This window comes from Muscardinus avellanarius, assembly GCF_963383645.1.
Source record: "Muscardinus avellanarius genome assembly, chromosome: 4".
NCBI lineage: Eukaryota > Metazoa > Chordata > Mammalia > Rodentia > Gliridae > Muscardinus > Muscardinus avellanarius.
In genome coordinates this window covers 74,212,721-74,284,809 of record NC_137789.1, presented here as the reverse complement: position 1 = coordinate 74,284,809, position 72,089 = coordinate 74,212,721, and the positions used below count along the sequence as shown (strand labels likewise).

General features: G+C 40.1%; 2 protein-coding genes across 2 annotated transcripts in view; both read right to left on the bottom strand.

Annotated features, from left to right (window-relative positions):
* GGH (gamma-glutamyl hydrolase) overlaps window positions 1-3,059 on the bottom strand; it is a gene marked incomplete at its 5' end in the record, with an annotated part of 21,557 nt that extends 18,498 nt beyond the window's left edge. The window contains one exon of the mRNA XM_080694771.1: window positions 2,951-3,059. Coding sequence (XP_080550897.1) covers window positions 2,951-3,059 — 109 coding nt within the window. The remainder of the gene's footprint in view (window positions 1-2,950) is intronic.
* A 14,643-nt stretch (window positions 3,060-17,702) lies between these two features.
* On the bottom strand, window positions 17,703-41,584 carry TTPA (alpha tocopherol transfer protein; the record flags this gene model as incomplete). Its single annotated transcript, XM_080695336.1, has 5 exons — window positions 17,703-17,876; window positions 22,087-22,197; window positions 23,863-24,056; window positions 29,660-29,813; window positions 41,381-41,584. The coding sequence occupies 5 exons, from the start codon at window positions 41,582-41,584 to the stop codon at window positions 17,703-17,705; spliced, it is 837 nt and encodes a 278-aa protein (XP_080551462.1).
* Between the last annotated feature and the right edge of the window lie 30,505 nt (window positions 41,585-72,089).

The window sequence follows — 72,089 nt, the reverse complement described above, 5'->3', positions numbered from 1 at the left end:
GCCAGGCAAATTCCTCCATTTCTTGCTCAGAAACAGTATTACAGCACAGAATAAACATCACTGTTTTATTTTCTCAGTTCACATAATTAAATAGGAAGCATCTCCTGCAAGTCTATCCGTAGACTTTCGGAGAGAACTGGTGGGGGCTGATCTGAGTTCCAGGTAGTCTCCACCCTCCCACCACATCAGGGAGACCAAATAAAACACCAAAGTAGATTTACAACAGTGCCCCCGCATCTCATGCAACCTTAGACCTAGAGTCTGCCTCAGAGCACACATCCCAAAATCTACAAGGTAACTAGCTGTTCCCTCCCCATATACGCTGAAAGACACAAATGCTTCCGTACCAACAAAGCAGCAGAGTAGAAATATCCACATCTTTCAACATCACCTCAGTTTGAGCAACCAATATCTCCTCTTCCCCAACTCAGACCATTGGAAAGTTTCCATCCATGCTTAAGGAGCCTTCCAACTCCAACTACTTTCCACCTAAAAGCAAAGCTGATCATAATCATCCTTTCTTCCTTCATTCAATCTTGTTGAATTATACTCATGCCAGAGACTGAGTTAGGTGCTAGGGACACATGAATGAAGAATACAAAAAGCCCTGCCTTGTGGGCTTTAATTTTCATACGTGGGAGAAAGGGAGATAAATAACAAGACAAGAATGTACAATAGGTAGTGTGAGGGATCATGGTTAAGTGTCAAGTACAGCAAAAAAGGGTGTCCCATTTATAGAGTCTCTTAACAAAGGTGGCCTGGCACAACTTAAGAAGGTACATGACACTCAAGTCAAGACTTTAGAGAAGTGACTGAGTTACGCCACATGCAAATATACCTGGAAGAGGAACATCTCAGGGCCAGGGACCAGCAAATACAAAGTCAGGAGTCAGCCCTGTCACAGTGCAAAGAGCTCATTTACCTAGAGCCAAGTAAGAGAAGGGAGAAAGCAACCAGAAAGGAGATGGAGATGTACAAATCAGCTAAGGTCACCACCTTGCTTAAGAACCTCCATGGGTTCCTAAGATTTAATAATTCTGTAAGACTCTGCATTGTCTGTCCCACCAACCTCTCTGTCCTCCTCTAAGCACTGAAACCCAAGCCAAGCACAGTGGTGGCATCCAGCACACATCAAAACATGCTAAGCAGCCAGGCACAGTGGCGCATGCCTGTAATCTCAGTATTTGGGATGCTGAGACAAGAGGATCACAGGTTTGAGGAGAGCCTCAGCAAATAGCGAGACTCTCATCAACCCAGTGAGATCCTGTTTCAAAATAAAAATAGGGCTGGGGGTATAGCTCAGAGGTAGAATATCCCTATGTTCAATCTCTAGTACCACCAAAAACAAAAAAACAAAACAAAAAAAAACAATACTAGCACTAAGCATGCACAAGACTAGTGAGTACCTGTGCCTATATCCTTCAGTATTTCATCTGGAACACTCTCAATCTCTCCATAGGCCACCTGACAGGAAGAGTCTGCTGTCTGTATTACTCATTAACATTTTTAAATGTCAAAATATGTTCAGTAAGACTGTTTCCCTCTTCGCTGGAGATGAGATGATCCTCATTACAGAAAATGAAATTTCACTGGGAAAAGAATAATTAAGGAATGACATAGGAAATTGAGTAGGCAGATGGGGGAAATACCAAAAAGTGGGGCATGGAGCATCATGGGGAAATAAGGTAAAGAAAGTAGAAAAGATCATTAAATTAAATTCCACCAACATCCCCTCCCTTGCCCCCATATACTCACTTTCCCCATTTTTTGAAAAAGAGCTCAAGCTGTATGTCATCCCTGGCCCTCAACATATGATCCCACACATATCTTAAGACATCTCACAGCTTTCATGGCTTCCTTGTCTTTGACTCTTTTGCACTTTCTAAATTAATGCCTGGCACATACTAGGTGCCCAGTAAATGATTTTGATTGATGAAGGTAACAAAAAACATTCTCCCTTTATATTTGACCTAGGACTACAACCAATTCTAGGAAAAGGCAATGAGTTCCCTCTCTCCTTTTCTCCTTCTCCCTAGACTCACAATTTGCAGCCCACTACATACATGGTTTTTTCCTTCAAGAATGTAACCATCAATGCAAATAAATATGCAACAAGGCTTTCCAAGTTCCAAATATTAGTCAGTAACCTGTCTGCAAACTAGACACAATTTGTATCATCTACAAATCAATGCTCATCTACTTTGTTTAGTTACAGAACAGAAAACAATGCCATGAATGGAATAAATCTACAGAGTGAAATAAAACCAATGTTAATCTTAAATACATAAATTTCTTTCAGCAAGTTTTAGTCCCAGGCTAATTTCTCCTAGTTAGCTCTCCCTAGCCCTGAGTCAAATGTCCTTCTTTTCATGCAAACTGGTTTTACTCCCTTTAAAATGTAAACGTGCAAGAAACAAAGAAATTACATGTTTTACTTTCACACTAATAGAACTGACATTAGGATCATACCAGCCACTGCTGCCTTCTGATGCTGAAGATGATAAAGTCAATTTCTTGCTTATCTAATCAATCTATTCCATTTTAAAAATATATAATGCATTGTATCTTGAAATACACCCTCAACTAGAGAAATTTTAATATAATGCATGTACACATTTTATCAATGCAAACTGGTAGAAACCCTAGCTATGTGAAAAAATAAATTTTATCTTCTAGCAGAAATGCCTCAAAATGCTTCGCTAAGAACAAAAACAGGAAGACCCGCAGGATTCTTCAGTTTACCCTTCTCCCTCCCAACTTCCAGAGGCATCGGAGTCCACGGAAATCAAGGAGGCACCTGCTACATTTCAGTTCGACTCAAACAGTGTCTAGCCCAGCTCGTACTTGTACTAAGCTTCAGAGGCACTTGCAACCCAGCCCCGGGGCCCTCGCAGGCGGGACCAGAGCGCTGGAGCCCAGCAGCTGGAGGCGCCCCGCAGGGACTTCTTACCGATGATGGGCTTATCCACGCTGCGGTCGTAGGGTCTGCTCAGCCCGATGCTCACCATCGCGCAGAGGAGCGTGCCGGCCACGCACAGCAGGCAGCCCAGCCTCGCCATCGCGCCTGCCGCCTCCCGCCGCTGTTCAAAGGCACTGCGGGCGCGCGGAGCGGCGCGGCATAGCTCCTGTCACCGCCGCCCCGGCCGCCCGCTCCGGGGGCGTGGCCGCGCCGCGCGGGCCTCTGGGAAATGCAGTACGGGCGCGCGTGAGCCGCGGGGCGGGGCCGGGAGCAGGGGCGGGGCGGGCGGCTCCGGGCGCGCGCGGCGCGCTCACCCCACGGCCGGGCACGCGCCCCGGGCACACGCGCCGGGCCCCCGCCGGCTCTGCCCGCTCGCCCGCCGGCCCCTGCGGCCCGGAGCCGCCGGGCGTCCGGTCAGCTGGCCCCAGTCGCCCGAGGTGGCCGAGGCGGCAGCTCGGTCCCCGCGGCCGAGTTCTGGGCCCGCCGGGCCAGTGTGGTAACCAGGCAGCCGGACCTGGCGGAGGTTCTGGAAGGCCGCCCGCCTGCGAGCTCGGCTCCGCGCCAGCGGCCGATCGGGACCCGGGGCGGCTCGGGCGCCGCCACGAGGGCCGGGGCCGGGGTCTCCACCGGCCCAGGGAGCAGCAGCCCCGGCCGCGCCCGCAGGTAACGCCGTGTCCTGTGAGCAGGGGCAGGGAGGCTGGCTCGGCTTCCTATTCATTCAAAGTATTCTGAAGGTTCCCAGTGTGCAGATACATAACTGGTAATAGGTTGAAGTTCCCACCTATGCAGGTCTGAGAGTGTAGCCCGGAGATAGAAGGGTTTCCAGGAACCCCAGTACCACCAAAAAAAAAAAAAAAAAAAAATCAGATTAAAACTGAGTATTTGAAAACCTACTTGACCAAAGCTAAGTATGGAGAATGAAAAGATAAGTTGGACGATGTCTTTATCACAAGAGGTTCATAATTTAGTAATGAAGAGATAGAGAGATGACTTGTGGAGAGAACCAGGGCAAGTTTCATAATATTTTAAGAAGAACAAATGCAATAAGTAGCCTGGCTTAACAAGAAAATGATGTTTTCATAGAAGGGTGTGGTGTGAGATAAGCCACAAAGGATGTGGTAAAAAGATATTGTGAAAACACCAAGCTGGTTTTCAGCACAATTGAATAAACAGTGATCCATTGTAAATATGAATTTTGGGGGCTGAAGTAATAGACTATGCACAAAGTAAAACAATTATTAATTTGCATAAAACAAAAAATCTAGGTTGAATAAAAATGTAAATGTGAAAGGCAAAGTGTTATACTTTCATAAAAAAAAGGAATGTGTGTTTCTAAACTTGGTGTGGGAAGGTCTCAAATTATTGATTTTAAAAAGTTACTGAAATAGTCGGTAGATGTAACAATGTTAACTTTAAAAACTGCATGATTTTAAATAACTTTAAGGCAAAGATACGGAAAAGATATTTATGAAATTTACAGTTTTTAATATATTTCTAGAGTATACAAAGAAAAATATACTAAAAAATCAAATCTACAATACAATAGAAAAATGGGGAACTGGTAGAGTAGTGCATACCTGTAATCCCAGTACTAGGGAGGCAGAGACAGAAGGATGACAGGTTCAAGTTCAGTGCATGGTAACTTAGACCCTGTTTCAAAATAAAGAGCTGAGGCTAGCTCAGTGGTAGAATCCCCCTGACTTTGATACCAGGTACCACAAAAGAAAAGAAAAATAAGGCTGGGTGTGGTGGTGCACGATTGTATTCCCCACTCTTGGTGAGTGATGACCTCACACTTTTCAAGAACTAAACAAAAATTAAGGCCACAAGGGAGCATAATTAAAAAAAAAAAAAAGACTCTATACTAGTAAAACAAATAGCCAAATCAAGAAATGGGCAACTGAACTGAATAGACACTTCACAAAAGAAGAGATACAATGGCCAATAGAAACATGAAAAAAATGTTCAACATCATTAGCCATCAGGGAGATGCAAATCAAAACTACACTGAGATTCCATCTAACCCCAATCAGAGTGGCAAGCATAAAGAAGCCAAATAACAACAAATGCTGGTGAGAATGTGGGGAAAGAGGAACTCTTTTACACTGTTGGTGGGAGTATAAACTAGTTCAGCCACTATGGAGATCAGTGTGGAGATTCCTTAGAAAACTGGGAATGGATCCAATATATGATCTGGCTGTACCACTCCTGAGTATCTTTTCAAATCAGATAACTACAGTAACATATGCATACCCATATTCATAGCAGCACAATTCGTAATAGCCAAAATATGGAACCAACCCAGGTATCCACCAACAGATAAATGGATTGCAAAATTATGGGAAACACACACACAACGGAATTCTACTCAGCAATAAAGAAGAACAAAATTATGTCATTCGCAAAAAAAAAAATGGAAAGATCTGGAGAACATTATGTTACGTGAGATCAGCCAAGCACAGAAAGAGAAGGGACATATGTTTTCTCAAATATACGCAAACTAGGGAGTATTAGGGATACCAGAAGGACTCCAGATAATGGAAGGGAAACCTCAGCAAAGCTAGAAAGAAAGGGTAGGGAGGAAGAAGGCTGAGGTTGATTAATGAAGGAGCTACATTTGAATATGTGTATAAGTGTGAATGTAGCATGGTCAACCTGGACATTCATTGTTGGGAGGAACGGAAAGGGGAAGCTGGCAGGGGAGGGCACCAAGCACTGTGAATGTATGCCATTTTCAATATGATCCACATATAAATAAAATAAAAGAAATATAGCCCCCAAAATGATATCATTGATTGTATATAAATAACAAGTACAAGTTGAAAGGTGTGACTTAAAACTAACCAACCACATATAAAAAGTTAAGAGGGATAAAGGAGAAAAGTCATAAATATCTTCATCCATACAGATACATGATTATTTTATAGAGATATATTAAATTCAGAGAGAATGCTGAGAGACCACTGGGGGGAAGAGAAGCCAGTGAATCCTTTGTGGTTATGTAGAATTGGCCAAAGGAATTAGAAAATCTAAAACACCTGGTTAGATTTAATCATAGGTCATGTGCTGAGTTCTGGGATGGTACTGGAGACTCGATAGGATGAGCAGGAGAGGTAGAGAGAAACCTTCAAGAATCATGCAGAGCTGTAGAGACAAAGTTCTAGTAGAAGAAGGAGCCCACAGGAAGAACATAAGGGGTCTCCTATTCAAGACATTTGTCAACTTTTGAACCTGCAAAAGATAGGAAATAAATTTAAGAGCTGAAAATATCAGAACCTTCAAGGCTTAGGATAAAGAGAACATCTAGGATATCAGTCAAAGGCCCAAGATGAACAATCCTGAGGATTGAAGATGAAATAGGAGTAGACTGAGTCTTACTAGGTCTGTCAACGCAAGCCAGCTCCAGGCTCAATTGGAATTGACAAGCCCCTCATCATATCTAGCAAAGGGAAGAAATAACTATCACTGAATAAAAATATTTCTGAAGCAACTACAGTTAAATCTATTGCTCAACATACAATAAATGATTACCAAATTATATTAAAAAGCAGAAATATGTAATAATATAAAAAGAAAATTAAAATGGGCCAAGGCCCATAAATGATTCTAATACTGGAGTTAGAAAATAAGGTTTTTATTTTTATCAAAGTATGATTAATTTTTAAGAAAAGTTTAAGAGAAAAAAGATGGGCAAAATGGATGAGGAATTTTCACAAAGAATTGAAATCTGACAAATAATAAAGTGAAAAAATAAAAGCAGAACCAAAACAAAAAAATTAAATCTTTAAGGAAGAATTTTAAACTTTCTTTAATGTACCAAGAATAATATCTTCTTGTTTTGTATAACAGTTTTAACTGTAAAACATTATACCATAAGATGATCTCATTTTACTAGTACTCTCATTCCCAAGACTGAAAGCACTGATAATTAACAAAAACAACTAAATAAAAGCCTTAGTAAGATTTATGAAGTGACATGCAAAACAAAAATCAAAAGTGGGCATCTGGCTGGGCTGGTGGCACACACTTGTAATCCCTGCACTTGGGAGGCCGAGACAGGAGGATCATGCAGGTTCAAAGCCAGCCTCAACGAGCTTAAGAGACCCTGTTTAGAAATAAAATATAAAATAGGTCTGGAATTGTAGCCTGGAGGTAGAAGGCCCATGGGTTCCATCCCCAGTACCACCAAAAAAAAAAAAAAAAAGTAGGCATCTAGAGTAAAACACATTGAATGTAGAAAACAAAACAATGACAAATTAAAATTTCAAAGAATAAAACAAAGGCCACCAGAGCTTACAAACAAAACTAAAGCTGACCCATTTTGCTTGCCAGGAAACCACCCACTAGTGAAAAAATTAACTGATTAGTTCACTGGGAGGGAATTATAAGGGTTTTAGGTGTCAAGAAAAGGTTGTTACTGATGGATATGCTATTTTTTTTTCATGGTACTGGGGTTCCTGGAAGCCCTTCTACTTCTGGACTACACTCCCAGACACATTTTATACTTTTTTATTTTTGGAAACAGGGTCTCTTAAGCCAGCGCAGCTGGCTTTGAACCTGCGCAATCCTCCTGTCTCTGCCTCCCAAGTGCAGGGATTATAAGCATGTGCCACCACGCCTGGCGATGGATATACTATTTAAGGATTGAAAGTTAGCACTTAAGAGATGACAGTTGATTAAAACAAGCCCATTTCTCATTGGTGGGATAGAGACTTCAGTCTTGTCTGGTATTAAACCCACTTCATATTACTATACCAGAAACTCTACATGGGTTACTAGAATACTACTACATTTTAACTATCTCTAATCTCTACTATATACTATCTCACTAAACTCATATACTCATACTATTCGACCCTATCTGAGACCTTATCCTATTCCATTTGCTCCTTCACTTCCCTTCATATTCAACCTTCACTGTTGAATACAATACAACTTGCCCTTGAATATACCAGCTGACACCTAGAGAATGAGAGAAATCCACCAAAAGCAACAGGTGCAAACTTCTGAAATCATGAGAAGAAGGAACAACAATGGAGCAATGAGCTCTCACAACCCCACAATAACAGAACCTGATAACAGAAATGCAGAGATCTCCAAGAGATCAAATCAGAAATGTAACTGTAGAAATAATACAGGATTTTGGAAAAGAATTTAGAGAGAGTCTGAAAGAAATGATGCAATCTTTGAAGTAAAGGCATCAATTCAAACTATAAACAATAGATTAGACCACATGGAGAATAGAATCTCACTTCTAGAAGATGATCACTCCAAAAATGAACGCATAATTTATAACTTAGAAAAACAATTCAACAGCAGGAATTGGACATTGAAGAAATATGGACCCATCTTAAAGAGCTAACCTAAGAATAATTGGCATAGAGGAGGGAAAAGGTGAAACCAAAGGGATCAACAATCTCTTCAAGGAAGTAATAGCAGAAAAAATTCCAAACATAGAGCAAGAGGTCGATATACAGGTTCTGGATACTTACAAAACTCCCATTAGACAAGATCAGAGAAAAGGTTCACCACACCACATAATAGTCAAAATGACCAATGTAGAAGCCAAGGAAAGAATTTTTTTTTTTTTTTTTTTTTTTTTGGTGGTACTGGGGTTCCTGGAAGCCCTTCTACATCCGGACTACACTCCCAGACCTATTTTTTACATTTTCGTTTTGGAAACAGGGTCTCCTAAACCAGCGCGTGTGGCTGGCTTCGAACCTGCGCGATCCTCCTGTCTCTGCCTCCCAAGCGCAGGGATTACAAGCGTGCCCCGCCACGCCCGGCAAGGAAAGAATCTTAAAGGCAACAAAAACAAAAGGCCACATGACATTTAGAGGCAAACCAGTTAGAATCACCCCAGACTTCCCAAACCAAGTCATGAAAGCCAGAAGGGCCTGCAGTAGCATATTCCAAACTATGAAAGAAAACAACTTGCAGCCAAAAATTTCCTACCCAGAAAAAATATCTTTCAAATTAGATGTGGAAATAAGAAACTTCCATGACAAACAGAAGCTGAAGGAATTTATGTCCTCAAAACCAGCACTAAAGAAAATACTCAAAGAGATTAATTGCAAAGAAGAAATAAGAAATACACCCCAGAGCCAGAGAAACAAGAATTTCCATCCAACAGACAACTAAGCAAATAAAAACAAACAGTATTTCAAACAAATAAAATCTTAACATGTTAGGAATAAAAATCATCTCTCAATAATCACACTGAATGTAAATGGCCTCAACTCCCCAGTAAAAAGATAGAAAGTGGCAAAATGGATTAAAAACTAGAATCCATCTGTCTGCTGCTTGCAAGAAACACACCTTAAAGTAAAGATAGTAACAAACTAAGGTAAAGGGCTGGAGCAGGGTAATCCATGTCAACAGAACATGAAGGCAAGCATGAGTAGCAAGTATAATATCAGAGAAGTAAGACTTCAAGCCCAAGCTTATTACAAGAGACAAAGAAGGTCACTTTGTACTGGCAAAAGGAACAATCCAGAAAGAGAAAAATACCAATAATCAACATTTATGCCCCAAACATAGGTGCAGCTACTTTCATATTAAGTCACACATAAATCCCAATACAATAGTACTGGGAGTCTTCAACACCCCTCTCACACCATTAGACTGTTCTTTTAGACAAAAGGTCAGTAAAGATTCCTCAGAACTAAAGAACACCATAAATCAAGTGGACCTGTTGGACACATATAGAATATTTCACCCAACTACAGTGGAGTTCACATTTTTCTCAGCTGCTCATGAAACCTTCTCCAAAATAGATCACATCATGGGCCACAAAGTGAGCACTAGAAAATTTAAAAAAATATGACATACTTCCCTGTGTCTTTTCAGACCATAATGGAATGAAATTAAAAATCAACTATAAGAACACCCAGAGAAACCAAATAAACATGTGGAGACTGAACACCATACTTCTGAATGAAGAATGGGTCACAGAAGAATTAGGTAAAATCAAGAAATTTCTAGAAACAAAGGAAAATAAAGATACAACATATCAAAACCTCTGGGTCACTTTGAAGACCATATTAAGAGGACAATTTATAGCACTGAGTGCTCACATAAGAAAGACAGAAAATCTTCAAATAAATAACCTAAAGACACACCTCAAAGGCCTTGAAAAACAGAAACAACCTAACCCCAAAACCAGTAGAAGACAGGAAATTATTAAAATCAGAGCCGAAATTAACGAAGTAGAGAATAAAAAAAAAACAGAAAATCAACAAAACCAAAAGCTGTTTTCTTGAAAAAATTAACAAGATAGATAAACCACTAGCCACCCTAACTAAAAGAAAGAATCAACCTAAATTATGAAGATAAGAGATGAAAAAGATATTATGACTGATATTGTAGAAATCCAGAGGATTATCAGAAAATACTTTGAAAAACTATACTCCAACAAGATGGGAAATCTGGAGGAAATTTGCAAATATCTAGAGAAATACCTTTCTAAACTGAGCCAAGAAGATATAGAAAACTTAAACTAACGAATAACAGTCACAGACAGAAACAGCAGTAAAGAGCTTACTATCAAATAGAAGCCCAGGACCAGATGGTTTCCCAAATTAATTCTATAAAACCTTTATAGAAGAGCTAATACCATACCATACTCCTCAATCTATTTTGTAAAATAGAAAAAAAAAAAAAAACAGGACTCTTCCAAATACATTCTATGAAGCCAACATCACATTAATACCAAAACCAAATAAAGACAGTCCAAGGAAGGAGAACCACAGGCCTATATCTTTGATGAATTTGGATGAAAAACTGCTAAACAAATACTAGCAACATGCATTCAAAACCACATCAAGAAAATCATATATCATGACCAGGTAGGGTTCATCCCAGGGATGCAAGGCTGGTTCAATATATGAAAATCAATCCATGTAATTTGTCATACCTTACTTTAAACTATACTGCCAAGCCATTGTAATCAAAACAGCATGGTATTGGCACAAAAACAGATACATAGACCAATGGAGCAGAATAGAAGACCCAGAAACAAGTCCACATGCTTACAGCCAATTGATTTTTGACAAAGGGGCCAAAAACATACAGTGGAAAAAAGATAGCCTGTCCAACAAATGATATTGGCAAAACTGGTTAACCATATGCAGAAAAATGGAAATTAATCCCACTTTCTCACCCTGCACAAGAGTCAATTCAAGATGTACTTCAAAATTAGACCAGAGACCTTGAGGCTCCCTGAAGAGGGCATAGGTATAACACTGCAACACATCTGCACAGATACACTTTCTCAACAAGACCCCAAAGGCACAACAAACTAAATGGTGAATCAATACACTGAATTGCTTCTGTTCAGCAAAGGAAACTGTCAAGAACCTCAATCGAGAGCCAACAGAATGGGAGAAGATTTTTGCCACCTACTCCGATAGAGGAATAATATCTAGAATATACAGAGAACTCAAGAAACTCAACACTAAAAAAACAAATAATCAAAAAATGGGCAAGTGAACTAAATAGATGATACTTCATGAAAGAAGAAATTCAAATGGCAATAAATGCATGGGAAAATGCTCAACATCATTGGCAATCAGAGAGCTGCAAATCATAACTACCCTGAGAGTTCACCTTACCCCAACTAGAATGGCAACCATTCAGAACAAAAACAACAATATGCAGGCAAGGATGTAGAGAAGTGGGAACTCTAAAATATTGTTGGTGGAACTGCAAATTAGGGCAACCACTTTGGAAAACAGTATGGAGAATATTCAGAAGAATGGGAACAAATTTACCATTCGATCCAGCAATACCACTTCAGGGTATCTACCCAAAAGATAGGAAACCAAACTACCAAACTAATGCATATGTGTCTATGTTCATAGCTGCACAATTCACCATAGCCAAACTATGGAACCAGCCAAGATGTCGATCAACAGATGAATGGATTACCAAATTGTTGGATATGTATATGATGGCATTTTACTCAGCCATAAAAAAAAAAATTACATCTTTTACAGGCAAATGGATGGAACTGGAGGACATTATGCTAATTGAGATTAGTCAGTCACAAAAAATAAGAAATTGAATGCTTTCCCTAATATGTAAAAGCTAAGTGGAAATGGGCCATAGGAGGAACTCTAGATGAAAAAGGAAATTTTATAGAGGAGCAAATAAGGCAACCTAACTGTGGGGATGGTAGGGGGGAAGAAGGAAACTCTCTAAAGCAAATGATGTACTTAAACATATAAATGTCAACTACTAAGCCAAGCATGGAAAGGAGGAATGGGGAGGAAATGGGGTGGGAATTGGGTAGGGGCAAACTGGGTGATGTATGCATGTATGTCTTCACAAGTTTTTTGCCCCATTGTAATACATGAATACAATGCACCAATAAAAAATTTTAAAAAAATGACTCTGCCCTGGTCCATAGGTAAAATGTTGACATAAAAAACTCACATATGAGTTGTTTTTAGACAAACAGTTGATATAAAAATAGAATGACACATTTGGCTAAGCAGGAGGAACTCTAGATGAAAAAAGAAATCCTATAGAGGAGCAAATAAGGCAACCTAACTGAGGGGATGGGAAGAAGGAAGAAGGAAACTATAGCACAGGATGTACTTATTCATATTGTAGTCAACCACTAAGTCAAGCATTGGAGTGAGTTATGGGGAGGGAAAAGCTTGGGGACTTGGTGGGTGCTGGCTGGGTGATGTGTGCATTTATATCTACACAAGTTTTTTTACCCCATTATGATGTATAAATTCAATGCACCAATAAAAAATTAAAAATGAAAATAAAAGAAAAATTATCTTTTATTCTTAGGGAAAGAGAAATTGATGCTATTAATTTTTTAGCAGATGAAATGTTCCCTTCAAAGAACATTTCTGTCATACATGTGAGGGCAATAAAATGCTTATTTTTTTCTCCCTACAGTGGAGAAGATTAAAACCCAAGGACTCACATCTCCTATTGAATTGCTCTACCACTACCTACACCTCCAGCCCTGTTAATTGCATTTTGCATATAGAAGTATAATGCCCTTGTGGGCATGGGTTCAGAGTAAATATTGTTAGCAGTTACCATTCAGCTGAGAAGTTCATCTACCTATTGGATTCAGGTATTACCAGGATTCAAATGCTTTCAGAGGCAAGTGATAGACTGAAGTTCTTCAAAAGAGGCTGGCCTGAGTTACAACTGGATAAGACTAAGCAGTAGATAAGGAGGCTGACCCATGCCAGACCATTCCCCAACTCAGACCCCAACCTTCCCCACGTGCATGGTGCTCTGAGAAAGAGAGGGATATATGGCACTGAAAATTTTTGGCACAAGAGTGGCTTGTATTTGGTTGTTTTTGCTAACTGCAGAAGAGGCTGTGCAAGAGAACCAAATTGCAATAGGGTTTTACAATGATTCTCCTGAGCAACTTCTTAAAGGCCAGCCTATATGTATGTATACATCTATGTATGTATATAAAATTTGAAAAACTGATGTTTATAATCAACTTGAAAATGAAAGTTGAGATATTTAAACTAGTGAAAGAAGAGTGGATTTGGGGGTAAAAATAAAGCTCAATAGGTAAGAACTTATTACAAAATACCCAACATTTAAAAATGAAAAAAAAAAGTAAAGAGAAAAGGTTAGGGACCCAGGCAGGTAAGCAGCTATAAATTCAAACAGGTAACACATAAGAAGGAGCAAAGAATTCTTATGCAGAGGGTTTGAAGAAGGCTTCACTGAGGTGAGAAGTGGGTTGGACTGTAGGTAATCAAAGAAAAGGCACTGAGTAGAGCAAACAGTAAAAGCCAAGTTTCCAAATGCAAAGTTTACCTCAACCTGCTTTTTATGTCCTATGTGGGAATAGTGATACTTCCAAAATGTAAATGTGCCTGGAGTATAGGTGGAGTCAGGAGTCCTGAAAGGTGAGGATAGAAAAACAGGTTGGGCCTGAGTGTGAAGAGGTTAGTGCCAATAATCAGTTGACCTGTGTACAGTGCACTGTCTTGAAAATCAAGAAATAAACCCCTGCAGAAAGATAATTCTGGCAGCATGGAAGCGGTAGGTAAAGGGAGAACAATGGGAAGCCTGCAGTCCAAGAGGAAGTTATTCTTGCAGACAGGTGAGAAGTGATTAGAAATAGATCAGGGTCAGATTTCTCAAGGTAGGACAGAGAATCTGGTGGTGCTGATTTCCATGGTCTGTAGAATCAGGTTTCCTAGGAGCACGTAGTGTAGTGGAGTGTGGGGTGGTTACAGTCAGATGAGCCAATGTCAGCCTCATTCTGTCATCTGCCATCTTTATGATTCTGAGCCAAGAATGTAAAGTGACACAATGCCACTGAGCTCTGTTCTTTTTAAGGATCAAATATGCACTATGTGAATCTAATAAGGTGCTGAGCATAAAATAAGTAATGTGTATGTGCCCTTCAGCTGGTGTAGGTTTCCTATATGACTCACATGGATCTTTCTAGGCATATGACCCACTCTCCTGTACCCCTTCAAAAATCTCCCTCCAAAAACATATAGCCACTTACTATTTCTCAAACATGCTCTGTTCTCTCTCACCTCTAAGATTTTGCTCATCTTATTTTTTTTTTCTTGAACTATCCCTCTTCTCATTACTTCAAATGACTACCTAGGAAAGTTAATTCTACCTACAGATTGATTCAACAGTACCTCTTCCAGGAGTGAATCCTCAATTATTCCTGATAGAAATTGTCTTTCCTTCTGTTAAACTCTCAAAGCACTTTATTGAAATCACCCCAATGGCCTCTACAATATGCTGTACTTTACCATACTACTTTGGTTATTTTTCTTTTAGGTACCCTTTTTATTAATTTTTATAATCATCATAGTGCTTAATTCAGTGTGCAGTATTATCAAAAGCCAATATTTAATAAGTTGATATGACTGGCTTGGATATATAAGAAAAGAGCAGTCAATCAAGTGCTAAGTGTTAGGATGGGAGGAGGATGTTACATGTCCTTGCTAATCAGAAAGTTAGTGGCAATGTACTGCTATGTTATTTTATTGCTCTCATTTCTAGTTCTACTTTTGTAACTCATAGTTTCTCCATGGCACCTAAGTATGTCAAAATTCAACATACAGGACCTGTATGAAATGTTTCAGGCATCATTTTACTAGTTGGCTGTGGATTTTGTTTGTATGACCTGATTTTTTACTTAAACTCTTTATGTGAGAGGCAAACATAATATTTCCAATAAAACTTTAGTGCTATTTTGGGAAGAAAAATCTAGTTTGACAAATAAAGTCATAATCTGGGCTATTAACAGTTTGCTTCAAAATTACTCCTTATTTTTCCAGTGCTGAGGACTGAAGTCAGGGCTGCCTATATTCTAAGCTACGGCTCTACCACTGAGCTGTATCCCTAACCCCTGCATTGAATTGTCTAGTATTTTGTCCTCAATTTTGCTGTGAACATAAGACTATTCTACAAAATAGTCTATTAGAGAAAACCAAATTAGCTAATTAAGTAGAAGTCTAAATAAACTCCCCCCAAAGAAGAATTTTAACTCCTTAACTATGTGTGGCTCAACTTTATGAATGTTTGTCATCCATTACGTGCAGCAAAAGGCATTATGCAGAACCCAAGCACCAGGAAAACACAGCCTGCAACTAAAACTTATATAGAAAAAAAACTAAGTAGTAGACAACTAGGGGTAGTTTTTCTTAAAAATTTTCTGAAAGGAAAAAGTTTTCTAGTGTTCATATTCATTGTTGAAATGAAAAAGTACATACTATTATTTATGTTCAAGATGTTTAATTTTAACAATATTAAAACAAATAAATTATTGTGCAGTTCAGTAATACAAGTACATATAGAGTCAACCTTATAAAAGGCACTTCTGATCCAATCACAGTAACATAATATAGATAATTACACAGTTATTTACCTTGGCACTTTATATAATTGCCTGCTTATTTTGTAATTTTCTTTAATGTTCTTCATTTTAAAAATGAATTACTTCATTTTATAAAAATTTCCAAGACCCATCATAAGATGTACCTATATCAAACTGACTTATTTTTATTTACTATTAATCACACCACAAATAAGTCACATTTAAAAGACATTTAAAATTTCATTATATGTGCTAATCATTTCTTCACAGAGTCACAAGAAAATATTTTAAATAGCCAAATGTAAATGAAGTGGAATATCTAGGAATAAGAGTTGGATACGCTAGATGTGTTCTGTTGTTGTTACTGTTTATTCTTTCAATGATTTTCCCATTATTATTTTAACTATATAATTTTAAATTGTATGCTTTATAAATAAGACTTCAAAACTTTTTTAAGAATAATAGGCAGGCTTTAGTTTTTAAAATAAAAATTATAATGTAAAGTTAGCTCCTCGATGCTAACTCAAAATCAAACACGTTCTCTAAAGAACATTCACAACTATTCTCATTTTTATCATAGATACATGAACAGAGAATCACAAGTATCAGCTCACCTGATTAAACTAATTTTCTTATAAAGAAAAACACCCTTATACAAAGAAACATATCCTTGCACAAAGATACTATTGTATGATTAATGTTGAAATCCAACTAGCTGAACAAATTTTGCATCCCATGTTCTTTCATTTGAAAGTTTTAAATAAAACTAATTATAACACATTAAGTTCATGAATTATATCATAAAGTAAAGGATATGTTGAGTATGAAGAATGAGTTATGTATCTTTCTTGATCAGCAAAATATTCTTTGACATTAACTACAATACAAATAGCACATCCCAACTGTTAGTTTTTAAAGTAAATATAACTTATGAGATTTAGATAAAATATTCTGATAAAATAGTAAAACCCAAATTATTTTGTGAACCTGAAAATTACCCCATGTAATTGGTAATAATCTTCAAAGGTAAAAATTGTTTTTCCTTTGTGTAATTCTGATAATTTTTCAACTAAAAGTAGTCTATTTAAAAGACAATATTATTCATTCTCTATGTCTTAGTGATAAGAATAACCATGAACAGAAGTCAAAAGTACATTTTATTTGAAAATGCATAAAATATTGAGAAGCCATCCACTATGACTGAGATATTTTGTAAAAATTTTATTCAACTATATCAACAATAAGTATTTTTCTAGAGACCTGTAGATGCTATATAGAATAGTATGGCATATAGACTCTTCAATCAAAAGTTTCTATTGTGCAAATGTGCTAAAAGAGAATTTCCCTGAAATGAACTATCTTGCTGGCCCACAGAAATAACTGTAAAGATGTATTCAGATTTTAATCTGAATCATAATCTAATATTGCACCCAAAATGGGTGTTAATAATTTTTATCTGCTAATTTGTATAGTGTTTCTTCTTAGTAGACTACTTATAAATTTATTACTAATATTGCACCCAAAATGGGTGTTAATAATTTTTATCTGCTAATTTGTATAGTGTTTCTTCTTAGTAGACTAGTTATAAATTTATTACTAAACAAATGTAATCATAAAACCTGTTTAAAATGAACTTTCCAGAAACATCTAAAAATATATATCATCAGCCTATGCTTTCAAATATACTGATATTTAATTAATTCAAAAGTATTATGCATTACAAAGGTAATAAGCTTCCCTAATACCCATGTTGCTCATATCAGAGATTTTCACATTTTTAAAGAAGAGACAAGCATGCATTAGTTTAAAAGATTTTCTCTTTCTTTCATTTAGGTGATCAAATATTTCATTTAGGTAACTCCTATATTTTCAGTTAGGAAGGCATAAACATGAAATAACTTCTCATTGAATGGCTTCAGAAATACTGCTGAGGTAATCTTCAGACTTCATTATGAAATTTGTCCACTCCTGACATATCTCCTTCATGGAGCTTTCTTTACCACCGTATTCCAGAGGAAGGATGTTGGGGAAATGCTGAAGTAAGGTTTGTTCATAATTGTTCCCATGCATATGAATCTGAAATGGCCAAAAATGTTTTAGAAGGTGTTATCCCCTCTGCCTCTCACTATGTTAGATGCATTTCCAAGGAAAAATCAGCCTCATAGACCAAGATACTCTAACAATTCCCAAGGTAGGAGAGTACGTATAAAAACTATATCCCTTATTTGTCTGCTTATGAACCTGAGAATTTTACTTATGTTTGGATTGTGCTGCTGTAAATCTAAAATTTTACTGTATTCTTAGATATGCATTCCTTTAACAAGTTTTATAAAAAGATGATGAAAGTCATACTACCTGGCATTAATTTATAGTAAATAAAAGCATATATCTAAGCACACAATTAGATTCACGAGGAAAGATTGATGTAGTACAGTCAGTAGATACTCCTGGATGATACATAATTAGGTAGTTATGATGGCTGAGAACTTTAAATTTTCAAATATTTTAAACTTCATTCATTCATTCACTGGTACTGAGGATTGAACTCAGAAATACTTTACCACTGAGCTACATCCTTAGCTTTTTTAATTTATTATTTTGAGAAAGGATCTCAATAAATTACTAAGCCTGGTCTAAACTTTTGATCCTCCTGCTTCAGCCTCCTGAGTTGCTGGGATTACAGGGGTCCACCACCATGCCTAGACAAATATTTTAAGGTTTAAAAGTTGGTCTTAGAATAGCCTAAAGTTAAATAAAGCTATATAAACCAAAATCTTTTTTTTTTTTTTTTTGCAGTAATGAGGATGGAACCCAGGGGCATTCTACCACCAAGCTACAACCCCAGCCCTATTTCTTATTCTTTATTTTGAAACTGGGTCTCAGTTGCAAAGGACCTCACTTCACTAACTAGCTGAGGCTGTCTGCAAACCGTGCTCCTCCAGTCTCAGTCTCCCAAATGCTGGGATTACAAGTGTGTGCCACCATACCCGGCTCAAAATCATATCTTGCTAAAATAAATAACCTTTCTATTGTTTAGGTAAATGTTAATCTATGTATTCAACAACCAGTAAATAAGCACCTATACTGTACTGGGATATGAGGATTAATGAGTGAAATGAGTATCCTATACTTAGTAACTTCACTATCTTAATTCTTATTTTTTCCTGAAATGTTTGAAATATTATCAGTTAGCTGAAAAATCTATCATCTAAGAAGAGGAAAAGTATGAAAATTTATAGTTTTTGCCCAAAAGTTATAAATGAAAGAAGTGGGTTTGGGGACCCAAACCTTCTCCCCCTATTTTGACAAGTCTGTTTCATGTAAATTAAATTTCACTGAAATGCTTAACTTTTTAATTTTAAAAATGTTTGTCCAGCCAGGTGTGATGGTGCATGCTTGTAATCCCCGCGCTTGGGAGGCAGAGACAGGAGGATCATGCAGGTTCGAAGCCAGCCGTGCTGGCATAAGAGACCCTGTTTCAAAAATATAAAATAGGTCTGGGAGTGTAGCCCGGAGGTAGAAGGGCTTCCAGGAATCCCAGTACCACCAAAAAAGAAAAAAAAAAAATGTCCATATCCTCTTTTTTTTAGGTTAAATTTACTCTACAGTATATATGTGTGTGTGTGTGTGTGTGTGTGTGTGTGTGTGTGTGTGTGTGTGTGTTACTGAGGATTGAACCCAGTGGCATTCTCCCTCCAAGCTATACCCCACCCCATTTTATTTTTTATTTGGAAACAGGGTCTCATTAAGTTGCTAAGGGTCTTCTGAAGTTTCTGAGGTTGTTCTTGAACCCGCAATCCTCTTGTCTCAGGCTCCCAAGTTCTGGGATTACAGAAGTATTTCACCACACCTGAGTAAGTCAAACTTATTTTTATTTTTTAAAATTTATTTGTTCATAATAGCCAAAATAGAAATATTTATTTTTATAGGTTTAAGGTGGCCAGAGGCTGGCCAGCTGTTAATGAACTATACCAAAAAGAGAAAAATGAAGGAAAAAACTGACTTTTATAAAAACACTAGAATGAAAAGTGACCCAAAGTGGCCTACTTCACTAAAGCAGGTAACTTAAGGGTGGTGCTTCACAAAGACAATAAAAATACCCACCAGATAACTTGTAAAGAAGCTCTAGCTAGGGCCATCATTTTTTGATCAGGAATAAGATGTTACTTTTTTTAAAATTAAAAAACATAGTTCTAGGCCGGGCGTGGTGGCACACGCTTGGGAGGTAGAGACAGGAGGATCGTGCAGGTTCGAAGCCAGTCGCCCTGGCTTAGGAGATCCTGTTTCCAAATAAAAAAGATGTATAAAATAGGTCTGGGAGTGTAACCCAGAGAAGGGTTTCCAGGAACCCCAGTTCCACCCCCCCAAAAAAAAAACATAGTTCTAAAATTTCAAGTATACAATTATAATTCATGTCATCACTATTTATATATAAACAATTGATAATGAAATTGTCAAAGCCTTTAAAAATATTTTGTGGCCATACTATTGCATACCTGTATTTCTAGCTACACTAGAGGTTAAGGTAGGAGAATCACTTGAACCCAAGGAGTTCAGCCTGGGCAACATAGTGAGACACTAAAGAGCTAAGAATTCTCTTCTACACATTAGTTTAAAGAAGGGTTGCTGTTCATGAAAAAGCAGACTCTTTTTTTAACCTTTCAAAATTTTTCATAGTTATTATTTACCTACGATAATGCTTTACAGATACTTTTTTACCGGGTGTGGTGGCACATGCTTGTAATGCCAGTACTTGGGAGGCTGAAAAAGGAGGATCACAGGTTTGAGGATAGCCTCATCAAGTTGTAAGACTCATAAACCTAGTGATACCCTGTTCCAAAATAAAAATAAAACTAGAGCTGGGGTGCAGCTCAGAGGTAGAATTTGGGTTCAATCTCTAGTTTTGTGTGTAGACACAAAACAAAGCAAAAAAAAAAAAAAAAAACTAGAGCTGGGCGCGGTGGCTGATGCTTATAATCCCGGTACGTGGGAGGCTGAGACAGGAGGATCATGCAGGTTCGATGCCAGCCTCAGATACTTAGTAAGGCTTTCACCAACTTAGTGAGACCCTGTTTCCAAATAAAATAGAAAATAGCTCTGGGAGTTTAGCCTCAATGCCTATTAACACACACACAAACACACACACAAATCACATTTCTTTAACTAGTATGACATTAAGACACATAACTCATGTACTGTGGTTTCCAGTTATCCATGTTTAATTAAGAAAAGTATTTATTTGAGGCTGATGATTTAGCTCAGTAACAAGTACAAGGTCCTGGGTTTGATCCCCAGCACCACAAATAAATACATATATAAAAAGACTTATTTTATTTGCATAAAGAACATATTTATACAAAGTCAAAGCAAGATAAAAGAGAGTGAGATGAAAAATAGTGATCAAACTGGGCCTGGTGGCGCACGTTTGTAATCCTCGTGCTTGGGAGACTGGGTCAGGAGGATCACACAGGTTCAAAGCCAGCCTCAGCTACTTAGTGGGGCTCTCAGAAACTTAGTGAGACCTTGTTTCCAAATAAAGTATAAAATAGGTAAAAAGCCCCTGGGTTACACCTCCAGTACCACCAAAAAAAAAAAAAAAATAGTGATCAAGACAGTGAGCTGTCTTGCTTCCAGCTTTATCCTCACCTACCCCAGTTTACTATACTCTCTGTCCCCTGTAGGTAATTACTTACTGCCCTACACATCTTTTTAGTGTAATTTTATGGAACTATAAGTATATATTCTGATTTCTCTCCTTTTTATAGAAAAGATAGCATACCATTAACACTATCCTGAGTAATTTGTATATTTCACTTAAAATACATACTGCAAAACTTGTATTCCATTCTGTGGATATAAGATTTTTTAACCAGTCCCCTAATGATGAACACTTAGTAGATTCCAAGCTTTTTCTGTAATGAATACTTCTATATGTAAATTTGCTTATGTGCAAGTTTATCAATGGGATACATTCGCAAAGGTGCTAAGGCTGTGATGTTGATAACTATTGTCGCACTGCCCCCTACAGAGAATGTACCATTTTGTAATCCTGCCAGTATTAAGTGAGTGACCCAGTTTTCCCATAACCTTATGAAACAATATTTTTGATTTTTCAAAATTAAAAATAAATTTTAATGTATAAAAGTAGTTGGCTTATTATATAAATATTCAAAATATTTAGTCAACTGAAAAGATGGGTGAGTGTAGGAGAGATAATAAAGTAATCCTTAAATGAAAAAGAGTTGGAATGTCTGGTAGAGAGGAACAGTGACAATATTTCACTCACCCGTCCTTTAATTTTTTCAGTCAGGAATGGTTTAATAATGGAAAAAACAGCATCAAAAATTACTGGTTCATTTATCAAATGGATGCCACGAACTTTCAATGGAAAAGAATCCTTTTAAAAATAAAGAAAAAAATCTTAACAAAACATAAATATTGCAAATATATTCCTAAAGACAAGTTTCTTCTTTGAACACTATCCAAGCTTACAGTGTGATATTGTTCTCAAAATTACTTATTCCATCAACACAAAAAACAGACTTATAGCTCATTGTCACCAGATTAAGAAAGGACTTTGAAAAACTTTCTCCTTTATTAAATACTTAATACTTTGGCCAAACAATACCTACATACTTACATCTGAAAATCCCGTTCCCAATCACATAAATACATAAAATAAATGTTCTTTTTGAAAGAAAAATCAAACTTTCACAAAAATTAAAAGAATATAACAAAATACACTTTAAATTTTCAACAGTGGCATGTATCTTTAGCACCTAAGTAATTTAGGCTAATTTAGAAAGTTTTAAAAATTAAGAGTTGAAGAATTAAAAGCCTCACCAAGTTTCCCTAAATATCATATCATCAATACACAAACTTTTTCTTCCAAGGTTTTCTCATGCAAAGTTCTTTTCTTTTTTCCATGACCAGCCTTTAGAGATGAGCTATTGATTTAGGGTTTTCTTTTCCTGGTTCTATCTATGTAAAAATTTACTTTAAATATAAATGTTGCTCTTCTCCTTAAATAATTTGCATCCTATTTTTCTTACTTGCATCCTATTTTAATATTATTGTAATAATCAATCAAATGGATTCCATAATTTAAGTGACCATTTTTCCATTTCTAGACAAATAAGTTTCTCCTAATTTTCTTGTATTAAAAGTGATACTAAAGCTGGGTGCAGTGGCACACGATTGTAATCTCAGTGACTCAAGAAGTTGAGCTAAGAGGATCACAAGTTCAAGGAAAACCTCAGCAATTTAGTGAGACCCTGTCTTTACATAAAAGTTATTTTAAATGGGGGCTGGGGATGTAATTCAGTGGTGCAGTCAGTGCCCATGGGTTCAATTAAAAAAAAAAGTGATGCTAAAGTTACTGTGTTTATGTGGAGGAGGATTCGTGGTTATAAACACATTTATATTCAAATGTGGACTGAATCCTTACTTCACTGCTAAATGGTTTTACCTGGGCACTGCGATGTCACCTCTCTGAAACAGCTTATTAATTTGTAAAATGGAGAAAATAATAATCATATGTCATATGCCTGGCATGTCCTTTAAGTGGTAATGCATTTAAAACACTTAGCAAAGTACCTGGCACATAGTAACTATTATTATTATAATATGCAAAGCCCTTCCATATTAAAATTATTTATTTGCTAGGCTCCTACAAACAGTATTACTGGATTCATGATAATGGCCATTTTTAAACTTTTTGATCTAAAAAAAATTAATATCAATATATATCTAGCAAGACTTATGTAAAATTTTATTGTATAATTATTATAAACATTTTAGTTTTTTATTTAATAGAAAAATTTTAATGACAAGAAAATAAAGTAACCACATTAGTAAAGTATATAAATTCTGATTACTAATTTTGAACATATTTATTTTCATAAAGTGTTACTTTTGTATTAATTGTACTTTATTTCCAGTTATATTATTGAATTATATAATAATTATTTCTGAAATGTTATTTATTTCTAATAAGTTTACTGACACAATTTAATGCTATTATTTGGAAGTATTATACCTAACAGTTAAAATGCACACTTACTGTAAGTACAGCAGCAATCTTCTTGGCTACAGACGGGGTAATTTGGAAAGCGTGAGAAAACTGCCAGCCTTCCAGATCAAATATAGCCTTAACTCCATTCCGTTGTGTTTCTACTTCCTGTACAATAAGCTCGGATGTGATTAGACTTACGCGAAATACATCATAAGCTGTAAAAACTTTTGGGTCCCAGTGTGCTTAAAAAAAAAAAAGCATATCATATTTCAGCACTGTGTAGAGAATCAGAATGATTTACAAAGGAAAACGAATTATTCTTAGACTTAAAGGATCAGTAGAAATAATAATATGCTCAGGGGATCATGAATTAAACAATAGATTAAACTGAGGATCAAGGGTATATGCCTGCTTCTTCGGCCCTCCTCAAATCCCTGGCAAAGAGCAGGTTTTTAAGAGCAGGAAGAAAGATAAATGCAGGTTGCATTTGTTTGCAGAGAAAATCACAACCTCAATGCAGGTGTAGGCTGTGCCTTAAGATGGAAACACCTCTGGCCAAACCAAGAGTTCAGAGGTGCTGAAGAGGAACTTGAGGGTCTGGCTTCTGAGGTGCAGGGAGGGCCCCACAGTAACCAGGAAGGTTGTTAACACACACACACACACACACACACACACACACACACACACACACACACACACGGAGTAGAAAGACAGGTTGATTCTCTGGCAACTCTGAGACAAGCAGGATAGAGCCTAGGCCTGTCCCTACAGGCCGGAACAGGAAGTGTGGGGTTGGGAAAGGAGAGCTGGGGAAACACCCAGGCAGCTGCACACACCCCAGAAAAACAGGGAGCACCTGTGCTGAGAGGCAGTACTGACATCTTGTCCATCCATCTATCCCCCCCACCCCAAGCATCCCTTGACAGGCCACAGCAGGCAGAAATGACAGTAATGGACAGCAAAAGGCTATATGCATTTATTAAAAATAAGATAATTCAATTTTTTTTTAATCCAATGAATGGGACAAATGACAGAAAAGATGCAGCCAGTAAGTGAAAGGTGGTTTGGAAGATCAATCTGTGTATTACTCTGAAACCTGGCACCAGAGAGCCAAGAGTTGGTAAGTACAGATAAGAACAAAAGTCAAATGCAGCTGAATTTAGAAATTCAATCTCCTACTAATAAGAGATCTAGAAAGCAGTTACAGAGATGAGAGACAGGAGAAATAACAGTAGAGGGAAAAATTCCATAGCTGAAAAAAGATTTAAGTCTTTAGACTGAAGGTCCATGGAGAACCTAACATGATAAATGAGAAAATGAGAAAGAAAAAAATTATTTATAACTAAGTAATGGGGAAGTATCAAAACAACAAAGTTTCTTGTATAGGCAACTGGATAGGATCACGGGACCATTTAAAAGAAGTATTAGGGGTGGAAAAGATATTAAGTATGAAAATGCCAAAATAATGACTGTGAGGCATCCGTGTAGTGTGTGTGTGTGTGTGTGTGTGTGTGTGTGTGAGAGAGAGAGAGAGAGAGAGAGAGAGAGAGAGAGAGAGAGAGAGAGAGAGAGAGAAGAGAGAGACAAGATTTAATGCTCATGGCAACCATATGTGATAGTTCTTAGTAGGCTCATTTTACAGATGAGAGAAAGGAGTTATGACTAAGACAAAGGTAAAATTTTGAGAGCTGGAATTCCAATCAAGGCAACATGCTCCAAAACTTGTAGTCATGTATTCACAAGAACTAAGCTGCAGTTAAAACTTAATATTCACTAAGTTTTTCCTGCTATCATACAGTAATTGGACTCAAAAGATTACAGTGTCTGGCATGTAGGCTTTTAAAGACCAAACTTCCCTTTCAGTGTCGGTTGCCCTGTGGTATGGAGGGAGAGATCCCATGCGTTTTTTACTGCTTTTACTGCACAGAGGTGGTATCCAGAGGAGGTGGTTACGCTACAGCTCTACCAAAATACTCTACTATGGAGTTCAGAGTTCTTTTTTAGCTCTTCTCATTAATTCAATTAAAATAAGATTTTTTTTTTTTTTGGCGGTACTAGGGATGGAACCCAGGGGCATTCTACCTCCGAGCTACACCCCCAGCCCTATTTTCCATTCTTTATTTTGAAACAGGGTCTCATTGAGTTGCAAAGGGCCTCACTAAGTAGCAAGGCTGTCCTTGACCATGATCCTCCTGTTGCATTCTCCCAAATGCTGGAATTACAAGCGTGTGCCACCATGCCTAGCATTAAACTAAGAAAATTTATAAAATTTTATTCTACCCTTCCTTTTTTTGGGGGGGGGGGATCTGGGAATGGAACCCAGGGGCATTCAACCTCCGAGCTACACCCCCTGCCCTATTTTTTATTTTTTATTTTGAGACAAGGTCTCACTAATTTGCAGAGGGCCTCACTAAGTAGCTGAGGCTGTCCGCGAGCCAGGATCCTCCAGTCTCAGCCTCCCGAATGCTGGATTACAAGCATGTACCACCACGCCTGGCTGCCCTTCCATTTTACTCATGAAACTCTTCTAAGTTTCTCTTTTCATTCCTAGAATAAAATAACACACAGGGAGATTTGCTGCATACCTTCCTGTTCTGACCCTCACTAAACCTACATGTTTTCTTGATTTTAAAATCTCCTTGTTAAACACCACATTTTAAAATTAATAGTATAACAGATCCAAATTAAACGATAGGCCAATGGTTCACTCATTTGTTTCCTATTGAAGTGTCATTTTACTTCGTATTTTGCCCCAGGTAGTTTATGAAGAAACTAGAAAAAGAAAGGAAAACTAGAAAAGGAAAGGAAATTAAAAAATCCAGTTTGGCATAGCAGTGAAATTTCTCAGGTACCGGATTGCCAGTATATGTTTTATTTAGCAAAGAAACATATTATATTATAAAAATGTAGGCTGCTTAGTTACTTTTACATTTTACTTTTTTTGTTGTTGTTCTAGGGGTTGAACCCATGGTCATTCTACCACTGAGCTCTACCCCAGAACTTTTTGGGTTTTGTTCTTGAAACAGTTTCTCAGCTGAGCATGGTGGCACACGCTTGTAATCCCAGCATTTAGGAGGCTGAGACAGGAGGATAGCGGTTTGCAGACAGCCTCAGCTAATACTTTGTGAGGCCATTTGCAACTCGGTGAGACCCTGTTTTAAAAAAAAAAATAGGGCTGAGGCTATAACTCAGAGGTAGAATACCCCTGGGTTCCATCCCCAGTACCAAAAAAAACATACAAAGAAAAAAAAAAAAAAAACAGGTTCTTACTTAGTTGCTGAGGGTCTAAGTACTAAGTTGCTGAGGATGGCCTCAAACCTGTGATCTTTCTATCTCAGCCTTCCACGTTCTGGGATTACAGGTGTTTGCCATGATGTCCCACTGCCCCAGTTACATCTGCATTTTAGATTAGACAATTTTTTAGTATGCATGGGGCATACTTATCCTAACATATATATGTGTGCATGTGTGTGTGTATGTGTGTGTGTGTGTGTGTGTGTGTGTGTGTGTGTGTATAATATCTGATATTCAATGTTAACTGGATATCCTGTATTTTATCTGGCAACTCTATGCAAAGGTTTCAGGAACTTAAAACTAAAACCTTCAACTGGTTCTTTCCACAAGGAATTTCACTATGAAGAGCTCCTCCATCATCCCCTGGCACTGGTGGAGTAACGAGAGGACAGGAAGGATATCATAATGTCTGGTACACAGATGAGAACTTCATAATTAATCCAGTTTTATTTAACACAAAAGCTGGGGCAAAAAACCAAAATCATTCTACTCAGTCATCTGATAGCCTTTCATAATTAAACAGAAGTCAGGCGTGGCAGCACACACTAGTAGTTCCAGTACTTGGGAGACTGAGACAGAAGGATCACAGACTCAGGTCCAGTCTCAGAAACTTAATGAGACCCTTAGCAGCTTAGCTAGAACCTGCATCAAAACAGAAAATAAAAAATAGAGCTGGGGTGTAACTCTGAGGTAGAATACCCCTAGGCTCAGCCCTAGTACCAAAAAAAAAAAAAATTAAGTATGATGTCGTCTTGCAACATAGCAAGCAGTCATTACAGGAAAGCATCTCATCTATAAGCAGGCCCGAAATGCAAATATATACAGTTTAAATATTTACTGGAGTAGAAGTTAGCTGAGCATGGTGTCACACACTTGTAGTCCCAGCTCCTCAGGAAGCTGAGGCAATAGGATCACTGCGCCCTGGAATTTGAGACCAGCTTGAGCAACAGAGTAAGACCCCACTTCAAAAAAAGAAAGTATAGAAGTTTCTGTTAGATTATAATTCACAAGATTCATCTCATGTAATGTTGGCTATCTTTCTCCTATCAGCTAGTACATGAGAGGACTTGTTTTTTTTTTTTTTTTTTGAAGATTTAAAGAAGTTTATTAAAAAGATAGAAATACAGAAAATAGTTACAGCCCCATGCCAAAATGGCATGAGGGGGGAGGGTGGCCCGGGCCAACTCACCACTACCCCATGAGAGGATTTGGTGAGTCTTCCTTTACCTGGTATTGTTAAATGCCACAGAACTAAAAAAGTAGTTAAAGTTATAGGTAGCTCAGTGCTATGATCTGCCTGTTTGTGTTTCCTCCAAATCCATACTATGAAATCCTAACTCCCAGGGTCAAGGTATTAGGAGGTAGCCTCTGAGAAGTGATTGGGTCATAAGGTCCTTAGGATGGGATTAGGGTATTTACAAAAGAAGGCCAAGAGAGACCCTTTGCCCCTTCCACCAGGCCAGGTTACAGTAGATGTCTGATTATGAACCAGAAAACTGGTCCTTGTCAGAACCCAACTGGCTGATAGCTCGATCTTGGACTTCCCAGCCTCCAAAACTATGAGAATTAATTTCTAATTTTATTTTATTATTTATTTATGTATTTATTTATTTTACAGCACTAGAGATTGAACCCAGGGACATTCTATCTCTGAGCTATACCCCCAGCCCTACTTTTTTCTCTTTATTTTGAAACAGGGTCTCTCGAAGTTGCAGAGGGCCTCACCAGGTAGTTGAGGCTGTCCTTGAACCTGTGATATTCTGTCAGCCTCCCAAATACTGGGATTATGAGCATGTGCCAGCACCAGATCAAATTTCTAATTCTATACCCCACAAAGTCTATGTAATTTTGTTATAGCAGCCCAAAGAGATAAGACATCAACCTTCAAGAAACACTGGGAATGCCACATAAAAAGGAGAAGCAGTGAGAAGGAAAGGGGGCTGACAGAATACAGCCTCTGTGACAGTTCCCAGGTTTGCTGGGTCCAGCGCGTCTCCTCCATCCTGGAGGTATTGAACTCGTCTTTCACTCACTCATTCTGCATATATCGAATAAACGCCTTCCATGAATCAGGCCTGTGCCCAGCATCTGGGATATACCCATGTGTTCATAATGAACAAAACCTATGGTCTCATATGTAGCTTACATTATTATATACCCCACTGAGCCCTGCCCAAACCAGAGAATACAAATAAATAGCTGTGTTTTAAACAGAGAAGTTTGGGGGTGATTATCTATTGATTCAGCAATAGATAACTGAAATACCACCTTTGGTATTTTTCATTTATATTGTTTCTTTGATATATTTTTCTTTTTTGTATTTCCTATTAAGCATTTTTAAGCAACTTACTTTGATATTTTTTAACTTTTCCCCACCATTTCTATTCTCTATTTTTCTTTTATGTGATACATAAATTAAAACCTGAATTCTTAAAGATGGACTTAAAGCTTTCTATAAGGCAGTTGAGGAAAAGTAGAAGAGGGAGGAGAAAGGAAAAGAAAATAAAATGAGGAGGAAGATAGGTAGGAAGAAGAGTTATGTATGACTCACAAATTCTGTAAATAAGGACTCTGCTGCCTGTGGGATCTCTGGATCTCAGAACTCCATGGTAGCCAGCCGTCAAAAGGCCAAGAATACTTCTAGGATGCAGATCTGCGCTTAGTTCTGGACATTCAGCTCTCCATTTGTAATAGTTCTTTAGTAACTGAAAAATAAAATTTATCAGTAGATAGCATACATGGTAAGCATTTTCTGAAAATGATCAGAAGGTCTTGCTTGACCCTGTATATAAACCTTGCCATCCATTATGTCAGGATTTAAACTGGGGTCTTTTTATCTATAAATGCCAACATTCCATTAATCAAGAATCTGGGGTGAAAGGAATTCATCATACACTTTGGACCGAGTAATTATTAGTTGCCCCCAAGAGTAGAGTCTCCAAAGACCACCATCACCAAGTCTCCCTCCGGGTACACATGTGTGTTCTTCCTAGCAAAAGGTCAGATGTATGTGATCTCCTCCACTAGAATGTGAGCTGCTCCTTACACTTTGCTGTGACCACACCGAGCCTTAGACATCCTAGTGCCATCTTGATTAGCGAATGGCTTATCAGGATATGTGAATAATACAAACATTGCTAGTACCCGTCCTTCCTGCCCGCCTCCTAAAGCTGGCAGTCACAGTGAGCCTCCTGCTCTGGCCTCAGGCTCGCAGCTGGGGACCTGTCCTGGGTCCCCCAGGCTGTGGCTCTGCGCCCCACCCTCATCCTGTGTGACTGTGAGTCTTCAGTGGCCTTGTACCTCACTAAAGTGAAGGATGAATTTAAAATTATATTTTCATTTTCCTCTTCCTGATTATTATCCTTCTCAAATTTTCTAAAACAACCATGTATTTTTTGAGTTTAAAGAGCTCTATTAGAATATGTAACCACAATTCAGATGAAGGACAGATTTTGTATTTGAAAGTCATTAGAATAAACATGGTAACTGTAATCACAAAATAGTGATCTGAAGGAAAAATTAAATAATACAATGAATAATAGGTGAAATTCTGAGTCTTGGAAAATGCTGGCTGAGGGAAGAGAGAAGCAGCACCCTGGTGTCTGGAAGAGGGACAGTCATCTGTGTTGCTCTGTTTCTTTCTCTTTCTCTCTCTCTCTCTCTCTCTCTCTCTCTCTCTCTTTCTCTTTCTCTCTCTCCCTCCATCCATCCCCTTCTCTCTCATTTCTGCCTCTCTCCCTCTCTTTCATCTCTGAATTTAATATATTCTTCTTAACTTACAAAAAAGAGAATGACCCTGAGAGTTAAATGCCATGGAGAAGGAAGAGAGAGAAAAAAAAAAAAAAGTTAGCCGGTCTGCCAACAAAGAAATAAATGTTGACCTAAATAGCAGTTTGCAAAGGCAGTAGGAACAGGCACATTGTAGGTTCAGATTAGTCATCTTCCCTAGAAGGTGGATTTCCCTTCCTCCTCCTGTCTTAGGGGGCTCCAGAATAAGTGTCAATAGCATTTCACAATGCACATTACTTGCTGGATAGTTTCCTCAGATATAAAGCAGGCCTTTTGATCCTGATTCAAGCAAAATGCTGGAAGCTACATATTAACAACTACACAGAAATAATGGCTTTCTTTTTCTGTGGAATGATGGTTGTGGCTTCCTTCTAATGAAGTTGTGGCTTCATTCGAAGGAATCTTTCAAGTAATAGGAGCAGGGGGTTCAGCTATTTGTCTCTACAGATTGTTGAGCTCCCAAAAGATAGAAACCATGTGCTGAACAAAAATTAATCAATGAATGATTAAATAAATTATCTGGGTCTCCACTCTAGGAAAAATGAGTTTCTGTTAAAATGCATAAGTCATTTTCAAATGTCTGACACAACTTTTGCAAAGTGGAAGATCTAAATCTAGATTCCCCCCCCCCCCCCGGTACTGGGGATGGAACCCAAGGGCATTCTACCTCTGAGCTACACCCCCAGCCCTACTTTTTATTCTTTATTTTGAAACTGCGCCTCACTGAGTTGCAAAGGGCCTCACTAAGTATTAGCTGAGGTTGTCTGCGAACCACAATCCTCCTGTCTCAGCCTCCCAAATGCTGAGATTATAAACGTGAGCCACCAAGCTCAGCTTAAACCTAGATTTTGATCATGAATTTTCCACTGCTAAATAATTTCAGATTCAACTGACCTAAATATATTACATAAATGACAGAAATGAACTGCTGAGCAATCCTCAAACTAACCACCCTATATCAGCAATAATAAAAAGGCTCTAAATAATTGTTCACTATTAGAAATTGCCTATTTAGTACAAAAATTATAAGTGAATGCATTTTTTTTTTTTGTGGTGGTACTGGGGTTCCTGGAAACTCTTCTACTCCCGAGCTACACTCCCAGACTTATTTTTTTTTTATACTTTTATTTGGAAACAGAGTCTCTTAAAATAGCGCGGCTTGCTTCAAACCTGTGCGATCCTCCTGGTTCTGCCTCCCAAGCACAGGGATTACAAGCGTGCGCCACCACGCCTGGCTGTGAATGAATATTTTAAATGGTAAGTTTAACTGTGCTTTATAGTAAAGTTTATTTTTATGTTCATGTGATTTATTTCTTTCTTTTTTTTTGCAGGTCTGGGGATGGAACCCAGGGGCATTTGACCTCCGAGCTACACCCCTGCCCTATTTTTTATTCTTTATTTTAAAACCGGGTCTCACTGAGTTGCCGAAGGCCTCACTAAGTAGCTGAGGCTGTCTGCAAACCACGATCCTCTGGTCTCAGCCTTCGAATGCTGGGATTACAAGCGTGTGCCACCACGCCTGGCTTGTTCATGTGAGTTCAAACAAGATAATCATATCTGTGCCACTCTTAGAGGATATAATGGAATAATTTCAATTTTTCTGAACGATAACTATAGCCATCTCATTATGTGGATAAGAAAAGTAAGACTCTGTAGGATTACACATTTTGTTCAAGGACAATAAGTATCAGGATTATAGTGGAGACTGAAACTCACATGTGGTATGATAAAGTTTACAAAAAAAGTCATATTTTTAGGAAAATTAGCATGTAGAGTTTATGACATTTGGAAAGCTTCAAATTTTTTGTGAAAAATGTAAAGACAACTAAAGGAAAAAAATATTACATGGGTCTTAGTTTTCTGTTGTGCATAACACAATACCACAGACTAGATAAATTATAACAAAAAATGGTTTCTTTGGACTCACAGTTCTGGCCCATGGTCTAGAGCCACATTTGCTGAAGGCCTTTTTGCTGATGGAGTCTCAAGGTGGAACAGGGCATCACATGACAAGAGACAGGGAGTGTGTAGATGGTGATTTCTCCCCTTTTATTTCTTTATTCTTTTTCTTTTTGTTTTGTTTAGTACTAGGGATTGAACTCAGGAGCATTCTACCTATGAGGTACATCTCACTCCCTTCGTGTGTGTGTGTGTGTGTGTGTGTGTGTGTGTGTGTGTGTGTGTGTTTCTTTACTGGGGACTGAACATAGCCCAGGGCATTCTGCCTCCAAGCTATACCCCCAGTCCTTTTTATGTTTTGATTTTGAAACAGGGTCTTGCTAGGTTGCTGAGTGGCTCACTAAGTTGCTGAGGCTGTTCCCAAACCTGCAATCCTCCCAAGTAGCTGGATTACAGTTGTACACCACCATGCCCAGTGTTTTTTCTTTTCTTTTGACAGGGTCTCCCTAAATTGCTGAGGCTTGTTCTCAAACTTGCATTTCTCCTGCCTCATCCTCCCGAGTAGCTGGAATTGATTACAGGTGTGTACCATTGTGCCCAGCTTTGTTTTTTTTTTTTTTTTTTCTGCACTGGAATTGAACCCAGGGCTTTTTACATACTTAGATGAGCATTCTACCACAGAGCTATATCCCAGCACCTTTTCTTTTCTTTCTTTCTCTTTCTTTCTTTCCTTTTTTTTTTTCTTTTTTTGGTACTGGGGATGGAACCCAAGGACGTTCTACCTCCAAGCTACACCCAAGGCACTTCTTATTTTAACTAATTAATTAATTAGTCTGTTAGTTTAAATAAACTTTTGTGGCACTGGAAATTGAACCCAGGTTCATTCTACCTCCAAGCTATACCCACAGCCCATTTTTTTTTTTGAAACAGTATCTCTGTAGGTTATTGAAGACTTACTAAATTGCTAAGGATGACCTTGAATCTGTGACCCTCCTGTCTTAGCCTCCTAAGTACTGGGATTACAGGTATGCAACACTTTACCAGCTCTAACTTTATTTTGAGACAGGGTCATGCTAAATACCCGGCTGGCCTGGAACTTGCAGTCCTCCTGCCTCAACCCCCAGCATAGCCAGGATTACAGGCATAGGCCACTAAAGCACTATTCTTTCTTATTAAGCCATCTGTATTCAATCATGGGGCCATACCCTGATGACTTTAATCCTAATCACTTGCCAAAGGCTCCACCTCCAAACACCTGTTAAGTTGGGTCCTGCACTCATGTGACTTTGTGTCACATGACCTCTGCAGGGCAAGGGAGGGGCTGAAACCCCCGCGAGAATTAGGCGTTCCCGCGAGTAAACCCCCATCTCACGAGATGCATGCCTTTAAAAGGAGAGCCCGCGTCCTCAAGCTTTGGACAGGCGCGCGGGCCCCACGGTGCCTCGCCCTGATCCCCGGGAGAGCCGTGCAATTAAAACTTTACATGCCACGTGTACCGGACCTCTCTCGTGTTTTTCACACTCCGCCGTACTCACTTATTTTTATTTTACTCGCATTTAATTTTTTATTTTACTTATCATTTGGTGCCGAAACCCGGGAGAACTCTTGGGTCCCTCCCCATTTTTTTCTTTTTTTTCCTTTTTTCTCCTTTTATTTTTACTTTATTTTTGAGCCCCGGACTCTCCGACCCGCCAGCAGCTCGACTGTGAGGTCCCACACCAGTGCTCCGCTTGCAGGCGTTGCTCCCGCCACTGCCGCCACTGCTGCCCCGTGCCTGCCTGGACCGTAAGCCTTCTTCCCCAGCCCCGTGCTCTCCGGGAGAGCCGGCGGCCTTCTTCCCGCCCCGGGCTCTGCTGAGAGTCCGCGGCCATCTTTCCAGCCCCAAGCTCTGCTGAGAGCTCGTGGCCATCTTTTCGGCCCCGAGCTCTGCTGAGAGCCGGAGGCCATCTTTCCAGCCCTGAGCTCTGCTGAGAGCTCACGGCCATCTTTTCGGCCCCGTGCTCTGCTGAGAGCCGGTGGCCATCTTTCCGGCCCTGAGCTCTGCTGAGAGCCGGTGGCCATCTTTCTGATCCCGCGCTCTGCTGAGAGTCTGCGGCCATCTTTCCAGCCCCGCGCTCTGCTGAGAGCCGGTGGCCATCTTTTCCCGCCCATGTGCTCTCTTCCGGAGCGCCGGCGGCCATCTTCCGCGGCCACCACCGCCGGGGCGTGCAGGCTCCACCGGCCGCCAGGCTGCTAGTTCCACCCGCCCGGAGCCAGGCTCCTTGGGTGATGCTGGCACCTGTTCTACTTGCTGACCTCCTGCACGGGCCAGGACCTCTGCCTGCTGCTTGGACCTCCTAAAACCGCCGTTCCCGCCTGCCCACGCCGCCCGCCGCTGGAATGGGACCGCGCCGCGACTGCGCCACACCGCGCGCCTATGTCTTCTCTGCGCCTGGCGTTGCTTAGACCCGCCTGCCGGGGCCGCCTGCCTCCTCCATCTAGGTAGCCGCCACTCTGCTAAACAGCCCCCAGCCCGCCAAGTCCAGCCCGCGCTCCATCTGGTTCCTCCACTCGGACTCGCGCCCTGGCGCCCTTCACCCTGTGCCTGCCCACCCCTGCTGCCTGGGCCTGGCCATTCCGGTAAGCAGCCACATGGAATTACTTGGGGGGGGGGGGTCGCCAGCTTTGGCCCGCCATCTTGGACACGTGGAATCACTGGGGGGCCGCCATCTTGGCCCCACCATCTTTAACCCCTCCCACCTCATGGCCTCACTGGAGGCCTCGCCATCCTTAACCCCTCCCACCTCATGGCCTCACTGGAGGCCTCGCCATCCTTAACCCCTCCCACCTCATGGCCTCACTGGAGGCCTCGCCATCCTTAACCCCTCCCACCTCATGGCCTCACTGGAGGCCTCGCCATCCTTAACCCCTCCCACCTCATGGCCTCACTGGAGGCCTCGCCATCTTTAACCCCTCCCACCTCATGGCCTCACTGGAGGCCTCACAATCTTTAATCCCTCCCACTTTCCACTCCTAACCAATCCTAGGAGTTGGCGGCCATCTTTCTGGCCCGAGCCAGGCAGCTTGGCACTTGCTCTGCCTGCCAACCGCCTGCGCGGGCCAGGACCTCTGCCTGCCGCTTGGACCTCCTAAAGCACCGTTCCAGCTTGGTTTTCCGGTCACCGCCGGGACCTCTGGCCAGTTTGTCCCACCCGCCCCGAGCCAGGCTCACTGGCGGTGCTCCTCGGGGCCCAGCCTCAGCGTCTGGCGCGTGCCTGGAAGCCATTTTGTCTCCACGCCGCGGGCCCGGCAAGCCATGCCGCCTGCGCACCCCCACTGATCCTGCCTGCGCCAGCCGCCAGTGCCGTCCACACCAGCCACCGGCATCCACGCGCCCCAGCTCCACCACGCTCCCAGCAGCTTCTCAGCGCTTCTGTCGCAGCCAGCGCTGGCTGGCAACACTTCACTCCGGTAAACTGCCTCCTTCCCTTGGTTAGCGGGTTCCGGACTTGGGTCTTCCGGTCCACTGGGACCCAAAAATCCAAGCGCTTGGTGACCCATTGTCCCCCGGTCCACTGGGACCACCCTGCGGATGACCAGGTCATCCTCCGGTTTTGAGAAGGAATGAAGATGTTCTTCCCTATCTCTTAACCTCTGTTTCCGAACGATTGAGCAGGGAAATCGGGGACGCCCATTTCCTGTTCTTCGTTTCCGCCCGCGAACCAATTATGGGGAGTCGAACCTTTATACTAGCAGATGCCCTGAGAGCCTGTCTGCCTTGATACGAGTTGGAAAATAGGTTGCGGTGGCCCAGGAATAGTTAGGAACTTTTATAAGCGGTCTGGTATCCCTCCAAATGCTCTCCCCCATCAGCTTCCATTTATTTTCCCGCCAGCTGCCATTTTGTGATGGCACGTAGTCACTGCCTGGTGATGTCACAGTCACCATCTTGGCCTGCACCAGACTGCAATTTTGCTGGGTGGCTCGCGTGGGCGTGCCCTAGGTGCTGTGGGAAACGCCGGGCGGGGCTAGGGCGACACCCTCTGCCCATGGGGAGTCTGCGTTGCCATTCTTGCCGGACACCAGTCCCGGGACGCGCTCTTTGTGAGTATAGGTCCGTCACAGCTGACAGAACCTTAGCATAGCATCTAAGTTTTAATTCCAGAGAGAAACAGGCGGAAATGGAGCGTACACTCCGACTTTGCCAAAAAGCAGATCCCTGGTAGCTGCCCTTTGGCTGGCGGTGGCGGCTCAGCCCTCTGGAGCGCCACCTAGGTGTGGAGGACTGCAATGACGACTACCTCCAGGAGCCTGCCTGAAGTGGGGCGAAGCCACGCCCACCAATCAGACTGTGCCCGGCGTGCGGCCAGGAGGGCCACTGGAACAGTGCCCTTGGAAAAGGATGAGCCGCAGGTGCCTCAACACAGGGGGAGCACCTTTCCAGACCAGGCCCCGCCGCTGGCCCTACTCAGCCTGGCTCCTGGATCCCTCAACCTTCATCCTCTTTGCCAGCTCAGGGTAGCTCTCCAGGTACTGAGTAAACCAGTCTCCTTTTTGGTTGCCTGCTCAATCTCATGATTTGTTTTTTTCTTTAATAGCCCTTGCCTGTTCAAGCCTCCTCAAGCGCACATCACTAAGCTGTCCAGGGTAACCTCCAATTCGCACTGCAGCTATGCACCCACCTGCACCCCCTTCTGGGGGACTGAACTCCCGACTCCTCCCGGCCTGGGGCCCCTGACGACGCCCCTTGACAGCAGGAAGAAGCTAGAGGGTCCAATCGTCATCCATTATCCCTACCATCAAAAGGCCGGAATGTTAAGTTGGGTCCTGCACTCATGTGACTTTGTGTCACATGACCTCTGCAGGGCAAGGGAGGGGCTGAAACCCCTGCGAGAATTGGGCGTTCCCGCGAGTAAACCCCCATCTCACGAGATGCATGCCTTTAAAAGGAGAGCCCGCGTCCTCAAGCTTCGGACAGGCGCGCGGGCCCCACGGTGCCTCGCCCTGATCCCCGGGAGAGCCGTGCAATTAAAACTTTACATGCCATGTGTACCGGACCTCTCTCGTGTTTTTCACACTCCGCCGTACTCACTTATTTTTATTTTACTCGCATTTAATTTTTTATTTTACTTATCAACACCATAGTTGGATTAAGTTTCCATATTTTTAATAAGAACTAAAGAAGTGGGAGTGGGGATTAAATTGCAATGTAAATTTTGCAGTAGACAAACCATATTCAAACCATAGCATCATAAAGCAAACACATAAGGAACTGAACTATTCATTTGTAAGACAGGAATTAATAAGAATATGTATATTAGACAGAAGTTGTTAGATTTTTTTTTTTATACTCATTGTTTTAAGCTGAAACAGCTCCTGCAGTGTATCTGACAGCACAGGTACTAACAGAGTCCCACCCAAGTTCAAATCCCTGTTTCTCCACTTAATAGCCATGGGAATTTTGGCAAGTTATTTTTTATATCTCAGTTCCTTCTAAAATGAAAAATAATAAGATAATCCATGCAAACACTACTTATCAAAGTAACTGGCATTCCATAAGCATATTAGCAATTAGAAATGGGAAACCTTATTAGTTCATTATAACTTCAAATACAACACTAAAGTAATGAGATATTTTATTATAATGAAGGTGTTTATAATGGTTTCCCCATACAAAAACTAGAGGCTATGTCATGAATAAGGGAGTTTGAGTTGTGGAGAAAAATAAAAAAACAGTTTCACATTTTTACCTTTTCTTTTTCAGCTGACAGAAAAGTAAGACAAAGAGGTCACAGACAGAAACTTGATTTCTGTCCAGTGTATTTAGACACAGGCCTGCAAGCCAATTCCTCAAGGGCATAGTGTAATGAGAACCATCCAGTAAAAGAAAGCATTCAGAAAAACATATACATCACAGAGGCTAAAGGTAAATTGTATTTTTTCTAGGTATTACCTTTTGAAAAGCAGCTAAAATGAAATCAGCAAATCCTATCATTTCTCTTATTAGTTGTCTCTCCATATGTATGTATTATTAGACATATATAGGCATTAGACATACATATGTGTCTAATGCCTCATTTAACCTGCACTCCTCATAGGTCCTGAGATTACATCTTCATATTCAGTTGCTGCTGCTGAGACTCCTGCATAACCACAGAACAAAATGAAGATAGATAAATCTGTATTCTTACTTCCTTTTTAACATAAAAATAAATCCCAACAGATAGATCAACAACACCAACATAAAAAAGAGGAGTTATCATCCCTACAGAAAACTATGGACAGAAGAGCTTATAAAACTCAGAAGCCAAGGCTGTAGTTCAGTGATAGAGCAGCTGCTTAGCATGCGTGAGGCCCTGAGTTTAATTACTGGCACCAAAACCAAACAAACAAACTAAAACTCCAAAGCAATCAAAAAGCAACCAAATCAATGCATTCAATGACTTAAAATAATTTAAAATTCTGCCAGAAAGAAAACATAATTTAAAAAACCAGCCAACAAATTAAGACAAGGGCCTGTTTTCTATGATACATAGATATTTTCTGAATCAAATATACAAAAATGAACAAATAGTAAAGCCAGCCAATTAAGGGAAAAAGAAATTTTAAGTTTATTTTACGTAAAAGATGGTTATCTTCATTTGTAACAAAATATATGTATATTATAATAACAATGACAAGCCATTTCTCAACTGGGTGTGGTGGTGCACACCTGTAATCAACCTGGTCAACCTGTGCAACTTAGCAGGATCCTGTGATAGGTGTGATAGGGCACTTTTCCACAAGCACGAGGGCCTGGGCTCCATCTCAAGCCAAAAAATAAAAAAAAAACAATAAAACACATACAGACACACAACTATGTCTTAGTAAGTTTACACACAAATCACACGTGATAATACAGCATAGGTAATAATATGAAGAAAAAAGGAATCATTATGTAATAGCATGATAGAATGGGTGCAAACTCTCTGCAAGACAGTTTGTTATATTCTTCGACACTAGAAAGCACACATCTTTCCTCACCCAGCAATTTCACCAGTTGAATTGATCTGAAAAGGATATATTCCTACGTGTGTACAAAGGTAAAGTATGAAAACATACTAGAAAGTAGTCAGGGGTGGAAGAAACCACAGGTGCCTATTTACTGCATCTGTATCACTAAGCAGACAGTAGAAGTCCAAGCGAAAGTACGTGTATGTGACTCTCACTCTAAACTACATTATGATGTGAGACTACATTGTACCAATATGTGTATTTAAAAAAAAAAAGGAAGTCCAAAAAATAATCACTGAATAAAAGACTGAGCAGTATTCATGGCTGTGCACAACAGCACTGGAGTTAGTTGGAATAATTCTTCTGTCCAAAAACAGAGGACTGGTTAGATAAATTCAATACAGTGTGTGTGTGTGTGTGTACGAACACATGTACTCAGGGGCGGAGGGAAGCAGGGGATTGACCCCAGTGGCATTCTATCTTTGAGCTACATCCACAGCCCTTTTTTTTTTTTTTTTCTGCTTTTGAAACGGGGTCTTGCTAGGTTGCTGAGATTCTCTAAGTTTTGAGGCTGGGCTCAAACCTTTCCATCCTCCTATCTCAGCCTCCCAAGTCCTGGGACTACAGGGTTTCACCACCATACCCGGCTTAATATTTTATGGAACAAGAACAATCCAATAAAGAGTAAAACACATGTGATAAGAGATGATAAGTTAGAAAAGAAATCAAAATGTAACTATGTTTCTACTATGTGAGCATAGACTGTGGCGGGAAAGCTCACTAAGAAGTGGGTAAAAATTGTGACCTTTGGGATTTGGATTTGGAACTGAGAACTTTTTCCTTTGGAAAGTTACTTTTTAAAACTTACTTTACATCTTTTACTATTTTGCAATCTGCATTATTTCACCACATGAGTTACTTTTCCAATAAAAATTAGTTTAAAAAAATCTGAGACATGCTGGAATTCTGTACCAGAATTCTTTCCCTGTCCCAGACGTGCAGCTTGGCATTGAGCAAGGCTTGGAAGAGGTTAGATGGGGTGGACTGCTCGGGACGGCCAGCCACTGCGCTGGGCACATCTTGTTCTAGCCATCCAACAGGTCAATGCCCTATCCCGGCAACAATCAATAGGGTAAGAGTTCTCTCTGCTAATTTCACAGGTGAGGACGCCGAGCCCCAAGTGACACACTCGGAGTCGCCTCCCTCCAGTGTCCGTCTTTCCACCACCCCTGGTCTCAAAAACACAAAAGAACGCCCCCTTCCTCCCCGACTCAAAACGCTGGGCCGCTTTCCTGTCTTGACCTACACATTGGGCTATTCCTAACACTATCTTGCTGGGGTGTGGCTTCGGAGCTGCGATCTCCACTTGCCGCCACCCGTGGAGTTTTCTGTGCAGTTTTCTGTCCGGCCCGAGCTGAACCCTCTTCTCCGTGGCTTCTCTGTTGAGCATCACACGTTTCCTTCCAGGGAGCATTTCTCCCCCAAAACTTAGGAGAGGCGCACCCAGGGCACACTCCGGCGCTCGCATCGGAGGGCCCCGACCCCGGGGGCGCCCACCCTGCCTAGCTCTCCCCTTTCCACCCAGGCGGAGGAGCAGGGGCGCGGCGCTTACCCGCCAGGCCAGGTCCAGGTCGAAGTCGCGGGCGCGCAGGAACCGCAGCAGGAAGGCGTCGGAGAGCGGCAGGGGCGCGGCCGGGGCGCCCGCCTCCCGCGCGCGGCGCCGCAGCTCCGCCAGCCCGGGCTGCAGCAGCGGCGAGTGGTCGGGCAGCGCGTTGAGCTGCGGCCCGGACTCCGGCCCCGGCCGCATCCCCGCCATGCCCGCAGCCGCCGCGCCGCCGCCGCGCCCGCGGGGAAAAGCGCGGGCCGCGCGCCACCCCCCGCCCCCGCCCCGGGCCGCCCCGGACAGCCTGGGGGGCGGCCCCTTAAAGCTGCCCGCGCCGCACGCGGCCCGTGGACGCCCCCGCCTGTCCGCGGGAGGCCACCGGGCCCAGGCGCGCGAGGTTAAAAAGTTACTGGGGTCTTTTAAAAGCCATCATCTGCCCGGGGGCCGTTTTCCCCTCCCTTCCTCTCTTTCTTCTTTCCTTCCTTCCTTCCCAGATCCAGAGCTGGGATCGGTGGGCTCTGGAGCAGATGCGCAGCCAGCTGTCTGTCTCCTCGCTCCTTCCATAGCGTCAGGGCTTCTAAAATGCGACTCCTAGCCGGGCGTGGTGGCGCACGCTTGTAATCCCCGCGCTTGGGAGGCTGAGACAGGAGGATCGCACGGGTTCGAAGCCAGCCTCGGCTACTTAGTGAGGCTCTCAGCAACTTAGTGAGACCCTGTTTCCAAATAAAAAATATATATTAAAAAAAAAGTTCTGGGAGTATAGCCCGGAGGTAGAAAGCCTCTGGGTTCCACCCCAGTGCCACCAAAAATTAAATAAATAAATAAAGTGCGACTCCATAAAGCCACCTTAAGAGTCTCTCGGGACGCCTCCTTCCTCCCCTCCCAATCCAGGAAAACTCTTCTCAGTTCTTGGCATTGGCCCCATTAGTGTTACATACAAATAAATGCCTAGCAAATGGGAAGGAAAAAATAACACCTTTTTCAAACGTCATAAACTTATTGTTACACTCCACCACCACTGACCTGTAGGCATGTGTGGCCTCTCGGTGGACAGTCCAAACCCCTTACACGATGGCATTCGTGTAACAGATTGTGACGCTGAGGCAGGGAAGTGATGCCGAAAGCTGAGAGGATGATAAGCAGGTCTTCTCTTAATTTCTATCTGTTACAACTACCCTAGAAGTGACCTATCTTCCCAGGGGACGCCTCCTGAAACTTTCTTATTGAATGCATAGCATGTGGCAGGTGTCTACTGGACTTGCAAAAACAAAGCCCAATCCTTGTCTTTGAGGGGCTCAGAGAGTGGGAAAGAGCCTGGCGGTTTGTTCATTAATGGCGGAGCTGTAGAGTGACCTGTGTCCACATCCTGTTCTATGTACAGTCCCGGAGGGGGATGCGGGGACTTCAGTGAAAAGAAAGAAGCTCTTGCCTTGAGGAAACGATAAGGTAAAGCAGTACACGGGGTGTAGAGCTGGTGATGTGTGCCAGAGGGAAACAAAGCAAAGCAGGGAATAAGGTCAATGGTGACAGAATAAACACCTAGTGGAGCAGGGAGCTGTCCCCGGTTCTGGGACTCAGGGGCTCCAGGTCTTGATTCTAAGAGAGGAGATGGATCATCAGTAAAGGAGGTATTCAGAATCCAATGAAGAAGCTCGCATAAATGGGGTCAGTATAAATGAAGTAGTAGAAATGATTGCAGGCTCAAGGCCAGTGCCTGGTAACTTAGCCAGACCCCATTCTGAAATAAAAAGGAGATTTGAGAGTGTAGTCAGAGGTAGAACCTCACTGGATTCAATCCCCAGCACCAGTCAAGTGAGGTAGACTGTGCAAAGCCTTACTTGGAGCTCTGAATAATTGAAAAGATTTGGAAAAGCAGTGATTTTTTTGTGTGTGTGGTACTGGGGTTCCTGGAAGCCCTTCTACCTCCGGGATACACTCCCAGACCTATTTTATATTTTTCAAACAGGGTCTCTTAAACCAGCGCGGTTGGCTTCAAACCTGCGATCCTCCTGTCTCCGCCTCCCAAGCGCAGGGATTACAAGCGTGCACCACCACGCCCGGCTAAAAGCAGTGTTTTCTAGCAGTTTTTAAGTGTCTAAAAGTAAGTTAATGTGAAAGTCCATATAGCATAGCTTCTTAAAAAAAAGTGGGTTTTTTTTTTTGGGGGGGGGGTTCTGTTTTTTTGTTGGTGGTGGTGGTTTTTTTTTTCTTGTTTTTGTTTTTGTTTTTGTTTTTTTAATGGTAGCGGGGTTCCTGGAAACCCTTCTACCTCCGGGCTACACTCCCAGACCTATTTTTTTTATATATATTTTTTGGAAACAGGGTCTCAAACTAGCGAGGCTGGTTTCAATTCAGCGCGATCCTCCTGTCTCCGCCTCCCAAACTCGGGGATTACAAGCATGCGCCACCACGCCCAGCAAAAAAGTGTTGTTGTTGTTGTTGTTTTTTTAATCAGAAACACCCTCTGACTTGTTCTTAACAAGAACTCACTGTTCTTAACAGTTTGTCTTAGCATTCACTTCCTGGGAATTGTGTAGAAAGTTCATTTCATAAGAGATTGAGGATATTATTTTATTACAGTACCTTTTTCTGGCCTTGAGCCTGCAATCATTTCTACTACTTCATTTATACTGACCCCATTTATGCTAGCTTCTTCATTGGATTCTGAATACCTCCTTTACTGATGATCCATCTCCTCTCTTAGGAGTACTATAGAAAAAGTACTTTTTCTATAGTACTTTTTTTTGTACTATATGCAGATGAGGAATTCAAATTTGTTATTTTTCATTCATGAAAATCCCATAATATAGGCACAAAATAATATTGATGGAGCGGTTGCTATTACACTTGATGAAAACAGAGCCAAACTGCAGCTTAGATAGTTATGACGGGTGGCCCCTAAATAGCACACCAAGAAGTGATCTGTAACTAGAATGGGAAGAGCTCCAACACTGGCAGTCCCATTGCAAAAGGGCATGCACCATTGAGAGAAAAATGAATTTAAAAGCTGGAGCCAGCGTGGTGGCACACACTTATAATCCCAGCATTTGAGAGGCTGAGACAGGAGGATCCAGGTTCACAGAAAGCCTCAACTACTCAGTGAGGCCCTTTGCAACTCAGTGAGACCCTGTTTCAAAATAGAGAATAAAAAGTAGGACTGGGGAGTATAGCTTGCCCCTGGGTTTCATCCCCAGTACCATAATAAATAAATAAATAAATAAATAAATAAATAAATAAATAACTGGAAAATGGAGTAGACAAACAAAATGAGACTCCTACAACTGAAACTTGACTATTTTGGGTAAAGAATGCAGATATGTTGTCTGTCAGCAGTGTTTCTTGGATGTATAGAAAACTTTCAAGCTCTTGGCATACATTTTTCAAGATATGTTACTCTGCTTTTGTTTTGAAGCATTTTGAAATTTTCTCTCCTCATGTTTTACACTAGTAAGCTCTCATGCTTACCAAAAATACGTCCAGGCCTATGGTATAAAGATTCCAAGGGGTGGGTGTGGTGGCGCATGTCTGTGATTCCAGCAACTTAAGAGGCTGAGACATGGGGTATCTCAAGTCAGAGGCCAGCCTGTCTCAAAATGAAATTTTAAAGGGCTAGGATGTAGCTCAGTGCTACAGCATCCCTGGATTCAATCCCCAGTACTTAAAAGAAAAAAGGAAAAAATTACAAAGGAGTTTCTGGAACTGAGTCAGGGGTCATTCTCGAGAGGACTAGACACAATAATATAAATATGAATAAATAAAGAGAATTTTGCATGTATGTGGCACTGGAATTCAGAGACATTTTGCCTCCAAGAAATACCCCCAATCTTATTTTAGTTTGAAACAGTCTCACTAGGTTAATGAGAGTCTCGCTATTTGCTGAGGTTCTTGAACCTGTAATCCTGTCTCAGCCTCCCAAGTACTAGGATTACAAACATGTACCACCACACCTGGCTGAATGAAGGGATTTATTAGATTGGCTGATATGGAGGCCAAATAGTACCACAATGGCCATCTAGAGACAAAAGAGCCAGGAAAACCAGTAGCTACTCAGTCCAAGAAGTTGGAAACGCCAGAATTAGAGGGAAAAATGATGTAGCCTCAGCAAAAGTGTAAAGGCCTTGAAACTCCCTGGAAAGTTTCTGATGTTAGTTCAAGTTGAAAGGCTGAAGAATCTAGAATTTGACGTCCACAGTTGATATCAGCACCAAGAAAACATACTCAAGAAGAATGTGGTTTTCCTACTTCCTTCCACTTTTTCTTCCATCTGAACTCCCCTGCTTATTGGACAAGGCTGCCCATATTCAAGGCTGGGCTTCCCCCTAAGTTCACTAACTGTTAGGCTGTTAGGGTTTGGATCTGTAACGTCCTCTCAAAAGTTCCTGTGTCAGGCAACATAACAATATTCAGAGGTGAAATATTGGATTATGAGAGCTGGGAGCAGTGGCACAGGCTATAATCGTAGCTACTGGGAAGGCTAAGGCAGGAGGTTTGCAAGTTTGATCCCAGCCTCAGAAACTTAACAAGACCCTGTCTCAATATTTTAACAATAAAAATAATAAGGGCTGGAGATACAGCTCAGTGGTAAGGCCCACCTCCCTGGGTTCAATCCCCCCTTCAAAAGGAGGGGGGGGGATTGGATCATAAAGGCTCTGACTTGATGAGTGGATTAGCCCATTTGATAGACTGATACTTTGAAAGGACTTGCTGGGAGGTGGTGAAAACAATGGGCAGGTGGAGCATGGCTGGAGGAAGTAGGTGGCTGGGGTGTGGCCTTGGAGACTACATTTGTCCCTGGCCTCTTTCTAACACTGGTCCTGCTTTTCAGCTGCCATGAGCTGAGCAGCTTTCCTCCACCATTTTCATGTTGTTCTTGCCTTGGAGCGTGCTAGACTGAATCTCTGAAACCATGAGAAAAATAAACCTTTCCTCCTCTAAGTTGTCTTTATCAGGTATTTCACTCACAATGACACAAAACTGAATAACACACTGGCTAACGTGCAAATCATCTCTGGAAACACCCTCTCAGACATGCCTAAATGTGGGCCTTACTAATTTTTGATCCATTTCTTAGTTGCCGTTTAGAGCTAAGGTTTTTATGTGGTTTTGTGGCTAGAGCAAATGACACTGCACTCTCTCTCCACTTTCTATCAGTAAGAAAATTAAAAACAGTTTGTCTTCATGTGGCAAGGACTGTAATTTTACTTCAAGGCTATGGAGATGCTCTTGCTTCTGGTATAATAAAGTGCAGAGAGACCTTGATCATCTTCCAGCCCACGCTTGTTTTGCCAGTCAGAGTTCTGACAGGACTCATATGGAATACTTAAATTGGATAATTGGGGCGGTTTAACAAAGGACTATTTAAAACAGAAATGTGAAGCACAAGTCATTAAAACCTGAAGATCTTGTCTGTCCCAGGTTGAAAAGTGTTCTCCCCAAATGAGCGTCCTCCTCAGGGCCGCAGATTGTGGCCTTATTTGGAAATAGGGTCCTTGTAGATGTCATCGAGTTAATATGAGGTCACACTGGATTAGAATGGCTCTAATCCAGTGTTTCAGGTGTTCTTCTAAGAGAAGAAAACAGACACAGGCACAGATACACAGGAAGAACACCATATCAAATGGAGGCAGGGATTGGCCTGAGGCACTCACAAGCCAAAGAGCACCTTGGTTTTCTGGCAAGAAGCAGAATCTAGGTAAAGGCAAGGAGAAGATTCTTACCCAGAGATTCCAAAAACTGAACACACCTTAAATACTTTGATTTACACTTCTATTTCAAAACACTTGGTTTTGGTACTTTGTTACAGCAGCTCAAGAAAACTAATACATACTTGAACAGACACAGCTTAGGTAGTTAGGGATGCCTAGAGAGAATATCCATAGCTGTAAAAAAGGGGGGGGGGATGTGAAAGGCATTGTGGCTTTTAATAGGGGAGTACAACCAATGTCCATGATCTCACAGGAAAGTTCAAGGGGAATGAGAACTGACTTCAAATACTTCTGTCTCTGGATCTCCTATTGGCCAAACACAATTGGAGGCTAGAAAGCAAAAGAGCAAGAGAAAATCAATAAAGGTCACAAAGGAGAAAAGAGTGGAGGGAGGGTACATCTGGGTTGAAAATAAAAAGTACTCAGTTATATTGTCTCTTACACTATTATATATTAATGGAGTCCAGTGAGCAGGATATAGTCACCAAACAATGCTATATGTCAGAGGATAGATGAACCTAGCATTAATCCAGGCACTGCTACATCAATAATATTCTAGACTGGAACTTGGCACAACTTTTGCTTTCAAGTGAGACACTTTGCTGCAGCTGCCATTTCTCACTATGAGAAAAAAGGCACAACATTTGATTGGCCCCTTGGATTTTGGAGGCAACATATAACAGATGAGCATTCCTAATTAAAAGAGCCAAACCCTGAAATGCACCAAAATTTAAAACCTTTTCAGGGCTGGCATGACACCACAAGTGGAAAATTACACGCTTGACCTGTGTGATAGGCTATAGTCAGAATGCAGGTATACAAAAATATCATATAAAGTTACCAGACTATCTTTAATGTTTTTATGTGTATGAAACACAAATGAATTTCATGTTTCACCTTGGGTCCTATCCCCAATATGTCTCTTATGTAAGCAAATGCTATAGTTTGGATGTAGTCTGAGTGCCCCCCAAGGGTCCACTGTGATTAGAGGCTTCATTCCCAAGATGCCACTGTTGGGTGGTAGTAGAATGTTTCAGAGGCGAGGCCTTGTAGGTCCTTGGAGGTGTGAGGTAGCTCTTATGCAACTCATTGAGTTCTCATGAGAGGACTATTATAAAAGGAGCAAGTCTGGCCCCACCTGCCCTCTCTTCTCTCTGCTCCTGTTGGAGACATGATCATTATCTCCTGTGTGGTCTCTTGCCCTCATGGGAGAACACACAAATGGGACCCAACTAATCTTGGGCTTTTGGCTATCCGAAACTGTGAGCTAAATAAACCTTTTTCTCTTCTTAAGTTAGCGACCTCGGGTATTTCATCATAGTAATGCAAAGCTAACCAATGCAGTAAATATACAAACATTCAAAATCCCAAACACATTTGAGCATGTTGCTATAACACATTTAAAATTCAGCTCTCAGGCTGCTAGTGTTGAATGGGGCATGAGGTAAGAAAGGGTTCAGCAGTAGGTCCAGGCTACAAGTACCAATTGCTCTGCCATCTGGCCTTGTGACCCACGCATGGTGCTAGAATTGTCTATAGTATTAGGATAATCACGGTATAGATTTCTGAGTATTTTTTTTAATTGAGGGCATGGATGCCTTGCTCTCCTTACACTTCTTCATTGAAAAAATCAGTTACTCACTTGCTATTGGACCCTGGTATGGACTGAGTGCCTGACCATGGGATACCAAATACCTGTGTAACCTGAAGTACTCATTAGCAACAGTGTGTTTTGTGATCTACTGAGCCATAAAATTGGAGGTATGCAGGAGCATGTTGCTGTTAAAGGGAAAGCATCTGTACAAAGCCAGGCCCTAGCATACCAGGAAGCACAGATACATTTCATATGCATGTAGCCTAAATCTACCCCTACTGTTTTGCTGCCTCTTCCGTAACTCATATCTATATCTTCATGGAGAGTCCCTGTAACTAGTTAATAGAAGAAGAAAAGTGTGGCCCAGTTTATGCAAGGGCCCACACTATTATAGTGCAGAATGGATGTGGATAGTTGGTGCACACCCCTCTTACCTGACAGTGGTGAGGCGGCCCATCTGGCTGTCTACTTCATGTTGGAGGAGAGGACTGAGATACACGTCTACTCTGATTGTGTCTCATGGTCTGTCAGATAAGAGGCTTGGGATGAGCAGTACTGGAGAACCGGCAGTCAGGCAGCGGGGTGGATCTGGACGTGGACATGTGCCTCTGAAGATGAAGGGCCACCAAAGGCCCTTGCTGCAGAGGAGGCTTTTGGTAATCAAGGGATAAGATAGGATAAGATGTCCTGTCCTGTGGCTGATTCTCTTCCTCTCACCCAGGCATCCTGAGGCCTGCTCTAATGGTCTAATTACAAAGCATTCATGGGGGCAGGAATGTTGTTTATACATGGACTCAAAAACACATACTTCCCATCACCAAATTTGATCTGGCTTTCTGATTAAGCTTGCAATAATTCAGTCAGCTCCTAAAACCTCTGACTTTTGATAAACAAAGGAACAAATTAAATAGCATCAATCTTTGCAGTTACCTAGACATGTGGTACTGCTTTTGGTTTATTGTCTTGGCTAGGACTAGGGGGAAGAATAGCAGTGGGGGTTAGGAGAGTCTCTTAGGTTCAACAGCCTCTGTTTGGCTCTTCTTATTAAAATAGCATTTACTCCATGGCTCAGGCAACCAAGATGGGTGTTTTTCCAGGGAGCAAGCATATTTATCTTCAGAATATATTCTATGAGTGATGAAATGACCACAGGCAGTTTTCCATTATAAAATGAACAGGTCAAGACTTGATCTCTATATGCCTCATTCTGGCTGGAGACCAAAGTAGCATTTGAGGGTTCTGGGAGTTAACTTCATAATGCCTAGTAATTTTCAAAATCTCTAAGTATTTCCCTTTACTTATTTCTCTGATTCCCTGAAGAATTTCCCCTGGGCTTGATGTGGGAAATGGCTTATAATATATACCTGTTGCAGGAAATAGCCTCAGAAGAACATGGTTTCCCCCTCTATGAAGAAATCCAACATCTTTGAACCAAGAACTGGTTTAGGCATATGAACTGAATTGTTTCCTTTTTTTTCTTCTTTCTTTTGAGATGGTCTCAGATCTTGTCAACATTGGCCTTGAACTTGGGATCTTCCTACCTCAGCCTCTCAAGTAACTGAATCTACAGGCATGTACCACCATTACCAGCTTTGTCCTGTTTTGAACACTGTATATTATTCTTAGCTGTGTGATAATAATCATGTAGACCAGAGGGGTGTATTGGTGCATGCCTGTAATTGCATTACTTGGGTAGCTGAGAAAGGAAGATCAAAGGTTCAAGGACAGCCTCAGCAATTAGTGAGACTTTTATCAACCTAATGATATTCTGTTTCAAAATAAAAAAATAAAATAAGGTTGAGGCTGTAGCCTTATTTTACCTCTAGGTTCAATCCCTTGTACTGAAAAAAAAAGAATCATGTAGCCCAATGAAAATGAAAACTTTTTGCCTGTTAGTCTCTAATCTGTTGAAATCAAACACTCATTGCAATCAGATAAACAGGTGGGATGTTTAGGAGGTGATTAGGCCATAGTACCCAAATAAAGGGGGCTTAGTAAATATATTTTCCCCTTCTGCCATGAGAGGACACAGAAGAGAGTCTTTTTTAAAACAGAGAGCAAACCTTCACCAGACATTGAATCTTTGGACAACTTAAAATTTTCAGCCTCCAAAACTGTGAGCATTAAATTTCTGGTGTGTGTGTGTGTGTGTGTGTGTGTGTGTGTGTGTGTGTGTATTATCCAGTCTAAGAGATTTTATTATAGTTTATTATAGGTGCAGAGACAGATAAAGACACATTGTTAGAAATATCACTTCATATATTGCTGTTTAAGAATCATCTAAAGCTGGGCATGGTGGTGCACGCTTGTAATCCCAGCACTTAGGAGGCTGAGACAGGAGGATCACACAGGTTCGCAGCCAGTCTCAGCTACTTAGTGAGGCTCTCAGCAACTTAGTAAGACCCTGTTTCCGAATAAAGTATAAAATAGGTCTAGGAGGATACTCTGAAGGTGGAAAAGTCCCTGGGTTCCACCTCCAGTACCACAAAAATAAATAAATAAACAAACAAACAAACAAACAAACAAGAATTCATCTGAAAGGGACATGTGTTATAAATAAACAAAGACTTGTGTAGCTATACTGTGTGCCAGGCAACATCCTAAGCTCTTTACAAATACTAATTCAGGTTTTCTATAATACTACAAAGTAGGTCCTATTAATTACGTGTTGTGATTAAGGAAACTGAGAAAAATAAATATTAAGTAACTTGCCTCAAATAAGACAGCTAATAACCAGTTCAACTAAGATTGAGCTCTAATAACCAGTTCAACTAAGATTAAGATCTAGAGTCCATATTCTTAACCACCATGCTGTGTTATCCCAAAATGTGTATATATTGTTTATATAAATTTATCTTGTTAGACCAGATTGTTTAAAATTGACTGATTGGGTTGATGTTGCTGTCATTTTGAATAAAAGTAAAACTATTCAGCAAATATTAAGCATTACTAATACCTTCACTTTTCCAGATGTTGTGATAGATATGGTATATATATTATTTCTAATTTCATAACAATGCTTAATGTAGATAGAATTGTCCCTTGTTAGAAATGAGAAGATTGGTCTCAAGTAGTTATTGCTCTGAAACACAATACTGGGCCCTGGATGCAGCTCAGTATAAGAGCACTTAATTAACATTCATGAGGCCCTATTTTGATCCCTAGCATCACACACACACACACACACACACACACACACACACACACTTTAATGAAATACATACATACATATATATGAAAGAAAGAGATGGTAACACTCAACCCTTGAGTACTGGGCAAGACACTTACACTGGAGTCTTGGCATTAAATACCTGCATGCCTGAACTGCTGGTGAATCCCAAATATGCTGAGCTAAGAATCAGAGGACCAGAGCTGGAACCTGATTCTGTTTCTCCCTGGATGCATGACTTTGAGGCTCAGTGCCCTCCTCTCTGGATGGGGTTCCTCCTATTACCTGGTGGGGATGCTTCAGGAGTCCAATCAAATGAGAGAATATATGTAGAATTATTTTGTAGGTAAATACAAACTTAGGATAACAAAGGACATCCTCTGTTTGTTCAAGAGTTACTACTCATTGTATCAGATAGATCCATAATATATATATATATATATATTTTTTTTAACACACTAAATTCATCACACGAATTTTTCGTTTTAAATTCTGAAATTCATACCTTCTTGTCTATACTTCTGTGTCTGATTTATATTACTTAACATAGATCAGTAATGTTCCATAGTATATACATATACATACATACATACCACATTCTGTTCATCCATTCATTTGTCTGTGGACATTTAGGTTGCGCCCATGTTTCAGCTCATGTGAATGAAGCTACTATGACCACTGATGTACAAATACCTGTTTGAATTCCCACTTTTACTAGTTCTGAACATAGACCTAAGTGAACTTTCTGAATCAGTTAGTAGCTGTATGTTGAACTTTTTTGAGAAATCAACAAACTGTTTTCCACAGCTTTAGTTGGTATAATCTCTTAACCCCTGTCAACCAAAAAGTTGGAGATATAAACTAAAGGTCACGGGACAAGCTTGGGAGTTGCTGAATCACATGTGTTTGTCAACATCCCAATGTCAAAATAAGGTATTCTACTCAATTTCAAAACTGGCTTAAAGTCCAGAACCATGAGGTTTTCATGTACTCTTTGAACAAATGTTGCATCTCGATGCCCCAGGAATTGACAATTGTGTGAAAATATGAACATGGATGACCAAATTAAAGGGTGATGCAGAGGAAATGGTAAGTGAGTGTGAGGAAGTTTTAGGAATGCAAAAACCAGATTTTCTTTTTCAGTGCTGAGGATCAAACCTGGGGCATTGCACATGCAAGCCTACCACTCTATCACTGAGTTTTGCCTCACCCCCAAAATATTTTGTCAATGCCATCTTTCATTGAATCCAAGGTGTCATGCACTATATTAATCTAGATATGTTCTGAAAGTAAAACTCAATTAAACTATACCATGAGAATGATAAGGCACGACTGATTGTAAGATAACTCCTGATTTCAGCAATATAAAGTTGTGAAGCACGCTGAGCATGGCAGCTCACACCTGGCAGCTGGGTAATCCCAGCTGTTTGAGAAGCTGAGGCAGGAAGTTCACAGGTTCGAGCCAACTTAGCGAGACTCTGTCTCAAAATAATTTTTTTAAAGGTTGGGGATGAGGATGAGACAGGAGGATTGCTAGTTGGAAATCAGCTTAATAAGACCCTATTTTAAAAAATAGGGCTTGAATAAAGCTCAAAGGTGGACTGCTACTAGGTTCAATTCCCAGTACCAAAAAAAAAAAAAGCATGTGATTTACTTACCTTTACCTAATGTACTTGATAGTATAAAAACCTATATTATAAGAAAGCTTTGCTGCTTCTAAGCAATCAAGTTATAGCAAACACTAGAATTTGTTACTAAGTTTTCTTCACTGTTAATGTTCTCTATTTTTTCCCCAGGGACATAGGGGAAGGAAGAGGGCTAAAGTAGGTTTTCAAAGGCAATTTATTAACCAATACCCAATTAAAATAATTTTATTTAAACTTATTAATCACAGGAAACAGGGATGATTCTCTTTTCCAAGTTTTCAGATTTGCAAATGAAGACACAATTGAATCTCATTTTAATGTTGTGTCTGCTGTCTAATTCGAATATAAGTTTCTTATTGGTGAATACATGTGCATTTTCTCCCCAGGCCATGCTAGTTCTCTGAAGATAATTTTCTTTATGTGCCTTGTTTTGTTTATATTTTGAGTATCATAGCACATTGCATCCCTGCGTGCAAACAGCATTTGCTTCTCAGATCAAATAAATGCACAATAGCGACTTGGAAAATATGTGGACATAGAACCATGTTATTTAGAAAATAATTACTATAGATTATATATGTTAATGAGACTATAAAAAGTTGTGATACTCTGAAGTTTTGCAAATTGATACAGGTAGAACAAATAAGATAATAGTGTGTCTAACTGTGCTTGTTAAACTATAACATTTAATAAAATTTTGAATTTGTTGTTGAATCTTTAAAAAAAAATAAGGCTGGGGATATAGCTCAGAGGTAGAGCACTCTTACAGTATGCCTAAGGCTCAGGGTTCAATCCCTAGTATCATACACATTCATAAAAAAACTAAATAAATATGTCTTACACTGACCAAAATAGTATTTTCCTTTTTAATGTATTCCTAAAAGTTATTGAGTTATGATAGAAATCATTATCTAATTGAGGTTAAAAGAGCTCTTTGTATAAATATAAAGTAATTAGCTGGGCATGGTGGTACATGTCTGTAATCTCAGTACTTGAGAGGCTGAAACAAGAGGATTGCAGGTTCAAGAACAGCCTCAGCATGTAGCAAGACTCTCACCAACCTAACGAGACCCTGTTTCAAAATAAAAATAAAAATAAAAATGAGATTGGGGGTGTAGCTCAGCTCAGAGGTCGAATGCCCCTGGGTTCAATCTCCGGTGAAAGAAAGAAAAGAAAGAAAGAAAGAAAGAAAGAAAGAAAGAAAGAAAGAAAGAAAGAAAGAAAGAAAGAAAGAAAGAAAGAAAGAAAGAAAGAAGGAAGGAAAAAAAGAAAGGAAGAAAGAAAGAAAGAAAGAAAGAAAGAGGAGAGGAAGATAGGAAAGAAAACTTAAAGTGATATGAAAGCATTGTATCAAAGTGTTTTCTTTCAGAGTGATACAAAAAAATCCATCTTAGGTTTGATAAAATCAGCCTCACTTTTACTTTGGTCTTAAATTATAATATTAAATCCTCTGTCCTGGCCTCTTAAGTACTGGGATTATAGGTATGTATCAACATGCCCTGCTTGATCTTCTATTTTTAATTTAAAATTTTAAATTAAATATTTTAAACAGATCAATACAGGGATATGGATACTAGTAAATTCTAACAATTTGAATTGATTCTTTCTTTCAAGATATTAAATGGTGGTTATGAAAGTTCTGTAGTTTATTCTTGAGTTCTAACTGTGAAAATGTTTGCAAGACCAGATGAAAGGTGTTTTGTCCAGTTGTTATACTAAAAAGTGATCATCAAGACAGTATCAAAACATGGAAAAATATTAGAATAATTTACTTGGCGTTTTGTTAAAGACAGAGATTTCTAGCCCCACCTAGACCGATTAATTGGAATCTCCAGGGATGAAGTCTAGAAATCTGATTTGTTTTTAGTATTGGAGGTTGAATCCAATGGCACTGAACCTCCAATCTACATTTCCAGCACTATTTTATTTCTTATTTTTAAAAAGGGTCTCATTAAGTTGCTGATGGTTTTACTAAGTTGCTGAGTCTGGCCTCAAACCTATAATCTTCCTGTCTTTCAACAGGTACTTCAGCATATTTTTAGTATAAAGCTAACTGAAGATAATCTAGTTTGTCTCCTTCACCTATATATTGATACTTGCAAATTTGGGTGACATCTGCTGTCCATTTTGGTGAGTCATTCTGATCAAGGAGAAACTGTGGAGCTGTTAGAATTGTTCAAAACAGACTTGACCAGATACATCTCATTTTTAAGAGAAAAAAAATTGACATTTTTTAAAGCCACTGCTTAGATCCAGGAATTCATATCTTCAATGAGTAAATTCTGTCCTGCTAAAATTTATCCAAGGTAAGAAAGAAGTGATTACACAAGAAGCTGTTATGTCCATACCTGTTAATGTAACATCTAGTAGCCCAAATGTTGTTCATTCAGGCACAGAGATCTGTTTGGTAAGACTTCAGATATAAAACAGGAGTTCTGGACTGCTGAAATTGAGGTTAACCTAAACCACTTTCATCAAACAGACTAATAAAATAATGTTTGCCAACCACAATAGATTGAAAGAACCATCAGATCTCTGGAGAACTCCAGTTCATAACATTGGCCCTTGAGGCAGTGTTTCTTAATAAGTTGCCAATTTCAGATATCTATTGCAATTATGATAAACAGTAGAGATAATGATGAATCTAGCATTGAAATCCTAACCTCAATATTCCTCCAGAAACCAAGTTTGCCACAGTGCAATGTCTCTGGAATGCACAGATGAAAGCCAAGTAGCTCGTGGCCACTGAATGTTGGGCCAGAGCTTCGTGTTTCCCCTTAGAGACAGACAACACACAGGTCATGTGCCAGGGTTGTTCTAAGTACATTATATATCATGTCTGTTACAGACTGGAAGTCTGCATTGAGGGAAATAATTTAAGCATCTCTGCTATTCATGAAGCATAATGAATTAAACACAAACACTAAGCAGCTTCATTAAACATAGTTTACAAATATTTATAAAGTACCTTTTGTGTAGTAAGTGCAATGAAAAATTGTACAAAACTTGAGCTGAGGGTGTAGCCCAGTGGTAGAGTGCTTGCTTAGCGGTGAGGTGCAAGGTCCTGGGTTTGGTCACCAGTAACACACACAAGCACACACACACACACACACACACACACACACACACACAGAGAGAGACACGAATGCACGAATGCACATAAGAAACTAGATTTACTAGACTGTGATCTGTAGAGTTAAAACTCTAGATGAAACAAAGCCCTTCAGATGGTCCTCCCAGCAAGCAGAGTGACAGGAGCAGAATTGCAGTGGAGCTGAAATCAGTGGCACACACCTGCAATCCCAGGTACTCAGGAGCCTAAGGCAAGAGGTCACCATGCTGGAGGCCAGGATGGGCAACTTCATAGAACTTGCATCAGAATAAAATAAAAAGGGCTGGGGATGTAGCTCAGAATGTAAGGTCCTGGGCTGAATCCCCAACACCATTAAAAAAAAAAAGTAATGATAGTTGAGAAAGAAGTTTTATATGAGGAAAGCAAGCTCCTATGTTTAGTTATGTTTAGCATCAAATTAAAAATATGAAAAAGATCATTTATTCTGTTTTACAGATAAATATTAACATGTAATTTTATTACAGGGGAGTTACTTGTTGATTGTTATATTCTGAGAATAGAAATAAGTGTCTGTGTGCAAAATTTTTCAAAGGAGTGAGGCATCTGCAATATGTTTACTCAATGGTGGCCTTTAGTACACTACCCAGTGCTGCAAATATCCAAAGATCAGCTCTGGCATGTGTTTACTTAGCCTTGCCCTTTGAGTCAATTCTGGAGACAGTTATGCAAATTAACTTTTGTCCTATTAGCCAGGTTCAAGTCCTTCAAAATAATATTCATTTAAGTTTATACTACATGAAATTGGCATGTTCCTGATTTAAGTGTTTCCAAAGTGCTTGCATAAACTATAAACAAAGAAATAAAACAGTGAAATGCTATTTATAATGTATCAGATTAGGATTGTTTAAAACAAAGATCAGCATTATTGCTGGCAAACGCATTAGGAAACCTTCACATACAGCGGAGTATACGTTGGCACAAGCTTTCCAGATTGCTTGGCAAAGTGCAGAGATTAAATGCTTGCAATTTGACCCAGGGATTTAGCTTGAGAAAGCAATTGGATAGGAATACAAAAGCCTATGTACAAGGATGTCTATTTCAGGGGTAGCAAACAGATATCTCCTTAATATTTCAAAGTTAAGGTTGGATATCTCTGCTGTGTGATCCCGCAAACTGACTGTAACTGCATGGCAGGAGGAAGCAACCTCTGGCTCCAAGTCCAGGAAGCTGGCCAGCTGTGTCATCAACAATAGGCAGGACTGTGGCCCTGGGGACTCTGCAGAGTGTGACACCTCTGTGGGGGCAGATACCCTGGCAGAGTAGTTAAGGCCAACAGTAGTTATCTGGTTTGAAGCAGTAGGTACAGTAAGAAGTGCAGTGTCCCCTGATCTGTGAGCGTGGGTGATACACACCTGGGCCCTCTAGGGAATTATTAAGAATGGAAAGGAGCTTTCCCAGATATTTGAAATTCAGGTAATAAGATTACCTAATATGTCTCTAGAGATATTGAAAATTGCATACATATGATTGGTTTTCAATATCCATACAATTACAGATGTACTATCTCTTGGATTCAATTATTTCATTCAGCAAGCATATTGAGTGCTTACAAAATACCAGAAACTATACTAGGCTTTAGGATCACAAATGACAAATGCTGGTTTCTATCATTCTACTTGTGGGACTAATTCTTAATTGTGTGTGTGTGTGTGTGTGTGTGTGTGTGTGTGTGTGTGTGTGTGTGACTGGGGATTGAACCCAGGAGTGTTCCACCTCTGAGCTACACCTCCAGCCCTTTTTTATCTTTACTATTGAAGGAGGGACTCACAAAATTGCTAGGCTATCCTCCAAATGTGACCCTCCTACCTCAGCCTCTCAAGTACTGAGATTATAGTTGTGTGCCACCATGCCTTACTTCTTAATAGCATATTAAGCAAGTTTTCTTTTATTAGATATCACGTTACCAAGTTTGAAATTTCAAAACTGTTTAAGCTAAAGAAATAGCAATAATTTTAAAATTCACGATACTGCTATTGACCAATATTATTCTTGAAAATATGTAAACATAATATCATGCATTTAAATTTTCATAGAGATTTTATTTAGCCTTTATTTATTTATTTATTTATTTTATTTTTTTAGGGGTCTGGGGATGGAACTCAGAGGCACTTGACCTCCGAGCTACACCCCCTGCCCTATTTTTTATTCTTTATTTTGGTTTTGGGGTTGTTTGTTTGTTTGTTTGTTTTGCAGGTCTGGGGATGGAACTCGGAGTCATTTGACCTCCAAGCTACACCCCCTACCCAATTTTTTATCCTTTATTTTGAAACAGGGTCTCACTGAGTTGCGGAGGGCCTTACAAAGTAGCTGAGGCTGTCTGCGAACTGCCATCCTCAAGTTTCAGCCTCCCAAATGCTGGGATTACAAGCATGCACCACCATGCCAGGCTTTTATTTTGCCTTTAAATACTAGGCGTAGCCGGGCGTGGTGGCGCACGCTTGTAATCCCCGCACTTGTGAGGCTGAGACAGGAGGATCGCGGAGGTTCGAAGCCAGCCTCCGCTACTTAGTGAGGCTCTTAGCAACTTAGTGAGACCCTGTTTCCAAATAAAATATAAAATAGGTCTGGGAGTATAGCCCAGAGGTAGAAAGCCTCTGGGTTCCACCCCCAGTATCACCAATAAATAAATAAATAAATAAATAAATACTAGGCATACATGAGTTGAAATTTATTTTTATTTATTTTTTTATTTTATTGGTGCACTGTATTCATACATCATATTGGGATACAAAATTTTGTAGACATACATGCACACATCACCCAGTCAGCCCCCACCCGATCCCCACCCCATTCTCTCCCCATCCCTCCCTCCCATGCTTGGCTTAGTGGTTGACATCTAGTATTATAGCAATTTATCCAAAATTAAAAATGATAATCTCACATAACAGTTTCATTTGTCTGATACCAAGCTTTTGATGACTTAAAGATAACATTTCAATATTTCTTTTTGCTTTCTTTCTTACCAGAGAATCTATTTTTTCTATTTTTTAGGTGAAACTATCATATATTTATATATTTATTTTTCAGAAAAAAAATCTATCCTAATATGGAATATGGACTCTAGATACCCAAAACGATCTTGAAAAAGAACAAAGCTAGAAGATATATATTTTCTGATTTCAAACCATATAAAGCTACAATAATTGAAACAGTGTAGTACTATTCTAAAGGCAGATATATAAACGATTGGAGTTAAATAAAAGCCTAGAGCTAAATTCTTCCCTATATTGTCAAGTTATTTTTGACAAGGTTTCCATGAACATTTGGTGGTAGAAATGATAATCTTTTAACTAAATATTGTTGAAACATAATAATTACATGGAAAAGAATAAAGTTGGACCCTTACCTAATCCCATATACAAATATTAACTCAAAATAGATAAAAGACCTAAATATAAATCTTAAGACTATAAACTTTTAGGAGAAAATCTGGGTCATAAAACCTCACAACACTGAAATTGGCAGTGATTTCTTGGATATGATTTCAATGGCACAGGCAACAGAAGAGTATACAAACTCCCTAAAAAATAAAAAAAAATATTGTATATCCAAAGACAATGTAAACAGAGTTAACAGTTACTAATAGAATGGGATAAAATATTTCCAAATGCTATATCTGAAGGTATATTAATATTCCAACTAGAGATCCTAAAAATTAGCAACAATAAAGGCAAACAATACCATTTAGAGATAGGTAAAAGACTAACATAAATAATGAATCTCCACAGATAACCAATCTTAGTTGTCTGTTGGATTGAAACTCTTGTTTCTCTGGTTCTGGTGTGTGTTACCTATTTCTTCTTTGTAGTTCATCTCTTTGAGTATTTTCTCTAGTGCTGGTTTTGAAGACATAAATTCCTTCAGTTTCTGTTTGTCATGGAAGCTTCTTATTTCTCCATCTAATTTGATAGAAAGTTTTACTGGGTAGGAAATTTTTGGCTGGAAGTTGTTTTCTTTCAGAGTTTGGAATATGTTACTCCAAGCCCTTCTGGCTCTCATGACTTGGTTTGGGAAGTCTGGAGTGATTCTAATTGGTTTGCCTCTGAATGTCACTTGGCCCTTTGTTTTTGTTGCCTTTAGGATTCTCTGCTTGGCTTCCACATTGGTCATTTTGACAATTATGTGGCGTGGGGATCCTCTTCTCCGATCCTGTCTAAAGGGAGTTCTATAAGTTTCCTGGATCTGTGTATCAACCTCTTGCTCTATGTTTGGAAAATTTTCTGCTATTACTTCCTTGAAGAGATTGTTGATCCCTTTGGTTTCACTTTCTTTTCCCTCCTCTATTCCAATTATTCTTAGGTTAGCTCTCTTAAAATGGGCCCATATTTCTTCAATGTCAGATTCCTGCTGTCGGATATTTTTTCCTAGATTAGAAACTATGCGTTCATTTTTGGTATGATCATCTTCTAAGAGCGAGATTCTGTTCTCCATGTGGTCTAATCGGTTGTTTGTACTTTGAATTGAGGCCTTTACTTCATTAATTGCATCCTTTATCTCTTTTTGGCTCTCTCTGAGTTCTTTTCGAAGCACCTCTATTATTTCTACAGTTATTTTCCTGATTTGATCTTCTAGAAATCTCTGATTTTCTGTTTTATCGGGTTCTGATGTTGTGGGGTTGTGGGCATTCATTGCTCTGTTGTTATTCCTCTTTTCCATGATTTCGGAAGTTTTTGCCTTCTCTGGGTTCTTCCCTTGGGTCACTATGACTTCACTTAAGGTGTTCTGGATCTCGAGTCAGTAGTATCTCAGACCCCACTACTCCTTTACTGGGTTGTATCACAGAGTCTCCGACCCAGAGAGTCGATAGAGGCTGCTTTAGACTGTGGGGGGTGCCAGGTTGGGTGTTCTCCTATGGTGTGATATCTCTGCCACCGCCCCTCCCCCACTGGGTCAAGTCCCAGGGAGTACAGTACTGGGATTTCTCCTCTGTGGTCCACAATTTGACTCACTGTTCTTGAGTACGCAGATGTAGCTGTACTGGATTCGGGTGAATTCTCTGCTGCTTCCACCGGTGGCAATATGGCGCCGCTGCTACACCCTCGGCTGTGAGGCTGGCGTATTTCTTCTTGGTTTTGATTTCCACTCTGAATCCCTGCAGCATGTGCTGAGCTCAGCCACTGGGAGCTTTAGATTTTACCTGTGGTGAGAAATCCCGCCTGGCTGTTCCGCAGCGGCTCACCTCAGCTTGCTGTAGCCGACCGGTGAATTTGCCGCTGCCGCCGGCAGTATGGCGCTGCTGCCGCGTCCTCGGGTGTGAGGCCGGTTATCTCCTCTGTGGCTCTGAGCTCTGTTCTCAGTCCGCTTTCTCTCTGGAGCCTGGTGATTTTTTTGTTTCTCTGGTGATGGTGTTTTCTGGCTATGAAAGGCGCTGATTTTGTGGTAATGGAGATTGGTTGTTAGCGGGGCTCTTAAGCCCCGCTTTTCTCGGTTCATGAGTTGAAATTTAGCAAGTAATCTGAGAATACAAATTTATTATCCAAACAATTGATATCTTTCTAAAGTAGAAAAGGTAATACTCAAAACTGAGAAGAGATTTATGAATATATGTATACATATAATCATAATTTCAAATTATCATTTGTGGGAATTATTCTAATATTTACCATGTGACCAGTGGGAAAATGACACTTGTTTCATTTCAGTATAAATGTCATTTAAACTGTTCAATACATTTTTAAAAATTGCAGACTGGAGATGTAGCGCATCGGCAGAACACCTGCCTAGCATGTGTGAGACCCTCAGTTCAATACCCAGTACTTAAAAAAACTCCATTAAGATATATTTTTTAACTTCCAGGAAACGTAGAACTACATGTAATACCCTGTTATTTTGTTTACTTGTTTCTTTATCTTGTTTAATTGACACATAATAATTATACATCTTTATAGGGTATTATGTGGTAACTCAATACATTTGTATCAGTATCTAGTTTTTTGTTGCTGTTGTTTTTGTTTTTGGTGGTGCTGGGGATGGAATTCTTCTACCTCCGGGTTACACTCCCAGACCTATTTTATATTTTTATTTGGAAACAGGGTCTCTTAAGCCAGCAAGGCTGGCTTCGAACCTGCGCGATCCTCTTGTCTCCGCCTCCCAAGCGCGGGGATTACAAGCATGCGCCACCACACCCGGCATCAGTATCCAATTTAAAAAGCATTTTAGTTCAGATCTTTGATTGTATATACCTATATTTTCTTTAGACAATCATGTAATCTTTAAAAATAACACTCTTAATTGTCATCAACTGTGGTGGCACACATCTATTATCACAGTACTTGGGAGACTGAGACAAAAGGATTGCAAGTTTGAGGACAGCCTTAACAATTTAGCAATACTTTCTACAACCTAGCAGGACTGTTTCAAAATAAGAAGGCCTGGGGATGTAGCTCAGAGGTAGATTTTCCTGGGTTCAACCCCCAGTATGACAAAAATTAAAAATAAAAATTCAAACATCTTAATTGTCTAGTTTTTTCCTATGGTCAATTCACTGTGCCCCTTAAGCTATGTGGAGCTAGGGATAGGTACCATCTGTATCTGTGCTCCCATCTCTGTATGTGCAGCTGGACCATATTCTCCAGGGTACCCTTCTCTTGCAATTGGATGGGGCATGTAATTGACTTCTGTTTAATGAAATTTAATCAGATGTGATATGTGGTACTGGCCTTCATTCAGAAGAACAGGCATTACACATTTCCAATAAGGAAAAGTTAGTGTAGATTATTGCTTGCACAGGTGTTACAAAGGCTAAAAGAATTTTTAAAAAGAACATGGTAATGAAATTCAGGATTAATAATTTCAAGAAGCAGCTATTGACCAGTAAACCTAAAAGAACCATGGGAAGAGGTGGTGCCACCTGGGCTATTGTTGGAACCAAAGAGGAAGTCCTCTAATTGACTCTGGATCTACTGAAATTTCAAGGGGACACCACAAAGCAACAGTGGGGTCTTGGGAAGATGCCCTTAGCTGGCTCTAGAACTTCAGAGCAGTGTTTGATGCTGACATTGAGGAAAAGGTTTGCGAAATTGCTGTCTCCACTGCTCCATAGCTGACTGCTGCTGCTACGGAGTACCCACAAAATTGAGGATAAGTGAATCTGTTTCCTTCTCCTCCCACCTGGGAAGCTGACCAGAGGCTCATTAGCAAGGGAATCAGGGGAAAAGCTTACAAGGTTCCCAAGTCAAAAATACCTATAAGAGAGCCGGGCGTGGTGGTGCATGCTTGTAATCCCTGCGCTTGGGAGGCTGAGACAGGAGGATCGCACAGGTTCGAAGCCAGCCTCAGCTACTTAGTGAGGCTCTCAGCAACTTAGTGAGACCCTGTTTCCAAATAAAAAATTAAAAAAAGGTCTGGGAGTATAGCCCAGAGGTAGAAAGCCTCTGGGTTCCACCCCCATTACCACCAAAAAAAAAAAAAAAAAAAAATACCTACAAGAACACAGAAGAGAAAGGAAGCCATAGGGACAGAGAGAGCAATGAGACTGATGCCACGCAGGTGACTGGCCTGATGAGAACCTGGAATGCCAGGCTGAGGGGTTGCAACTTTGTTCTTGAGGCAATAAGAAGCCTTCTAGAGAAGAAATAGATAACATTTCCTGGAAGTTTAATTGGACCTGAGTTTTTTAAATACTTAACATTTTTTTTCCCCCTGCGGCACTAGGAATTGAACCCAGGGGCATTTTACCTCTGAACTACACACCCAGCCCTATTTTTTATTCTTTATTTTGAAACAGGGTCTCACTAAGTTGCAGAGGGTCTACCTAAGTTTCTGAGGTTGTCCTCGAACCTGTGATCCTCCCAAGTCCTGTCTCAGCCTCCCAAGTACTGGGATTACAAGTGTGTGCTACCACACCTGGATTTTAAAATATTTATACTAAAAGAGTAAGAGGTTGTGAATATGGCAGAGCATCATTTTTGGCTAACATTTTTTCATATTCTTTTTTAAAACAGTATATGCTTACAGTAGAAAATTCAAGGAAAAAGCGAAATTATTTTTTGTATATGTAGTACTAGGGATGGAACTCAGGAGCCTTCTACCCCCCAGGATATACCCCCAGTCCTATTTTTATGTTTTTTTTTTTTAATTTTGAAACCAGCATCTCATAAGGTGTGGAAGATCTCACTAAGTTGCTGATACCGGCCTCGAATCTGTGATCCTCCTGTCTCAGCTTCCCAAGTACTGGGATTACAAGTGTGTGCCAACATGCCTGGCTCAAAATTATTAATAATAAATAATTCTGCTCTGTAGGGACTGCTAAAAATATCTAAGTATGCTTTCTTTTCTTTTTGTCTAAAATACATTTTAATACTAAAATCATAAGGCAAAACATTTTATAGCCTTTATTTCAATTCACATATGCTCCAAATATTTCTTCATATATCAGTTTTATTTTTTATTTTGTTTTGATACTGGAGATTGAACCCAGAATCATTCTACCACAAAGCTACATCACCAGCCTTTTTATTTTTTATTTTGAAACAGGGATTTGCTAAGTTTCTGAGATTGGCCTCAAACCTATAATCCTCCTATCTCAGCCTCTCAAGTACTGGGATTATAGGCATGTGCCACCACACCCAGATATAGGTCAGTTTTTAAATGGTTACATAATATCTTATCCAATTAAATAAACTGTTAAGTATTTAATCATTCACAACATAGTTAAAAGGAACAGAATGACAAAATTAAAGTTTTACTAAATTCTAAGGTATTTAGATATTATAGAACAAAATGAATTATAAGATACTCTGCAGGAATATAAAAGAAATAGTCTGAAAACTGGCTCATAACTTTTGAATGCCTTATCTTCATCTAAGATATAAAAGGGTCAAAGTGGAGATGAGTCAGGTATGGTGGCACTAGCCTCTAACCCCAGCTTACTCAGGAGGCTCAGGCAGGAGGATGACAAGATCAAGGTCAGCCTGGGAAACTTAGAAAGACTGTGTCTGAAAATGAAAATAAAGGGCTAAGGATGTAGCTCAGTGGTAGAATGCCCCTGGTTTCAATTCCCAGTCTCTCTCTGTGTCTCTGGCGCTCTTCTCTCTCTCTCTCTCTCTCTCTCTCACACACACACACACACACGTAAAATGAAGCAAATATTTACAAGAAGGAATCCTGTGAAGAGATTCAAGTTCATTTTCAGTAAGAACACTGGATAACAGCTTCTCTCTTTCTCTGTGTCAAGAAAGTTGGCCTTCAGTGAGATCACCTGAGAGTGAGTGTGATTCCTTATCATTAAAGAGACCTAGAAAGCTACTGTCTTGTGTGCTTGTGTGTGTGTGTGTGTGTGTGTGTGTGTGTGTGTGTGTTACTGGGATTGAACCCAGGGTCATTCTACCTCTGAGCTATACCACCAGCCCTTTTTATTTATTATTTTTAAAAGGATCTAGGTTGCTGAGAGTCTTGCTAAGTTGCTGAGGCCACTCTCAAACCTGCAATCGTTCTGCCTTCGTCTCCCAAGTACTAGGAATCCAGGTGTGTACCACCATGCCCAGCTTAGTGTCTGATTCTGATTCAGAAACCTGAGTCTCTGCTCTGATGGTAGGAAGAGTACCGAGTAGCTGGGTGTCCCCAAACTCAGAGCTTGTCAGGGCAAAAAGACAATGAGAGCTTCCTGAGAATGAGGTTTAGGACACTCTCGTGACACAGAGATAGATTGTAGCTGCTTTGAATTCTGTCCAAGAAGGACCAGGAAGGACCAGGTCCCAAAAGAAGTAGACCATGTTTTGGATGAGTTCTGCTTAATACACAACACAAATGAAAGCCAGGAGTTGAGGGGACATAGTGCAGTTATTTCTTACCCACGGCAGTGGTTTCTCAACCAGGGATGAGTTTGCATTGAGCATTTGGCGATGTCCAATGATATTTTTTTGTTTCACACCTGGGGTTGGGGGTGGTGCACCACTGGCTTCAAGAATAGAGGCCAGGTATGTTGCTAAATATCCTACAATGCACAGGACAACAAATAATGATTTGTCCTCAAATGTCAAGAGGGCTGAGGTTGAGAAACCCTGATCTACCTCACAGAGAAAGAGGTAAAAAGTCAGATTTTTCTAAACACTGTAGAAAATAGATTATAAGATGATTATGCAACTCTGCAAATATACCAAAATACTAAAACTGCAAAATTGTACACTTCCAATGGGTGAATTACAATAAATATGAACTATATCTCAATAATGCATGATAAAACAATAGGCATTAAAATATTATAGAAATATTTATAATTGGAAAAATTTTCAGCGTAGGTGACCAATACATTGATTAAGCATTAAAGTTAATAAAAACAAAACTATTTTTGCATCCCACTATGAATTTACAATCTTTCCATTGAAAGAAATTCTTTCCCTATTCCATTCAGGTAATAAAATTTCTATGATCACCTAAACTCACCAACAGCTTCAATTTAAAAATTGGAATATTTAGAGACTGGGAGTATGTCTGGCTCAGTGGTAGAGTGTTTACCTAGCATGCTTGAGGCTCTGGGTTCTCTCCTCAGAACTGAAAAAAGGGGGGAAAATAAATTAAAGTATTTAGTATTTTGTTCATATTCATTTAATTAATATTTATGTAATGTAATAATCAAAACCTTGAATTTTATTTAAATTTTCATTTGTCCTTTCACTGGTATTTTCTACAGCTAGAAGACAGGGAATGAGCTGACAGTTTTACCAATTTAACATCATCTTCCACATGATGCATTCAGGTCTTAGGGAGACCAGGAAGAGAAGAGGGATACAAGATCAAGGGGATCAGAAAAATACTAAGCCAGGTGTGATGGCACATGCTGTAATCCCAGTATTTGGTAGGCTGATACTCGTCAACCCAGCAAAACCTTATTTCCAACCAAAATATAAAACAGGGCTAAGAAGACGGCCTCTGAGTTCTATACTCAGTACCATAAAAAAAAGAAAGAAAAGAAAAATACTCACTTAACTGCAATTGATATAAATTTATGTTTACATCTTGTGGTAACTTATGTTTAACATCTTGAAGAATTACCAGACTATTTTCTAAGGCAGATGAGACATTTTATATTCTCATTAACAATATATGAGGATTCTGATTTCTCTACATCTTCACCAACACTTGCTATTATCTACTTTTTATTATATCTCTTCTAATGAGTGTGAAGTAATATCTAATTATGAATTTTATTATTTCCCTAAAGACAAATGATGATTGTTGGTGTGTTTAATAGCCACTTTTTTTCCTTTAAAAAAATGATCTAATGTTTTGTCCATTTTAAAACTTAATTCTTCTTCTTCTTCTTCCTCTTCTTCTTCTTCTTCTTCTTCTTCTTCTTCTTCTTCTTCTTCTTCTTCTTCTTCTTCTTCTTCTTCTTCTTCTTCTTCTTCTGATACTGGGGATTGAAACCAGGGGCATTCTACCTCTGAGCTACACCCCATCCCTATGTTTTATTCTTTACTGTTTGTAACAGAGTCTCACTAAGTTGTGGAGGGCCTTACTAAATATCTGAGCTAGCTGGAAACCTGTGATTCTCCTTCCTGTCTCAGCTTCCCAAGTACTGGGATTACAAGCATGTGCCAACATGCCCAGCAATCGTTTCATTACTGAGTTGCAAGACTTGCTTAAACATTGTAGATGTAAATCCCTTTTCAGATACATGATTGGGAAATACTTTTACTCTTTCTCTACCTTAACACTTTCTTGCCAATCCATTGAAGTACAAACATTTTTATCTTTTATTTATTTATTTATTTATTTATTTATTTATTTATTTTTGTGGTACTGGGGATGGAACCCTTCTACCTCCAGGTTACACTCCCAGACCCATTTTATTTTTTATTTGGAAACAGGGTCTCTTGAAGCCAGCACGGCTGGCTTCGGACCTGGCGATCCTCCTGTCTCCGCCTCCCAAACTCAGGGATTACAAGTGTGCACCACCATGCCCAGCCAAACATTTCTAATTTTGATGAAATCCAATTTACTTTTTTCTTCTGTCCTTTGTGGGTTTTGGTGGCATATCTAAGAAGGGTTTGCCTAACCCAAGGTTGTGGAGATTTATGCCTATATCTTAAGTGTTTCATAATTGTAGCTCTTTTTTTTTCCCCCCTTTACTGGGGATGGAACCCAGGGTCATTCTACCTTGGAGCTCCACCTCCAGCCCTTTTTTTATTCTTTATTTTGAAACAAAGTCTCTCTGAGTTGCAAAGGGCCTCACTAAGTAGTTGAGGCTGTTCACAAATCATGATCCTCCTGTCTCAGCCTCCCAAATGCTGAGATTACAAGCGTGGGTCACCACCCTCGGCTAATTGTAGCTTTTATATTTAGTTCATATTTTTAAGTTTTTCTCTCTTTTTCATACTTTTGTTTTATTAACACTAGCTATTTTTGCAATACCTGCTCTTTCTATGCAATATAAGCTATTTCCTCAGATCTTTAGAAGTATTAAATAAAATAAAACAAAATAAAATAAACATGCTTAAAGATGTTGATACACCTTGCTAAGCTTTCTTCCAGAAAAAAATCAAACTTATAAGTAAATATGCAAGAAACCATCCTTTTTTCCTTTTATTACAATATTTATATTACAATAAAATAGACATGTTAGGATTCTCCAATAGATGTAGCAATGCTGTGTTAATGGATACAAGGCAGGTTAATAGAATTTTATGGTTTTGCCAAAAAACAATGAGAAGGCATCTCTGTGTACAATTTACCATATTCAAACCAGAGTTCCCTTTCTGTTTAAAAATACCTGTTTGTATTTTAATGACATTTTGATTTTATATAAGATGCTCTGTTCTGTAGGCTAGAGTTGTTGGTAAAATATATACACTTTTTTATCATAAAAAGTACCAGTATTTCCATCTCTTTAAAACATCAGTTGGTACAAGAAAGTAGAAACAGCATCATAAATTAGCATATCATTTCTTAAATCTTTGGAACTAAGCCAGGTGTGGTGACACACATCTGTAATCCCAGTACTTGGGAGGCTGAAACAAAAAGATCACATGTTCAAAGCCAGTCTTGGCAATTTTGAGGCTCTCAGCAACTTAATGAGACCCTGTTTCCAAATTAAAAATAAAAAAATCTGTCTGGTGCTGGGCGTAGTGGTGCATACTTGTAATCTCAGTACTTGGGAGGCTGAGACAGAAGGATCAAAGGTTCGTGGCCAGGCTCAGCTAATTGTGAGGCCCTCCACAACTCAGTGAGACCCCATTTCAAAAAAAAAAGAAGCTGCTGGGCATGATAATACACGTTTATGATTCCAGTATTTAGGAGGCTGAAACAGGAGGATCACAGATTTGAGGCCAACCTCAGCTCTTAGTGAGAACCTGTTTCAAAATAAAAAATAGAAAGGACTTGAGCATATATATCAAAGGTAGAATGTCCCTGACTTAGTGGTATATACCTGTAATCCCAGTACTTGAGAGGCTGAGACAGGAGGGTCTCAGGTTCAAGGCCAGCCTCAGCAACTTAGGCTCTCAGCAACTGAGTGAGACTCTGTTTCAAAACAAAAAATTAAATGGGTTGGGAGTGTAGCATGGAGCAGTATGCCTCTGAGTTTAAACCCTAGTACCAAAAAATAAAATAGATAAAAATAAAAATTTAAAAATCACACTAAAAAGAAATGGTAATAGATAAATTATAGTTTGGATTTTTTTTCAATAAGAAATGTTTAGTTTAAAAAAAAAACAGTGGGCAGTGCTGCGACCAGAGCCGCGTCACGGGCGCCACCTTCCCTTGCAGCACCAGGCCCCAGAGAGGAGGGGGACTCAGAATGGAGCTCAGAGCCACAGAGGAGATATGCCGGCCTCACGCCCGAGGACACAGCAGCAGCGCCTTACTGCTGGCAGCAGCGGCGAGTTCACTGGACAGCTCCAACACACTCAACAGCCCACCAGGCTCCAGAGAGGAGCAGCGGACAGCGAGCCGAGGTGAGCCGCTGGGGAACAGCCGGGAGGAATTCAGCAGATTTTTCGGCGCAGGAGCATCTAAAGCTCCCAGGGGCAGGGCTCAGCACACCCTTCAGGGACTCAGAGCGGAGCTCAAAAACAGAAAAGAAATACGCCAGCCTTACGGCCGAGGGCATGTCAGCGGCGCCATATTGCCACCGGTGGCAGCATCAGCAAATTCACCGAGTCCACTACAGCTCCACCAGCGCACTCAACAACAGTAAGTCAAATTGTGGACCCTAGAGAAGAAATCCCAGTATTGCACTCCCAGTGACTTGACCCAGTGGGGGAGGGGCGGTGGCAGAGATATCACACCATAGGAGAACACCCAACCTGGCACCCCCCCCATGGTCTAAAGCAGCCTTGATTGACTCCCTGGGTCTGAGACTCTGTGATACAACCCAGTAAAGGAGTAGTGGGTACTGAGATACCACAGACTCAAGATCAAGAGCACCTTAAGTGAAGTTGTAGTGACCCAAGGGAAGAACCCAGAGAAGACACAAACTTCCAAAATCATGGAAAAGAGGAATAACAACAGAGCAATGAATGCCCACAACCCCACAACATCAGAACCTGATAAAACAGATTCAGAGATTTCTAGAAGATTAAATCAGGAAAATAACTGTAGAAATAATAGAGGTGCTTCGAAAAGAACTCAGAGAGAGCCAAAAAGAGATAAAGGATGCAATTAATGAAGTAAAGGCCTCAATTCAAAATACAAACAAAGGATTAGACCACATGGAGAATAGAATCTCGCTCTTAGAAGATGATCACTTCAAAAATGAACGCATAGTTTCTAACTTAGAAAAAAAAATCTGACAGCAGGTATCTGACATTGAAGAAATATGGGCCCATTTTAAGAGAGCTAACCTAAGAATAATTGGAATAGAGGAGGGAAAAGAAAGTTAAACCAAAGGGATCAACAATCTCTTCAAGGAAGTAATAGCAGAAAATTTTCCAAACATAGAGCAAGAGGTTGATACACAGGTCCAGGAAACTTATAGAACTCCCTTTAGACAGGATCAGAGAAGAGGATTCCCACGCCACATAATTGTCAAAATGACCAATGTGGAAGCCAAGCAGAGAATCTTAAAGGCAACAAAAACAAAGGGCCAAGTGACATTCAGAGGCAAACCAATTAGAATCACTCCAGACTTCCCAAACCAAGTCATGAGAGCCAGAAGGGCTTGGAGTAACATTTACCAAACTCTGAAAGAAAACAACTTCCAGCCCAAAATTTCCTACCCAGCAAAACTTTCTATAAAATTAGATGGGGCAATAAGAAGCTTCCATGACAAACAGAAACTGAAGGAATTTATGTCTTCAAAACCAGCACTAGAGAAAATACTCAAAGAGATTAACTACAAAGAAGAAATAGGTAACACACACTAGAACCAGAGAAACAAGATTTTCCATCCAACAGACAACTAAGATTGATTATCTTTGGAGATTATTTATGTTAGTCTTTTACCTATTTCTAAATTGTATTGTTTGCTTTTATTGTTGCTAATTTTTAGGATTTCTAGTTGGAATATTAATATACCTTCAGATATAGCAT